General features: G+C 36.4%; 2 protein-coding genes across 3 annotated transcripts in view; one reads left to right on the top strand and one right to left on the bottom strand.

The window, feature by feature from the left end:
• Positions 1-10,695: 10,695 nt before the first annotated feature.
• On the bottom strand, positions 10,696-37,992 carry apoba (apolipoprotein Ba). The gene is made up of 30 exons (XM_015357022.2): positions 37,871-37,992; positions 37,250-37,294; positions 36,442-36,554; positions 35,870-36,015; positions 35,286-35,433; positions 34,406-34,546; positions 33,479-33,603; positions 33,269-33,360; positions 32,454-32,676; positions 31,593-31,820; positions 30,930-31,047; positions 30,351-30,497; positions 29,805-30,016; positions 29,000-29,228; positions 28,664-28,843; positions 28,364-28,564; positions 27,661-27,828; positions 27,058-27,263; positions 26,749-26,931; positions 26,338-26,459; positions 25,834-26,047; positions 25,452-25,624; positions 24,942-25,117; positions 24,194-24,315; positions 22,555-22,928; positions 14,409-22,046; positions 14,016-14,127; positions 13,391-13,420; positions 12,801-12,987; positions 10,696-12,491 (listed from the first exon to the last, which is right to left on the bottom strand). Exons 1-30 carry the CDS (start codon positions 37,923-37,925, stop codon positions 10,935-10,937), a joined length of 13,665 nt encoding a protein of 4,554 aa, XP_015212508.2. The 5' UTR covers positions 37,926-37,992; the 3' UTR covers positions 10,696-10,934.
• A 27,432-nt stretch (positions 37,993-65,424) lies between these two features.
• tdrd15 (tudor domain containing 15) overlaps positions 65,425-71,305 on the top strand; it is a 13,275-nt gene continuing 7,394 nt past the window's right edge. The window contains exons 1-3 of one of the 2 annotated variants that reach the window (XM_015356858.2): positions 65,425-65,776; positions 67,041-67,092; positions 70,302-71,305. The exon at positions 70,302-71,305 is cut by the window's right edge and continues 4,938 nt beyond it. In XM_015356858.2, the coding sequence (XP_015212344.2) occupies positions 67,061-67,092; positions 70,302-71,305 (1,036 nt within the window). In that variant the 5' untranslated portion in view covers positions 65,425-65,776; positions 67,041-67,060. Of the gene's footprint in view, positions 65,777-67,040; positions 67,093-70,136 lie in introns of those variants that run through there. The other variant, XM_069199114.1, reaches the window with a different exon arrangement.

Raw genomic sequence — 71,305 nt, 5'->3', positions numbered from 1 at the left:
CCCTCAATGATGCTATTATATGAGCTTTGGTTGGCCAAGAACATTTGATTGGAGCATCGCCATAGCTTCTAGCTATTGATTCTTAAGCAGAACAGCTCACCACAGTCCCAGGATTTAAACAGAACCATTTTTTAAAATATTTGGCTGTGAAATTTCCCTAACTACCTTTTGGCTCAAAATGGACAGAACTCATTGGGTTATTAGAGAACTGCTGAGTCCAGTCATTTCCAAACTTGATCTGAATTTACAGCAAGAAAAAAATGATTATGATACTGTATGTCTAAGGACTATCTTGCTTAATTGACAATAAAGGATAAAGAATTTTTCCTTACAAGTATATACTGTAGCATTATACTTTCTATGCTGGGACTTGAATGGCTGTTTTTCGTATTTCTTATTAAAAGAGAAAATGCTGTCTGAAACAGACACAGGTGGTTTCAATTAATTATTTGCAAGACCGAAAGCATTTGCAAGATTGCAAGACACCTGCATATTTCTAGTGTATCCTAACAAAATTCAGATGTTTGTGAATACATTGGCATAGCATGCCTAATGGAGCAACAATGGTGGTCATTATCAGGCGCCACAGGCACAGATTGGCCTACTTTTGAAAACGTTAATTTATAACCATAATGTAGTAGTCATCTGATATTACTCTAAGGTCATAACTTATGCAGACATGCCCGACATAAGTGTTGATTTTATTTCAAAGCTTCATAATTGTCAAGGATGGCTCCATCATCTGATGGACTGTCCCTGCTCATAAAAACAAAAGGATCCTTGTCTGTAACATTTTAATGGGGCTGTGGGCATTGTTTCAGATGAACAAAGGGCCTTTGCATTAGATAAAAAGAAATTACACCTTTGTCACAAAGGTATGCCTATGATTGGGTGTTATTACAGGAAACTGAAAAGGACAGTTTTACTTTACAGTAAATAGGTGTCCTATTATTTCTCTACCAAATGACAGGATCATGAAGGTAGAAATCAGCCTGCTTTGTTTTGGCAAGGCAGGCAGTTCATAACAAGCTGAAATATAAATGTTTCATAATTCCTATACAATAAAGAAAATCAATAATTTATTTTGATTTTTACAAGCAATTATAATGCTCCTTAATATTTATGATGAATATGTGACTGGGTTCTATTTTTGAAAAGCAAGAGGATATCAGAATCTTAACCATTTTATTTTCAAAGTATTTTAGATGGACAAGGAATTTGATCTGGTGTCTTGTATAGTGCAAAAACATAGAAACAAATCAATAATACACTTGTGTACAATTCACACAAAGAACATGCACAACGATACAATTTTATATTATATCCCATATGAATGTGTTCTGGTTAAGCAAGGTGAAGGCCATGGGTAAGAGGCTCCTCAGGTGCCGGGCATTTTTTGTTTTGATCGACCGGTAGCATCTCCCTGAGGCAAGTTTTTAAAACAGATGGATGAGAGGGGGCATAGACAATCATTTCTGCTTGCTTCTTTAGTCTGAGTTAATACAGGTCTTTCATACTGTAGATGGCAAATGGCAGCCAGTCTGCAGAGTGGACAATGCGTTGCAATTTGCCTCTAGAATGGACAGAAGCATTACCAAACCAAATAGCTCTAGAAGCTGTGAGAATGCTCTCAATAATGGTTCTATAAAACTGAATGAGAGTGGGTTGGGAAAGACTGAGATTTTTCAGCTGACGCAGGAAATACTATCTCTGGTGTGCTTTATTTCTGATCTTGCTAACATTTATATTTCATTTGAGGGTTTTAGAGATGGATATTCCCAGAATCTTCATACTCCTTCATACTCACTGTGACCTTGTCATTTTCAAAGGGGATGGATTTTGGAGGGTTTTTCTGAAAGTCAACAAACATTTCCACTGTTTTGAGACTGTTGAGCTGGAGGCTGTTGTTGACCCACCCTGCTGCTAGATGGTCCACTTCCCTTCTGTATCTGGTCTTCTCTCCCTTGCTGGTAAGACTCACCAGGGTGGTGTCGTCTGCAAACTACAGTAGTAGTTTGACAGATGAGTTGCTGGTGGTATAGCCGTTGCTAAATAGAGAGTACAGTAATGAGGAGAGAACATAGCCTTGAGGTCCACCAGTGTTCAGTCCAGAGCAGCTATCTGACAAATAAGAGCTCATCTGCACATATTGCCTTTTGTCTGTTGTGAAGCTGATGATCCACTGGCAGGTGGGGAGGGGAACACTCAAATTAGGCAGTTTATTGTGGATGAGTTCTGGTGTTGAATGCAGAACTAAAATCAACAAAAGGACACTATATTTGGTGATTCCACATGTTGCAGGATATAGTGGAGGTAAATAGCAACAACATCAACCACCTATTGTCTCTACATGCAAATTGTAAGGATTGTATCTGTGATAGGTTTGAGGTACTGGAGAATCAGGTGCTCAAAGGTTTTCATTTTGGCAGAAGTAAGTGTAACTGGTCTGTAGTCATTTATCCTTCTTGGAAACAGGGAAGATAACAGAGGATTTAAAGCACGCAGGGACTGCACTGGTCCAAAAACTGGTAAAATACTGTATGTCTCTGAACATCAGAGACAGCTGAGGTAAACAGTGCTTCAAGGGGACTGGAGAAACTAAATCAGGACCAGCAGCCTTCCTGCCGTTATGGTTTGCAAAACATTTAAGGACTTGTAAGGAGTAAAGGAAATGAAAGCTTACTGAGAATCTAGAATATTTTTTATAAACTCAATAGGTCAAAATTTTCCTTAAGTGGTTTTCTGTGTATCTGCAAGTGTGTAAACTTGCCACAAGGGCCCCAGATACACCAGTAACAGAGTGGACTTTTGTTAATCAGAACTTTTTTAGTTTTCCTTTATCCAATGTAATGTTATGTAAATAGTGCTTTAAAAATGCACAGTGGATAAGTTAATAATAAAGTTATCAAATTAGTTCATATACTGTAAGTTAATAATAAATGCATGTTAAACTGACCACTTGTTAATAACATCTAATTAATTTTTCACAGATATATATTTATTCTCTTTTACTTTAATCCAGACAAAACGGTTTTCTACAATGCAATTTATAACCAGTTCTATAAAATGAAATTATTCTTTCTACTGTTACAGCAATAAGAGTTTTAAGTACTGTATATTGTAAACATTACTGTAGACATTTCAAACCTCTGGTTAAAATTCATTTCATAATACGATTTTAGCAAGACTGTTATTACAGTTGTTTACCCATCATTTAATAAATTATATAATTGAGTAGTTGTTCATATAATTTTTATGGGAGTAATTGGAAAGGCAGATAGCTGTAATTCCTTACATAGATCGAAAACATCTGGCTTCTCCATTTTAACTTTACATTTTAATTCTAGAGAGACTATATGAATTAAAGTAATATACAGTATATTGGGTTCCACATATATAGATACTCCACAATACATTAAAAGTCTAGATAACATAGGTTTATCATATTTATAACTGAGCATTTTTTGATATTTTAAGTAAATTTAATTTTAAATCAGAAGTATTAAAGCAAAAAAAGTCACTTTAACAAGTCGTAAAGTACTCATTATAGGAGGAAATCTCAATACCTCCTATGGGATCTGCTGCTCAAGTTAGGAATGACATTGAAAGCTGTGAATATAATAAATCATACACATAGTTTATGGTTTTACCCCTGAAAACTGAATAAACAAAACAGCACCTGTGAAAAATCTTAGAAAGGCTTGTACAAAATAACTGTAAGAATAAAATTTGAATAAAAAAAGTTTGCAATGGTACATATATAATTCAGAACTTTAGAAAGCAGACTGTAAATCTAAATAGTGGTGGTATAACTTGCATCTGGGAAACAAATGGCAATGTAAAGTGGTTCAAGGATTGGAAGTTATTATGTTTTGTAGCATTTTTAAATTGAGACTAATTACACTATCCTTAAACTTCAAAATCCATTGTTTTCTATGTCTTAAGGAAATTGGCAAAACTGCTGCTTACAACAGAATATTTAACTTTATTTCATGAATAATCATAAATTGAGAAATAAATTTTGACCTTTTTTCTTGTTTTTTTGATAGACAAAATAAAAGAAATATAAACGTTTCTGTGAGTACTGTGAGTACTCATAAACAGTAACATTGAAAAGGATTCACCTCACTTCCATGCAAACAATTTGGTGAATGAGAACATGGAGAATTTGAACCTCAAAATATTAAAATGCTTACTATGAACTTGCCTTTAAACAGTCAGAAAGAAATGCAATGGCATTGATGCTAAAAACATATGAGATGATATGAGCACATAATGTAATAATGTTTTATAATGTACTTAGGAAAGGGTGGTATCCAGTTTGGACCTCTTTATGGATTTATAGTTTCATCTAACATTTTCAATCTATAGTATTTAATAAAAGCTTGTAACACTTTATCATTAAGAAAAAAAAATATTTTTTTCAAATGCTGAGGTTTTTTACTTTTACACAATGTCTCTCAGAATGTGGAAATAACCTACATCTTTCTTTCAGCTGATTATTTGGCGACATATTAAAAAAAAATACGGCTCTTGCTTTTATTTTGCCAGTGCAGGAGTAAAAACCTGCTCGACACAAGTGAGTCATCACTCTGTCCTGCATAATTATTCAATCATAAATCACAGATCATAACACCTTTACGCCTTCCTTGGCAGTTCCTGTTTTTTATCTCTAAACAGCCCTCCAAGTGTCCACACGTTTGGAGTCCAACTTCATGAACACATGCAAAAACATGAAATGGCATCAGATATCCTTCATTCATCCAAAGCAAAAAAAAAATCTTGAAACATCAGTTATTTTAAAGCAAGTATCCAGTGCACAAGGTAGTAAAACAGTAGTGAAGCAGGTCTTGCATTCTAGTCCTTTTAATTAAAGTCACTTGTGAACATGCGATCATTATCATCTTAAAGGTCATCATACATTTTCAATCATTTAAGACAAAAGGTAAAATTATGACATCTTTTCACTGGCATGAGTACACTCATCATCTCTCCATTTTCTAATGACTTTAACCATTTCAGGGTTGTGAGGGAGCCGCAGCCTATCCTAGCCATTAACTGGTGCAGGGCAGGTTACTCCCTGGATGGGATGCCAGTTCATCGCTGGGCACAGAACACACTCATCATTGTTTTCTAAATTTTTTATACAGTATGACCTTAAATAGTCATGGTGTATATACAGTAAGTGTGTTTCACATTGGTAATCCTGTTTAGACTAGCATTCAGGTCATGTCTACAGTAGGTAGAACAACAGAGAGCCAGTGTGCATTAGAGCAGCAAGCAGCTTGCCATTCTGTTATGGTTGTGGTTGATTACATGTGAGGCCTTTCTACGTTACAGGGATTTGCTTTCAAGCAGAAAGCTATTAGCGTTGGCAAAGCCTGGCCTACTGTGTCTCATACATCAACTTCTTTTTGTTCCAAAAATACTTTTTTGCCCTCTTCGTGGGTCTAGTGGATATATACTTGTGAGTTAAATAAGCAGCAGCATAGTAACATGGTGCTTATTATGCTGTTTTGTTGACATGAATGATTAGTGACCAACGATTCGTCTAATGAATAGAATAAGGTTAGATGTGTGATGCCACAAGCAAACAAAGAGCTGATAGCCAAAGCCTCTAACTCTTGTGGAATTATGTTCTGGATGTCACATGTACTTTTTGTATTTGTAACCCAAATCCCCACTGGAAAAATCAACTCTTTAATTAATAAGGCGAACTAAGGAGTAATTAATTGGTTTTACTATGCTATTGTAGCTGGCATTTTGAAAAATGGGTAATGACAGAGTGCATACCTAAAATATGAAAATGGTCACAAGAGGAAGGCAATCAGCCAGCCCTGCTCATTTAATTTTTTAAGAACTAGTTGATCCCAGGGGCTCATTGCGGAATGAATTAAGTCAGGTAGGGTATCAGCTTCAACAACATGGCTGGGTAGCTTGTTCCAGTCTCCTATAATACATTGTGTAGAGAAGATGTGTCTTGTTCTCATTTTAAATGCTCTTCCCAAATAAAAAATATAATCCTCACAGCAGTACACTGTACATGCTGGATCACTCCCGTATCAAATTACCTTTTATAGTGCTCCCAAAAAGTATGGAGAATTTGGAGAAGTGCTTTATGGAAAACAGCTTGTACTGTACATGGGAAATGATCGTTTTCCATATAGAAGACCACATTTCAAATGCTATGGGAACCTTGGTATTAAGCTATTTGGAAGGTCTTTCTGATCTTGTTAATTAAAAAAAAATGTTGGTCGAATGAAACAGACCAACAAAAAACAAAAAAACAAATTGAAAAGGAAGACATCTAGGTCCATTGAAATACTCCATCCAAGACAGATCTGGAGACAATCCCAGCAAGCAGCAGGCTCAAGGTGGGATACATCCTGGACTGGACACCAGTCCATCACGGGGCACACACAGACACAGACACACTCACTCACACTAATTTTTCCATTACGTCTTTGGAATGTGTGACGAAACCAAAGCACCCGGATGAAGCCCAAGCAAACACAGGGTGAAAATTCAAGCTCCATGTTGAGAGTATCCCATATCAAATTGAACCCAAGGCCTCGGCACTGCAAGTCTGTAAAGCTAATCACTGTGGCACCATGCTGCCCCCATTAAAATAATGAGCAACAAGAATAAAATATCATTGTCCAGGACAAAATTACATTTTTGACACAACCATTAACAAAGACTTTTCATACTTTTTAATAGTCTGGGAAGTTTTGGTCATTTTGTTTAAGAATCAATTAATGAAATCTGTATTTTGGATAAGGCCCAATCTGGGTATTACTCTCAACCAAACAAGTGAAAGAGTGTCTTCTTGCTTTTCTTATATTTTCATTTTTCTTGTGAAAGGAAGAAATGTCAGATGTTTTAAACTTGAAAACAGAACTTTAAGATGCGCTTTACCCAAAAGGCTTGTTTCTTCTTTATCTCAGTTATAAGGTACCTGCAGACTGAGCAGGAGCATAAAGACCCAGAGTCTGACTCAATCAGCAGTATTTTGGATGGTAACATGTCATGGCTGTAGGCCTGACAGTGATGGCCAGGTTTCCTCAGAGTGCAGACATTATTCTGACAAACTGAAACAGCCCTCAGTGCCTCCACTGGCTGCAAAAATACCTAATAAACCTAAACCTTCTGTAGTTCCCATCTTCATCTTACTAGTAATACTGGCAAATGCTAAGGTTCATAAAATCCAAAGCCTGGGTCACTAAATCTCAAGTAGAATGGAAGATTTATTTTTCCTAGTTTTTGACAGAGGAGCTATTCACATCTAGATTTATTTATTTTTACTGAAGGACTCAGGCCCTTAACGTTTTCTAAGGATTCATACTTAGGTTTGGATTTTTCTTCTAAATAGACCACTAAGTGCCAAAAAATGAGAGCACATGTAAGTAGTAGGTGTTTTATCATCTTTGTTTTTTGCTTTCTGCCCTTTTCTCTTTTCCCACCCTCTGCTGTGTTGTACTCATTTAAATGACTCACAGTCCCTGTTATTAATTTTGTAACTATGTTCTTACATGCCACAGTGGCAGTTTGTTTTGTCACCTGAAGTGCCTTGGAATTTTGCAAAGCACTCCCACAGCTCTTCAAAAGCTTCCTCCTGAAGACTTCCATGAACGTCTTGCTTTTACCAGCGGCATGTCTGAATCCCGGGCTGAACTGTGTTGCAGTGCTGGGGCCCTGGATTCAATTCTGAATCTAGGGCGCTATCTTGTATGGAGTCCTGTCCTTCACAAGTTGCATTTTGAGATAGTCTCTGACTCCTTCACTACCCTGCATAGGATGAAGCTTTGAGAAAATTGTTGGGCAAATGTTGAGGTCTTAGGAAATTAGCCATTAGACCTGTTTATTCAGGTCTGAAGAAAACCCTTAAAATCAGAACAATTTGGATTTACATATGAGCCCTCTTCCAGTAGGAATATTAACTCATTTTATTTAAAGAAAAGTAACCGTTCCTTTTATTTACACCATCATCAAGAACAAAAACCTGTTGTACAGACACACTTTTTTATCTATACCTCTATGGACAAATGTTAGAAAATGAGTAAGAAAGAGGTCTGCACTTACTAACAGGTTATTAATGTCTTTTCTTGTGCGCTTATTGTGTTGCATTTCTTAATTTGGTTCCTGGTGGTGTCTCAGTGGGAAGTCACTTAAACGTTATGTCAGCAATCTCAGGATTGAACTTCCAAAGCTTTCATTCCCAAGCCTACACTAGCAGATGTGTGGCACTTTTTATTAACTTAAGTGCTATGTATTTAAAAGAAATTTCATTAGGACAGAGAAGGAGAAAGGGATCAGTCTCATCAATAGACATGATATTGGTTAGCCTTTTTTAAATGCTGTCTTGACCCATATCAAAATGGATTATTGTTGTAAGTGAGACAAGTGACCTAATGTTCTGCCTATTATGCACACATGATCTATAACCTTTTTAAACACTACTGTGGGAAAGCACCACACTTCACTACATCTCCAGACCTTGAATTCTTAACAGGTGGCAGTTTCTTGCTTAGCAACATTTGTTATAGAGCTGGTTCTAGTGAGTATATGAAATATCAGGGGGGTACAGTTTCCTACCAGGTATCCAGGGGAAATAAGTAAGGGGAATGTATTGCACATAATAGGGAAGCAAAAGACCATTCACGTAGCTTAAGGAGCCTAGAGCAGCCCACAAATGCTTGGTCATGGCTTTGTCTGCAGCACCATCAAATGGCTGAACAAAGGAAATACTTCAGAAGGATGGAAAATTATCCTTCCTGAAATGTACATAGGTTATACTGGATATTAACAACTTGAAATCAAAATAACAGCATAAAAAATAATAGGTTACCCTGTGATGCTGACAGCAAGGAAAAAAAGGGTGGGTAATAACTTTTTTTTGTTTGACAACAACTAAGCTAAATAAACTAAATACATACTGTATTATACACATGATTTCAGCAGTCAAAAATGTGAAGCTCACTCATTTAAATAAAACAGCCATCAGGAAAGAAGTGAAACAGATCTCATATATAAATCTATACATTTGTATTAAACCTAAAGCAATTTGCTGAAAGATCAAACAACAGTCTAGAAAATTTTAGTTATTCATCATAATTTGTTTTGATTTTTTTATTCATATTGTTCTAGTAGTGATGGTTTCTTGAGATAGCTCCTTATTGACTATTGCTAATTTCCATTATACAATAATTAAAGTCTTCATTGTAAAACATTTATAACAGAGCTTATATCCTGTTATCCTACAGTAACTACTACTTTCACAAATACTATTAATATTAGTGTAAGGACAATAGGATAGTTTCAATACTTTTCTATTTTCATTTAAAAATATTTTCTCTTTAACAAATCAGGGTGAGTTGAATGGAAGAACATTTTAAGCAAGACATTTTGTGGGGAGTTCTTTGATTTTAATAAATTCATCAAGTGTTTGTGAAATGGTACTCATGATAAAAACTCGTGTATTGGTGCAACTAGATTTACTAAAATTATCAAACTTACAGTAAAATTAAAAAGAAGCAGTAGGAAAACAAATGTGAATGAAGCTGAGCAATTAATTTCAAATGTTAGATTGGTGGTATTGAAATGGAAGGAAGGAAATGGAAGGAAATGACAACACATGAGAAAGATCTAGGAGATTATGTAGACTCATTCTTCAATTAAACAGTGCAGGAAAGCAATAAAAGGTCTCATCAAATTTTTTCTATAAGATAGTTAAAAGTGTAGAATTCAAATCTAGGTGAGTCATGTTATTTTTTTTTAGTGCATTAGGTAAGACATTTGCAATATTGAGTTCAGTTTTGGTGATCATGCTGGATGAAAAATATAGTGTTACTTCTCCAGAAGTAGTACAAAGGAATCAGGTAATCAAATATATCTTTGACTTAAAGGTAATGTCATAGATGGACTGTCTAAAAAAAACTTTTATTATCCAAGAACAGAGAGGATTAAGTGGGAGCTTAAGTTAGTCATTTACAACTTATGTAATGTTATGTGTGAAAGGAAATGATCAGGTCAACAAAGGAGATTTCTTCCAAGAATTGCAGTAACACAAAAACACAAGTTAAAATTATGTTGAAGACAGAAAAAAGTTGCAAAGAGCATTGTGAGCATTTTTGTCTTGGGACACCATATGAAAATTAAAACTCTTTGGTTACTATTAATACAGTATATAGTCAATGAATTACCTTCCTTTAGGTTTACTCTTAGGTAAATCTTTTTGCTTTGAGGCTAACTATGCTTGGCAGTTTCATTGCCTTGGTGTATATTTGCTTATAAATATTTTGTTTGTTCTTTCTTGGAGATAAATGTCATGTGGAGTGTTTTATGAAATACAGATCGGTTTGTGGTGACTGAATAGATAAACACTCTTGCTCAGGATTTAAAATGTATGTCACAGGTATATCCAGCAGTGTTTTTAACAAAGTATATCTTAATAGTCTTAGGAAAGTGACATTATGCCCAAATTTTTGCTTTTTGCTATGAATTAAATTACATTACATTCACCTTGTGAAATACTAGTGTGTGGTGCTCTATATTTAACTTAATAGCATGTGTAGTTATTGGTATAGTGGTCAAAAACATATAATCTCATGGCTGTGAATATTTTCTTTATTATTGCCCATTATTGAGTTTAAGATCACTTCATAATAAGTAGGGAAGACATAAAGGGAACAAAGATTTAATAAAGAATTGCTATTTATTTTAACTTTTTAGCAAACCTGAAATAACCTAAAAAATTACAACATTTAATTTACAAAAAAAGAATGAAGATAAAACAGCTTTTACATGATGCAGTTTGTATAACACATTTAAATACAAGGATTTATGAGTTTTTAACAAATGTCCTTCTTGTTCTGAATCAGACCATCAATTTCATTGAGCAGCTTTCCCCATATAGATGGTTGTGTTTAATGTGCTCATTGATCCCTGCGCTCTGGTAATTCGTCAAAGGATTCCCAGAGGAATGGAAGAGGTACATTGACATTAAGCTCCGAATCACTGACTTGCATGTAAGGTCGCATGTTCCTGGAAAGCTCCTGAAGAAGGTTTAAAATGTCATTGTAAATTGAAGAATACTTTTGAATCATAAAATCTATGATTTTTTGAATTTCAGATGACAGGTTGTCAAGAGACATTTTGTCAAAAGCATTTTGGATTTGGACTTTGGCAAGATCTTTGTATTCATTGGCAGCTCTTTTGGCACTGGTAGACAATTCACGCATTTGATCTTGAGCTCTATTTACCAGGTATGACACCATCTCCTGGCCTTTACCTTCTACATTGAAAACCAGATCATCAACATAGTTAAAATACTCAGATCCATTTGTGTCAATTATTTCTTTCACCTCTTTCACATATACAAAAAACCTCTTGATTAAGTCAATTATCTTTTCTTCAATTTCATAGTACCGGACAGTCCATCCAACCATGTTAGCATCCAGATACTCTTCTCGGAGGGACTTCACATAAAGACTGGCTTTCTCCAGGTGTTTCACAATTATATTGAGCATATCCTCTGACAATCTATATATATGTACTGCACTCTTTAAAATGTATGTTAAGTCATCTTTGATTTTCTCTGCAGTGGGTGAATTCATGGCATCAGAGTAAATCTCCCCAATCTTGGTTCTGATTTCTTCAAAATTCTGGGACTTCAAAGTGCTGATAATTTCTTCAACTTTCTGGGAGCAAGTCTGGAGAAAATCTCGTAATTCCTGAAGTATCTTCTCAAGGCTTACCTTCTGAAGGCTCTTCATAGTTTCTATTGCTTTATTCTGGATTGCTCTTAAACCAATTTTAATTTTTTTCAATACTTCCTTTCCAGATACAGTTTGGTCAGTACCGGGCACCTTGAATTCAATACTTTTGATGTAGTTTACCAAAGCACTTGTATATCTTTCCATGAAGTCATCTACTTGTTGAATTATCTGGTCAATCATATAGATGACAGACTGAGTGGCTTGAAGGTAGAGCTCATGGCCTGTAAATCGCTCTTCAAATCCAGGCAACTGGAATTTAGTCTCCTTTAAGAATTTGATGGCAGCATCAAGCAGTTCTTTTACCTTCTTTTGATATTGTCTCAATACGTTTTTTGTACTGTCATAGAACTTGCTGCTCAAGTTCTGGAGATCTGCACTACCCAGGCTGTCAGCTGCCCTTTTATATAACTTCTTGGTCTCATCCCCAATTTGTTCAAATGTCTTGGGAAGCTCTCTATAGGATGTTTCAATGACATTTGAAACTGCTTTCCTCAGATTCTGTGCACACACACTGATTTCGACTCCAAAGAGATTACGGTGGTATTTGTCAATGCACTTGTACACAGCAGACATCATTTTGGGCACTTTTTCCCTCAGTCCAGTCAGCATTTCATAAAAAATATTCCCATTCCAGGTGGCTTGAAAGTGAAGCATTTCATGATTACGCAGGGACACTTCAGTATCCAGAATGTTTACATCTTTTTCAGGAGAGGACTGTGAAATTCAAATTAAAGGCAATTAGTACCAATATTCCAATACAACAAATCTATGTTTTTATCTTCTCTGTGTACAGTATATACAGTACATTGTATCTGAATGGAAATATACATTTTATCAAAATATATATCTTTTGGCAGGCTTATCTTTATTTACACCTATGAGCTATTAATAGTTGTGAGTAAAGTAGCTAGATAAATCCTAAGGTTCCTTTTTTAAATCATTGTGTACATTGCAATTAAAATTAAACAGACACATTGAAGTTATCCATCAAGTAACAATTTGAATTTCAAAAATGTTACTTACTGGGTATCGGCTATACAGCCTTCCATGCAATAGTTCTGGGCTTTTCTTTTCCAAAAGTAGCCCAAGGAAACCAGCAGATGTTGAAGAAATGGAAGCAGTGATTTCATCATTACGCCCTGTGTATCTTAAGCTAACATCTGCAAATGCTGGACTGGTGATGTCAACATTTAGCGTATGATGGGTTCCCCTGAAAATCAAGATAAGTGGTTTGAAAATAAAAGCAGTGAAGAGGCAAATACACAGATGTTATATCTCAACATTAAAAGTAAGATTAAAAAAATAATAATTAGGAGGTTGATTGTATTTCCTCTCAAAAGTATTTTTTCTGATGCTTTGAAACTTCACTGATGTTTCTCTTTTTCTCTGTTTATCTTGAAAGAAAAGCCAGTGAGCTCATTAATGAAGGACCCTATGACAATGGTCACATGTTACAGCATATACAGCATATGGAAAATTGAATTTGTGACTTAATTCATTCTTTTCTTCAAACATAAATCTGATAATAGCAAGAATTTATTTTTGCTGCATACCAAGGACTAAAGTCAAGAATTTATTATTGTTTTGTGTTCTAATTAAAATATGTACTGTACCTTCCATCTGGAGAAGCTTCTCTTTTCATTCTGAAAAACACAAAGAACAGAATACAATTCATATACATAATAGCGTTTTTCATTTGTTGCTTATTATAAGCAATTTCTTAGGCTATCCACCAGAGGGTATCTGTTTATTCAGCTACATTATAGAGGATCAACTGAGAGAGGGAGAGGGAAGGAGACTAAAAAATAAGTTGTGCATATGCACTGAAGGAAGAATCCTTATCGACAGCAAATAACAGAAATTGAAACCCTGCTACCAAAAATACACACCATCGGTGGTACTTGTTTTGTATCAATAAGCAACATGAACAGTTGATTATACAGTATGTACAGTATGTTGTATGGGAAACATTGATTAAAACTTCTGTTGGAAAGTTTTCAGTTGTTTAAAATATACTTTAGTTTCAGACTTTCATCAGGGACTTTATAATGAAGACCGTTTTTATTACATTGAACTGCCATGGTTGTGGCTTCTGACCCATATTTTAGACACTAAAAGTTCAACTGAAAGCCTTATCAACTGTATATTCATTTCTCCAGGAGACACAAAAAACTGAAAAGAACATGTAAAACAACAGTACAGTAAATATTAAAAAGAACTTCTGTTAAAACACACTACCTTTGATTCTGGGTGTACTCATGTTTCATATCAATGCTGAGGTCACTGTGTGAGAAGCTGGATTTTCCATTCAGGCTTAAAGCTCCATCTTGGTAAGTTGCTGTTGCACTCCCTGTAATGGATCAACACTTACTGAATCATAAATGCTAACATTCTTGAAATAAAGATTTTTACTTTTATTTACCACACTTTAAACATTAAAAAACATTTCAAACTTAATGCACATGATAAAATAAATATTTTTCTAAACATAAAGAATAAAAAATAATAAAATGGATTAGTTCTATATATTTTTCACAGTAACATTGCAAAATAAAGAAGCAAAAGCAAATCAAAAGATTATTGATCTATTTATTCTATTTATCTATGGATAATTTTTAAATAGTGCTTTACCTTCTAAGTCATACTCCAGGAACACCAGTGTTGAACTGCAAGAGGAACGGACTGATGACACCAAGGAAGGGGACTTGTTTTCCAGGCTTGTGGTCCATGATACATTGTAAATTGGTGATGCAACTTTAACGGTAGCAGAAAGGGCACCAAAATATGGAATGAAAACTCCAGCAGGAAGACTGAGTGACAGTTCTGGAATCTCAATTTTTTGCTCCGGAATTGTGATGGTTGGCAGATCAAAGTTGGAAATCTTATTCACAATACTATCCAGGTGGATGGTATTTGTGCCAACTGTGAAGGTTTTTGGAAGAGTGAAGGATGAGATAGTGATATCAAATTCAGGAACTTTAACTGAAAAGTGAGGAAGTTTGGATTTCACCTTATTAAGATAGTCTGTTCCAATGTTGAGTTTCGGAAACTTCACGTTTGGCAAATGGGGCAGTGTCAGGTCAAACGGTAGTGTGCGGATCCTTTTGGGAATTTCAATCTTTTTGAAGTCAATGGTATATGATGGTACCCGCAGAGTTGTCAAGGGAACGTTAAAAGCTGGTGTATTGATAACAGAAGGGATGGAAACTTTGTCAGGAATGTTGAAATTCTCAATTGGAATGTCAATTTCTTGAATCTTTTGTGGAAGATTCTTAACCCATTCGGGTACTGCTAATGTTATTTCTGGAATGTTGATTGTAACACCATCAGTTAGCGCTTGTACAGGCAAGGGGAAAAAATATCCATCTTTGTTCTTGGTGTATACAATGGAGGTGGAAGAGTTCAGAAACTGCAGATTTTCTTCATTTGTTGTTACATCAAACTTCAGAACATCCCATAAGCTCTTATCATAGACTGGTAGTATCACCTGCTTCAGGAAAGACACATGTCCTTGCAAAGATCCACTTACATCTAAGCGCACCTCAGGCTCATCGTTTGACAAAAGCAGATCATTAGCAAGGATATTTGAGGATATCTGCCTTTTTCCACTCCAGGTAAACTGCTGCTTCTCAGAGCTGATACTGAGTGCTAGGGATTCAAAGATGCTTGCTTGTTCAGAAAGACTGCTTGGCTGTGACACATCAATCTGAAGGTCTGCTGTCAACATTGATGGAACCAAGTCCAGTGTCGCTTTGGCTGTTTGTCTGCCCTTAGTGTTGAATAACTTGGTGACGGCCTCATTGTTGCTGGTGTAGTTAAACATTGCATAAACACGGCGTGGAGATGCTTCCAGAGCTGAGTTCTCATTTAGTTCAAAATTCCACACCCTGATTCGTTTGGCATCTACCTTTGAATTTGCATCAGTTTTCATCGTTGACCGAAGTCCATTGGCATTGAGATAGACATTTGCTTCATTACTGATGGTTCCAGAAAACTTGTGATTTTTCACTGTAGATCCATCAATCTTTCCTTTGGTTGATGTTTCCATAGAGAAGTATGATGTGAGTCCTTCAAGAGCAATGTTTTGTTCAACAGTTCCCTTTCCAGTTGTCTCAATAAGGGGAAGATTGAAATTATACTTCAGTTTGATATTTGAGGCTACATTGGGTTTAGACTTGCTGTTTCCAAGTAGCTCCTGACTAAATTCCATATTAAGAACTGGTAAACTGACTTTGGCATTTGTTGTCACAGAGGCATCCATGCTCTTCTTTGTGAGACTCACAGTGCTGTCATGAGATCCCTCAATGTTCACATGTTCTAAAGATAAGGCAGTGGCCAGTTTCAAACCTCTCTTTCTTGTCAGGCTTGTTGTCCCATCAAACTTGAATTTAAGAACTTCGAATACTGAAGTCGAAGAAGCACCAAACCGGGCTACTATGTCAGTTTGATTGTATAGCCCGGCATTTGCATTGAGAGTGATCACAGTAGATTTCAGTGAAAAATCATAGGTTATGTTGCCCATAGCAGGAATCAGGATGTTATTTTGCATGCTGGGCAATTTGAACTTAGGAAGAGTGAGCTTGCGGAGTGTAGATGGCACATGAAGAACTGGCAACTCCAATGAGGGAAGCACTAGAGTATATGTTGGAACTGAGAAACCAACCATTGGTACTCTAAAGCTAGGCGTACTGACTTCTTTGGGTATAACAAAACTAAATGCAGGCAATTCTGCTGTGAATGGAGAGACCTCTATATTCAATATTGGCACAGTATATCCAGGAATCCTGAATGTTCTTGGTAGTTTGTTGATTGAAGTATCGATTTTAAATTTTTCATACTGCTCTTTCGCTTTGTTATAGGAGTTTGTGAGAAGGATGACTGCATTATCTCTTCCATATTCAAAGTTCTGATTAAGTAATTTGATATTATCATTTATAGTTTTGTATATTGGCTCCAGGTCAATAGAAAAGGCATGCATGTCTGGATTTTTTTGATACTGAACCTTAAAATTCAAGTCAAATGACTGTCGAGTTGTCCGCAAGAGTTCCTTAAGGCCACTTTTTTCCCACAAAGACATTTCCTTTACTGAAGGAATTTTAATTGAGGTGTATGGCACAGGAATTTCAGGGGTTGTAATAGGGACATTTAAAAAGTCCAGATTGGCTTCACCGTTCATTGTTGCGTAAACCCCAATGTCATTCTCGTTGTTTCCCAGTGTGAAATTGTGGGAATACTTATACTGGTTGAACCGGGCTCCAGCCTGCCAACTCACCTGCTGAACTCCAGAATTTAGAGTCAGTGCATAGCCATTGAAGAGCTCAATCTTTCCAATAAGTTTCAGTGGGAAACTTATCTTCATATTCCCTTTGTTTTTGGAGTTCAGGACGATTTCAAATGGATGGGCCAAAAAATTTATGGAATTAGCTATTGTTCCACTGATTCTGCCAGTGAGATCACTGTCATGGGTAGCCACCAGTTCTATTTTCATGTCTGATACATGAGCTTTTCCATTCACAAGCAGAACACTGCTTTTGATGAAGGGCGTTTCTGTTTCAGCTCGAATGTCTAGAGTCGCATGGCTGAAGATGACAGATTCAGCTTCAATATTTTGTTTCATCTTCAAGGCTTTGCTATTTGTTTCAGCTGTAAAGGTTAGTTTAGCAGTGTTGACATTGATGCTGAACTGAAGGTCGCTTTTGTGAGTGCCATCATCAACGTAATCTTGAATGGACCACTTTGCACTTCCTGTATTTCTGACTGTTACTGAAACAGTTCCAGATTCCAGACGAGTGTTAACATTTTGTGCCACAGTTGCCTGACTTGAAATATCAGCTGCAGGGATATTCATGTTGTGATTGTATGTAGTGTCCATACTTGCTGAAACTCCACTCTCTAAGGAGACACGTATGTTATTAACGAGTTCAGCAGTGTAAATTTCTGTGCTGGCTTTTCCAGTAGTCTTACTTGTTCCCTGAACCGAGGAGCCAGAGAATATTAAATCACCTTGATGGTTAAGCGAGAAAGCATTGTGGTTTAACTTAACAGTCTCACTTAATTGTAGAGTCCTCATTCTTTGAGATGAGAGACGTGCAGTGATATCCAAAGTATAAGCAAGATATTCTACTGTAGATGTAGCCTGGGAGATAACAGATGCTGTGAATTGAGGATTTTTCTGGTTGCTTGTAGCATTCTGAAATTCAGCAGTTGTTACCAGGTTGTAGAAGGGAGATTTTATTTTAAACTCACCAGAGAGCTTGCCAAACGTGGGGACACTGACTTCATGAGGTATGCGTGGCAATTTATATTCTGGAATCTGAAGCATAGACATTTCAAAGTTTTCCAAATTAAGCTTTGGAATACTAAATTCAGGGAATCTAATTTCAGAAAGTGTTATCTCTGGGAATGTTAGATCAGGTAGATCAGAGAGATAGGCAATTTTCAAATCCCTGAAATAGATGTCAGGATCTGGGAGCTGGATTTCAAAATTTCGAATTCGGTCTACTACTGAAATAATTCCTCGCTTGATTTCGTTGAAGTCAATGGTTATGGATGGAATGGTGAATTCGTTGAGGATGGTAATCTCTGGAGTTGTAAATCGGGTTGGTATGCGAATTTCTTGCAATTTTTTCAGGTTGATTTTTACTGATGGGACTTCCAGATTTGTTAGAGGAACTGTAAATTCAGGCGTTTCAAACTCTGCCTTCCTCAGTGCTCGCAGACTTAGTTCAAATGATGGGATTCTGATTGTACCAATCCTGTATTCAGGAAAAACATATCCATTTTCCAGGGCTTCATTTAATGTGTCCACAATTTCTTTAGCATCATATTGTACTGCTAGGTTGTTGATCTCTTGGTAAACTTTGCTCCATTGATCTGTGATGTATTTGACCATGTTAGTGTAGAATTCACTTGCCCTCTGCAAATACAGTTGGATTTCCTTTTTAATGTCCATTGTGCTGATCCTTTGTCTCAGGTCCATCAGGTTGTCCTGAACCCGTTTTTTAAATTCAGACAAGGCTGTTGAATCAACCAAGTCTTGAATCCACTTTAGAACCTCTGCAACTTTTGTGTCTCTTAATTGTTCTAAATAAGATACAGCAGCACCTTGTATTCCCCTTATATATTGCTGCAAAGCCTCAATTTTCTGTGGTATCTCAAATGCTTGAATCTGATCATTTATGTACTTTGTCATTTCACTGATTTTTTTATTGGCATCATCAACAAATTCATTGTAGTTAAATGACTTCAGTTTTTGTAGAAGAAAGTCAATGTACTGATTCAGCTGGTTAATCACTTCCTTATAGTCAAGTTCTTTTAGTTGTCCAATTGTGTCATCCAGCTTTTGTAGAGCTTTATCTGTGTAGGCTGTAACATCAATGCTTTTAAGAGTATTTACAGCTGATTGTACAGTTTCTTTAATTTTATACCGCTTAGTCAGTAGCACTGCTTGATCCATCAGAACATACACCTTCTTGTCAACTTCATACTTTACAAGTAACTCTTTCAGTGTCGCATAGGCACTGTTTATCTTTTCTGTTATTTCATAGTCCTCTATCCAGTTTAGGATCAAGTCTCTGATGGCATCTAAAACTTTTGCAATTTCTTCAGTAGGGATATTAGCTTTTAGTTTGTTCAGGGATTCTTGAATATTTATAGACTTCATTTTATCTGTGAGGGTATCACCAAACTTCTGGAGATCAAAGCTCTGAATTTGGCTTTTAAGGTCATTTAACTGCTTTTGGATTTGTGCTTTTATTTCATATCTAGAATCTAGGTCCTGCAACCAGGCTGCACCACTTTCCTTTAGTTTCTTCAGATCATACTTCTGAATGATTTCTTCCATTCCTCTAACTGTCTTTAAAGCAGTTTTGGTGATTTCATACTTCTTGTCAATTGCTTCCAATTCATTTAAAATATACCTCAGCACATCTGCAATGAATTCTTCCACATTAGCCTTTTCATAAGCATTTTTCAGATTACTCAGGATACTGTTAAATTGCTTTTGCAGTTCAACTAGAGCTTTTTCATTGAGTTCTCTGAGTCTGTCAAGGGCTCCTTCCAGGTCTTCCAGACTAACAGTATACTCCTTTGTGAATGCAACCACCTTCCTTTTGGCTTCAGCCACCTTGTTTTCCAAATCCATTGTCTTCATGTAGTCATTCACTTGTTGTGGCAATTTATCTAAACGTGCCTTGTGTTTGCGAATGAAGTCATTTATATCAAGACTTCTAAGAAAATTTTGCAAGGACTCAAGCGTAACTACTAGGGTGTCTTTTATTTGTTCAATTAATGCAGGTAGGCTTTCTACAAAAGGTAGCTGAATGATATGCATATCCTTGTTTTTGTCATATTTGAGAAAGCCTGAAATACTGAACTCTTCTACCTGGTTAGAAACATCTCGAGACAGTCTAGAAGAGTCAGTTAGTTTCCTAAAATAGTCTGTGAGCACCTGACCTGAAAGTTCAACACCAATCATCTCAGCATTGTTGTAAGCTTGCATATCATGGTTGTATACATTCTCGTTGAGCTTTGTTTTGAGCTTCCAGTTTCCAGATTGTCCAGATGGGGTCAGTAGACCAACCAGCTTGTTTTCAAGAAGTGTTTCAACAGGTGTTTTGCTGTCCAGCTGATGAGTGGTTGATCCTCTGTAATCATGTGAATATGTAAAGGCTAGGGGCTCCGCTTTCATTAGGAATTTACTGAAGAGCTGGCCACTGTGTTTCCCATAGAAGTCAAGTTCTCCATTAGCATTAACAAGGGAATCAACAGAGAGAGTAAAAGGCATGGCTAGAGAGCGAATTGAGCTTTCAAATTGAAGGGATTTTGATTTTAAACTGGCTTCACTGCTAAACTTAGCAGAAAGCCCAGCAACTTCAATGTCAGCATGATGGGTTATCTTTGCTTCCTTAATATTGCCAATGGTGTGGTATTTAGCAATACCCGTCAAATCTGCATAACTGATTTCATAGTTGTGTCTGAGTTCCTCATTCCCCATCACACCTCTGATGCTTCCCGATAGCTTCATCTGGTAAGGTTTAACTTTGAGTTGACCTACATTGTTAATATCAGCAGCTAGCAACTTAAGATTATTGCTCAGGTCCAAGGAAACAATGAAAGGCTCAATTTCAAACTTAATGTCATGTTTGTAGGAATTTTCAGGACAAATAAAGTTGTCGGTTTTGGAACGGAAGGCAAGAGTCCATAGAGTGATTCTCAGTGAGTGCATTTGTTCTGTCTTCATTTTCTCATATGATCCTATCATATTATTTGAAAAGTCCAGGCCTTTATTGTTGATTTTGAGGTTCATTCTGTTCACTGCATTCACATTCAGAATATTGATTTTGTATATGGTGTTTAAGTATGCTTCAGACAATCCAAGTTTGCTATCCACATTGAGCTCCACTCTTTCTTGCAAAATGTCTCCCTTTGCACTAAGAGTAAGGGAAGCACCAGATCGGCCAATCCCACCATTGAAGTTGTTCTCAAATGTCAATGGGATGCACTGAAGTGTTGTTGTGCCACTTGTAGTCAAGCCATCCTGGGTGATGCTCAGGGTTGCCTTGTGAGATCCACGGCCTGTCTCGACATTGATGCTGCCATCGGTATTGATTTCAAGGCCCCGGCCATTCAGAGAACCAGAAACAAGAGCATAGACTCTGTTTCTATAATATTCAGCTTGGGATTCCGCTCTGATTGTTGCTGCCTGACTGGAAAGGGCAAGTTCCATTGTGTTGCGCAGTGTTTTGCTGAGATACCTTGCAGCTGCGTCTGACTTTAGCAAGAGGTTGCCATCCTTATAACTTAGTTCGCCGATGTGTTTAAGAGCATCATTGTGTGCATTTGTGTTGGATGTGATAGATAGCACTTCATTGGCATAGGATCCTTTTATTCTGTTCTGGGCCTGAAGGAAGGACGTATCCAGCTTCAGCCAGGATTCTCCATTTGCTTCATAGTTCCTTGGATTGATAACATATGTTACAGTGTACCATGCATTGCTGTATAGTGGTCCCAGTCTGATTGATCCATTCACAATTGCATCAGTCTTAAATTCGTAAAATGTACCAGTAAGTTCTGATGAGTAGATCAAAGATGATTTAATTCCCAAAATGCTGGAGGCGTCAAAGGTGTATATGGCTCTAGCATTAAGATTCTCATTTAAAGTACCAGCTTCAGACCAACTGAAACTTGCATCAAGGAGTTTGTGCTGCAAGGATCCTTTGACTGTATACCTAAACATTTCTTCAGAATTCACATGGATCAGTCCAGTGCCTGCACAAAAACAAAACAACAAACAAAACATTGTCTTAAAATCAGAAAAATGAGTATTATGCTTCAAATCATTGTCTTCAATAAAGTGTGAATCTAAAATCAAAATCATTAAGATGGAAAATATACAAATAAGGCGGATTTCAGTTTTTTTCTTAGTTTTTCAAAATGAAATTAGAATTATTTTCAGCAATAGTATACTGCTACTACTTGAACATCACTGGAAGTATGTTAAGATGTACAGTATTCAGTAGAGCTTCATCAAATGCATCACTGATTTAAGTCATGATGAAAACAACACTAAAGGAATATATCTATATGTATTAAATTATTAAGAAATCTTATTATTAAATTGTTGTAAAATAAACAGCTGCTGAAGCAAGGTGTATAAAATAAGAAATTACCATTTTATAACTGGTTTCACATTCACAACAGATACAAATATAAATAGAAACATATTTTACATAATATTACAGAATAAAATGCAGAGAACATAAAATAATACCTTTACCTTCTATTTTGTAAGAAAGGAGCTCAACTGGGCACTCAGCCATGACTTGATACTTTGCAATGAAGTTATGAGTGTCTGTTGTCTGATTTCCACCACTTACGGAAGCTGTCCAGTTATAGAGGTTGCTCTGGAGCCTAGTAGATAGTTCAGCAACTCCAAGAAGGGGCACACTGAGCTCATATGTTTGGGGAATGCTGAAAGAAGGAATGTTGAACTCCCTGGTAGGAATATTGATTCCCAATTTTGGCAGAACTAGTGGAGGAGAATACATAGTTTTGGGAAAATTCAAATCCTCAGAAGTTTTTCCTCCAAATGGCAGTGGAACATTGATGGTAAACTTATCTTTGTTGAACTGGTATCTGAACAAGCTGTCACTGTGGGGAGAAAAAACAGAACATGGAATAATTACTCAGATTACTCAATTCCATTTTTAAAAAGAATGATTTTTATAAATATGGTTACTAAAACCATGTATTGCTATTTTGTAAAAATTAACCCATATACAGTAAGTGTACTGTATCAAACATTTTCACTAAATCTTATATACTTAAGAAATGTATTAGTGATGTGCAACCACATTTCTTAAGACAAAGTTATAGTTAACCACATAATAGTCATGTCTTATAGTGGTGTTATATACATTACCACTGCACTTGTGGTGCAAGTGAAAATTAAATTTGTTTGGCTACTTAGGCTCAAATAAATTCAGACCATAGAAAATGGATCAGAAACTATATTGCTTTAACATCTTTAAAAAATGCTGCACTAATGTTAACACTAATGGTGGTCCTCTAGCACAGGCTCTTAAAGAAGTCTTTTTCTGGGATTTTTGTTATTCTGCTGTCAGTCTATTTGAAGCACTATAAAATGTGCAATATATACACTGCACATAAAAGCCAGTGCTGTAGTTCCTAATGGCAAACAGCAAGACCCCATGCCTAAGGTATTAATGCATGTTAGTTATCAACAGAATTACCTTTCTTAATACACAATTTTAATTCACATACAATCAACTTTGTAAAATTGTAAAGGTGATTTAAAAAAATAAATTTAGATTGCCAATTAGTATTATTACACCCAATCGTCTATTACATGTTTTGCATGTTGCAGCTCATGACACTGAACCCCAGACTTCACATTCAAGGGAAAGTGCGGAAGTATACAGTAGGCAGAGTCCGCCAACCTGCCCACCTTCGAGCTTCTTGTCTTATAGGCTGCAATTTCCCAAAAGGTCTCCAGGGGCACTGTGTCACAGACAGCTCTGAGAAAACTGGATGATTAATCCCAAATTACCCTAGGCAGCCCTCTCCCAATTGTCACTGCTGGTTAGGGAATCCTAAACTTAAATGAAGCTTAATGGAATGGGTTTATCCCAAGAAATTCTATATATTTAAGCAAGATATAAACATAAATAAAAATAGACTGTATTTGTACACCAAAATGGAGAAATTATATTATAATTTTTGTACGTCAACAAAATATGGTTCCGCCTGTCTTAAACTGTCTCTGTAGCAAGAATGGTAACTGAAAAAAAAAACACATTTTATCAACCCATAACAAAAAAAGTATTTTATTAATGTCCTTGTTTTTTTAATATAGAAAAATTCTAAATTACATTTGTAGACTCAGTCCAACTTACGATTTCATGTAGAGTTTCTCTGGGAAGGAGAAAAGGATGTTTTCTGGAATATTTCTCTTGATCCAATGATTTTCAATGTAGGGAAAATCCTTTGCCATTTTATCCAACCAGATGTTTCCTGCCTGTTGAAAAGAGATCATTTGCAAATTATATTTTCAAAAAGAAAACAAAATTTGTTGAAGCATAGTAATTCTTTCATGTCGTATTAACATTCTGTTAACCTTAAATGTAAGTGACCAACAGTCATAGAAATACTTGAATTTTGTAAAACTATAACCCCTCAGAAGCACATAGAATCATTTCAAAGCTTATTTCCTAGATGGCATTGACAAATGCTAAGAATATGTACATACTATTTCTTTTATGAAGTTAAATCAAATCCTTTTGTCCACCTTTTTCATGCTATAGAGAAACACTGTGTTGTGGTTTCTCAGGTTTCAGCAAATGCGATTTAAATGTCTGTTTGGAGGGCTTGAACTTCCAAAGGGAAATAGCATTGAATATCAAACTGAACCTGAATGAGGCATGAAGAACGATTTCTTACATTTCCAGACTGCATTATTGAGAACGAACTGTTTTTCATATTGGGATATGGTTAATAGAGAGAAATGAACTTTTAGTATGATTGTATCAAACTTCAAACCCAAATTTAAGGAACTGAGGGTTGAAGTAATGTATCCTGATTTTACCACCTTTTCCACCTCTACCCTACACATCTTTAACCAGAAAGGATGCATTGTTTTCTAACCTCAATTGACTTGGAAACGATGTGACGAAGCTTCATGTCAGTCTTAGCCACTTTTTGTTCCAGGATGTCATCAACATACTTATTCAGGTACTTCTGGTACTGTTCAGGGTCAGGGAGAAACTTTGTAACCTCTGAGTTCACATCTGACTTCAATTCAATCTCCACTTTGTTATCATCTAGGACAGGGAGAAAGGTACTTACAGTAAGTGACAACTATCAGCCACATCCAAACTTCATATTTTTCTATCAAAAAGATTAACACTCTGTAAAATACAATACATTTAAAAGAAGAATGGTGAACTCTTTGCGAGGAAGGTTAAGGAGATCAAGTTTTAAATTATTTATCAATTCATATTTTATATACAGTATATGCACACTATAATTATATGCTATAATTTAATGCAATGCATTAAAACACAATAAATTATAGGAACCAATAGCATTTATTGCATTTCAATACTTCTCAGTATATTTTTAGAGCAATGTCACAACAAGGTACGTGAGGAGTACCATATCTGAAGGTGGCTCTTTGCGCGGAGGAAGACTCTGGGATCTTGACAGATGAGTCAAGCTGCACGGTCAGTCCACCGCTGCTCTTAATGGTGGCAGTCGTAATAGCATCAATTTTGAGCGAAGGGATCGTCAGCTGGCCCTGAAGTAGGCCATCCTTCATTCCCTCAAGTCTGCAAAAAAACAAATATCAGTGCCAACAGTTCCCCCTAACACACACACACAAATGTGTGTTTTGGGCTGGAACACTCAGGCAACAACGGAGAAGAGGATGCAACTCCCTGTTTGAGCTATGCTTCTGAAGTGTTGTGGGAGATGCCATTGACAGTGTTAAGAATGGCTTAACAATATATATGACATACTGTACATAAGAAAATATTACCTTGCATGGCCAACTAGTGACAACTCTGGGACTTTCTTGTTTGTGACATCGACAGTGAGAACATACGTCTTCTTTCCCTTAACCATGGCTTCTGTGTTGACCCCAAGTTTAATCCCGGTTTCAATATCATAATCTGGTATTTGGAGGTCACTGCTCATGGTCATCTTGTTTCTGTTGTACTTCAGAGTAACTGAGGCTTCTGAACTTTGAGATCCTTGGTCCAAAGAAGACATAAAGTACATTTTAAAAGATTTTTTACCCTAATAGTTTTTAGTAGTTTACACTCTGAGCATTATACTGTATACAGTAATATGAGCTAAGGCAGCGTTCTTCAATCTTTTTAGCCTCATTTGAGTTCCAATAAAAGTACAGTATAATGGAAGAAAAAAACATTGAACTCATCCATTATAATTATGCCTCTGTGGCTCTGTATGTAAGGTACCAGGTCAGTACTGTTGAACAGAAAAACCAAATAGTTTTTTCCGCTTTCACAGAGACACGTACCTTCTGCTTGAAGAATTATTTTAACAGTGTCAATTTTTTGACGTCCTTCTCTTGCGACCTCATAGCCAACTGTTGCAGAGTATTCTGTGACTTCTCCTGTGGGCTGAACCTCCAGAGCAAACCTACAAAATGTTTCACGGTCATTTCGGGATTTCATTTCCTTGGAATTACGCAATTGCAAACCATGAGTCATTTATTTTTTGATAAGTGGCACAAAACATATTTTTTAATTCTCAGATTTTTTAGAAGGTTTTAATTCCCACGTTATTATCATAGATCCTTGTAAATACTGTAACTACACCAATCTATAACATGTAAATGACAGGTGTATAGTATTCAGCATGATAACTCTCCATGTTTGCACATAAAAAAGGAAATATTTCCTGCATGACATCTCAAGTTTCCACGAACCTTGTTTCTCCGGTTAGTGGATAGTATGGAGCTGAGTCTGTGGAGCTGGCATTGGAATAACGAACAGTGGTGCAATACTGCAGACCAGTGAGCAGGGGCCTGCATGTTACAGAGTCAGTTCTGCTTTCCACCAGAGGAGGCACTATCTCAGTCTGAGTGGAGGACACGGACAGAAGTTTGTTGCTGTAATTAAAAAACAGAGAATGATCAATAAGTAATCATAAACACGGGTTCAATTCCGTTACAATGCCCTGAAGTTTATTTTAACGAAAGCAGACTAAGCTAATGTTGGTGATATGTGAAGCCTACCTGATACTGAAGAGCTGGGTGGGCCCCTGAGGTGCTGGAATGGATAATTTGACTTGGTTTCCTTTCATGGTCAGTTTAGCATTAAATGCACTTTCATGGTAGATATTGGTGTGCATCTCCACACCGGCTGTGTTGAACTCTGGGATATGAACGCCCATGTGTGTCACAAACTCTACTCCCACCGATGGCATGAAGCTCAGTTCTTTCTGTGGGTGAAAAACCATTATTGTGAGAAATGACTTCGGAAATATCCCCATCAGCTCTACACACACTTAAAGTCTTTTGTCTCCTATTCCTTTAAATCAGAGGTGTCAGCTGTATTGTTATTAATTTATCCTTAGGTTTACTGAAATGTAACCAGGAATGTATTTGTGCAAAATAAGATCACTTTAATAGCCGATGTACGATGTAAAATGCTGATGCACATACTATAAAACAAAAGAGCAAAGGTTTTGTAAACCACTGAACATGAATTCATATTCACAAGACTGTATAATTTTAAAATAAAAAATAGCTTTTGATCACAATGGTTACTGCCTTTTGATATTAGAGATCAATATCTGTTGATAGAACAACAGACCCAGCCTGCATATTTGTATTTACCATTTCCGGTGTCATTTTCAGACCACCCTTAGCACCAGGAGCAAAAACTCCAGACAATGAGAATTTCAGTGGAAAGCCAGTAGATGTAGGGAGGGAGAATTCATTGTCCATGAAAATGTAATGAGCAAAAATCTCATTGTCTGTGCCAGATAGCAGAGATTTGGCAATCTAAAACAAAAAGACACAAATACTCTGTTAATGCATCAGGTTAATAGAAAGCTAATTAGATATTTGTTGTTTCATATTTCTAATAAGTTTAAAATGAAATATGAAAAGTACTGAGAACTTAGTATTCATTTATATACTGAGAAGAATTAAAAACATCAGATGCTTTTAGTTTCATTTCTCATTTTACATATTTGAAATTTGAAGTTTTGAAATTTGTTTAGACAATTATTCATTACATTTCTATCATTAGTCAAAAAATAATTTTGACTACAAGTTAACATATCACGCATTATTACAGTATGTATAACTAAACACGCAAAATCAAATCTGTTGGTATTTACTGCGGATTTTAAAAATACAAATATTTTTGATGTAATAAATCCCTGTAATGAAGAAACGTTCATGCATGTAACCTTAAATACGCTAGGTAGGTGTACTGATATGCAGATCCCATTTATCTCAGAAAACATTCTTCCTACAGTATGTGGTAGCTCCCAAGAATCTATTTTATGATTCGAATTAAACTACACAGTACCTTTGAAGGGACTGTTGAAATGGATGTTGCAAGCGTCTCAGCCATCTGTACAACGTATTTCAGGTCACTAGCTTTTATGTATCCAAGTTCAGTTTCCATGATCCTCAAGTACGCCATTGCCTCGGGGGACTTCTGAGATTTCAAATCCTTCATCAGCCTGTTAAAGTTGCGACTCACTTCCTTCACAATGTCCACTGGGATCTATGAGATATGAAAATAGAATTATGGTAAAATTTGGAAAATTAAACATTAAGTGCTGGGTATCTGGGTATTAGAGGACAAATTTGTCTTATACTGTACCTCTCTCTTTACTTTTTCGCTCTTCAGAGGTGCAACCCAGTTCTTAAGAACTTCATTGACTTTGTCAGGCATCTTGTTTTCTGCCCAGTACATTGCCTTCATTGCACTGTCTGGGAAAAACCCCTTCTCTCCAAATAGGGCATCAATGGTTGGTTCAAATCCATTTCCCTCAAGGCCAACCTTTGCGTGGAAAGAGAGAATTAAAATAAGGTGCTTGCAAATTGAATCCAAAGAGGATATTTAAACCTGAAGAGTAATATAAATTGGTTTGTGCTACAGTGCTTTTGCTGTGCTTCACTTTAGAAAAGCAGGCATATTCAAAAGTATCTCTCGTACCTCGAACATGTCAATGTTGTATCCAAAGGCTTTAAGTGTAGTCTCCAGCATGACTTCCCTGGGCATGTAGCCACTTGGATCAAAAATCATGTTTCCTTGCATACTGGCTTCAAGAGGTTCCTCTTGTAATGGCATAGATGAGGAAATCTTATAGTTGCGAGAGAATTTCCTTGAGCCCTCGACAACTGGTACTTCAAAGCTTTTGAGAGCTATTATTTTTTCCCTTAGTCTGTTGTAAAAAAAGAAATTGGGTTTATAAGCATACAATTTTAAGTGAACAGTCTGTAAATTGTTTGGTGTTATACTATGTAATACTAATACTATACTATGTAATAATTTCACCTCAAAGGATAAAGTGGGCTTTAGAGATGGATAAAGGTAGCTGCTTCTTTGTCAGGTCAGTATTTTAGTGTTATTCTGTACATGCAAAATCTAGTTTGCATTTTACATTGATGATGGCAACAATAAGTATGGATATGAAAACCTAGAGTGGTTGAATATCTATTAGTGAGTGCATATAAAATACTTAAACTGGTAGACTGTTTAGAGACATAAAAAGTATCTGGAATTGTGATTTCATGGGATTTATCATAAATATTAATCCTTTCCTGGGGCAGTCTACAATAGTCTCTTCCTTGCATGTGCTGTATACATTTTAGTGCCAATGGATACCAAGTCTTGGTAAAGCAAAGTCAGTGAAACTACAGTACATTAAACTTGAAATGTCTGTAAAAACATTTAGTGGGAGATGCAGGATTGCCTTGTATCGTCTTGTTTTTTGCCTTGTGAGTTGGAGTGCGCTTACCCCTGGACAGAGGGCTCCTTGGAATCCAGAATGTTGGTGATGTGGGAGGCAATGAAGTTTCTGACTTGCTCATTCTTCTCCTTTACCAGCATACGGGTCAGTTTGTTGAGGTCGGAGGGAGAAGGGTTTCTCATGAGCATCAGGTAGGCAGCCACTCGCTTCTGAACAGACCCACTCATATCCTGCAGGGTCTGAAGAAGAATGCTGCGCACCTGAAAGATAACCAAAAGTACTTAAGAATGGTTGCAAATGAGTCTATTCATCCCATTTCATCAAAATAAAATTCCTGAAATATTTTTTTTTTATTTGCTTTATTTGCTCATTTTTTTTAAAATTGCTAATCACCTTTAAGATGCATGGATGGGAAATACTAACACATTTCTGAAGTAAAAAATGTTCATGCACTGATTGCCTGTTCTTTTCTTCAGTTGTATGATTTCTTTAATAAGGAAGATCTCTTAAACACTTTTAGTTTTAGTGACGGGTACATTCACTGGAGTATATTCAATAACCAAGGAATCACAAAACAAAGGTATAGGCTTTTACCTCATCAGTAATGGTCATTTGCCTGAAAGCCTGGATAGCTGCCTGCTGAACAGCAGGTGTGGTTGACTTATGTTTAACACACTTGAGAATAGTGGATTTCAGTTTAGGGCTTGCTGCTTCCATTGCACCTCCCATGTTCCCAATTGCCTGGAACCAAACAAGAATTTAAGTTAAATTCAGCTTTGCATGTTTTTAAGGCAGACATAGACTCAGCAGTCAGTTCTGGGGTTTATTTTCTGACTTGTTGTGTCCTTGTTTTTGTAAAGTGAAACAACGTTTTATTTTCCAGTACACGGCTCACATCCAACATTAAAGTCCAGCACATTGCCGAAATCCTTTACTTAAGACATTTGAAATTCCTTTTGTTTTGAAGCATTTTAAATAAAACCTTTTAAAAGAAAAAGAACACAACATTATGACGATTCACGTATAATAACAACCATTCTCGATATTCCATCAACCAAAATGCAATTTAGTTTTGTAGTTAACTTTCAGTCTTCCTGCAAATGAAGCCAACATGATGAACAGGCAGTGGAGCCAGTGCAGTGACGTACTGTACAACAACAAGTGAATACACACCCGCAAAGTCAGGTAGGTTTGGTCCTCATCGCCTGAGCAATCACTGCCAAGCATGAAAGCCATGAATTCCGCCACTTCTGTCACTTCAGGTGTTACTTTGCCTTCATTCTGATAAAACCTAGAAAGAGTAAATACATTTCAAATCTTTAATAAATGTAAAATTCAGTGTGTACCTACAGATACTGTTTAAAATGCTTATCGTAACAATAATGCACTCATTCTTCCCATAAGTTTTTATTGTTGTCACAAGCTGCAAGCAGCGACATCTGGTGGCACATACTCATATAAATAACTACAAAGAATTCATAGAAAGATTGAAAACAATTTTAAAATTTGACTGAGAAAGAGAGCTTTAAAACACTGCTCTGTTAATCATAGCCTGATATTAGGCATTTTCTAAGCTGTATATTTATTACAATTTTGCTTTATTGTAGGCACTTCTTATGTATAGTGAAGAAATAAAAGGTTGTTCTGTTTACACTAACATAGTTTTGCTATAGCTTAGTACAGCTGCATCTAACCTTTACATAGTTTACATTGTCAATAAGCCAAGAGACATGACTTAAATTATAAGATTCTTGTTTGAATACAGCACCAGTTATTAAATGGCTGTTAACTTTTTTATTAACTTTGTGTAATGGATGTAGAAGAATCATGACTCACTTTTTGACACTGCTGCTGAGACCATAGAGCGTGGCCCTGCTCTGCCTGTGCTGAGCCATGCTGAGCATTTCTCGGACACGCTTGCTGCAGGGAGAAGAGAGCAGCCCCAGGGCATAAACGGCTGCGTCCACTGCGATACCTGAGGAATCGGATGTCCTCAAAACCTGGAGCATGGCACTGGTGCACTCTGGGGTTCCACATTGAGGCAGGGCTTGCATTGTGATCATGCTGGAAACATAAGCATATCAATAAATCATCCATCCATTTTCTTAACACTTTATCCAATGCAGGGTCCTGAGGGAAATGAGGCCTCTCCCGGAAAGCAATGGGAGCAAGTCAGGACACACGCTGGACGGGACACCAGTGCATCACAGGGCACACACAGACACACACACACACACACACACACACACACACACACACACACACACACACACACACACACACACACACACACCAGGGCCAGTTTTCCCAGAAGCCAATTAACCTTCCAGCATGTCTTTGGACTGTAGGAGGAAACCACTGATCACTGGGATCCAAAATAAGAGGACAACATGTTTAATTAAGCACATTTTACATTTGCCAATATGTATGTTGCCAATATGCCAATACTGCATGTGTTGGGAAATTTAAAATTCTGCAGAATAAATTGAATAAAATTAAATTGAACATACAGTACATACATGAATTTAATTTAATTAAAGCGCAAACCACGATTATCATGACATTGATATGATGCAAAACCTACAGTAAGTGACTCAATTCTTAATTTCATGAAATTCCTGCCTTGTCATTTCTCCACCAAAAACCTCAGCAGTCTTTTTGACACAATAGTTTTACGAGTAGGGTTACATAGTTTACCTTGATATCTCTCCCATTTCCTTCACCATTGCACCCAGGGTCTCATTTTTTAAAGCTCTCAGCTCAGTGACAAGCTTCTGGAAGAGACTAGCTCTCTGCTGGCGTTGCTGTGTCTTGGGAAGGTTGCTCAGGTCTCTGAGGATAGTGAGGACAGCGTCCTTGCTCTGAACAGGGGATTTGTCATCAGAGTGCTCCATGAAAAGACTTCGAGGAAAGGCATTACCTAGATACAGGGACATCCAGCTTAGTCAGTGTCCGACTCAACCCTGCTGCTCTTCCAAACCTACAGATATTTTATATTTAAAACCTTTATTTTCACCATCTTAGGGGATGTGGGGCAAAGCACAAAAATTAACAATATATTAAAAATTAAACTAATCTAATAAAAATGTATCTCTGTAATAATTTGTAGGGAAGGGCAAATTAGACAGGCTTCCTCACAGCTAAAATGTAAAATTATAGTTTTACCTTCTTCAAAAATACAAATTGTGTTGAGAATTTGAAGATAATTTAATTTTTTTCTTCAGCCTACACTTTATTTTTCAAGGCAGAACTATCATCTGCTAATTATGTTGACTCTTTAAATTACTTGATCATTTTACAATTAATTAAAAAAATGTCAGTCCTTTTTCTAATTCTCTTTCTCCATAGATAACTTGCCTGCTTTTATTTTATACTATATTTTATGAATAATAAACAATTTAGAAAACATTATTTTAATCTTTTTGATTATCCTAAGGAATAAGGTCCCTTTTCATAAAAAAACCCAAGAAATAACCATTGAATGTGGGTATAAATAATTATTCAATTCTTACTTTCAGAAGGCTCAAAGATTCTGTTGTTGATCTTGGTTGAATCTTTCAGAGTCAACGTTTGCTTCACATGTGATGAGATTCCATGTTCATTTCTGTTTTTGAAGACAGAAATATTGGAGAAACTTAGAACTAGAATAGAGCAACCAGCATTTCAAAGATGTAATCTCTGTTGAAAGCATCCTTTCTGTTTGTTTCTAGGACTTAACTTACTTGTGAGAGAATGGTAAAAAGATGTATTTCTCAATACAGGTAGCTCCAGTCACATGTTTTCTTTTAGGATCAAATTGGTAATTGCACGTCTGGCTACTGCTGATCAGATTTGAGAGGGGTATATGCTGCAAACAAAAAAGAAAAAATGTAATTAACAGATAATCTCAAATTTATGGTTCTAGTTTTATGTGTGATGACCAGCTATAAATGCCAGTTAGATACCATTTTCATGCCTTTTTTATTTAAGATTGGAAAAGTCAAATACGTCTGTAACAGACCCACCCAATTTGGAATGGCCTATGAAAAGCTAATCACGTGACCCTGGGGAGAATGAGATCAACTTTGAACCACTGGTCCTTCAACACATCATGGGCAGCACAGCGCATTACCAGAAGCTTAGAACCGGTTGGAGAAGACAGCTGGAGGGGTCACTGTTGCTAAGAGCCAAGAGAGACCTGGATGACAGATTTCACCATACGATCTGCTGTATGCAGGAAATTGTACGTACGATCAGTTGGACAATCCTGGTTACAGCTGGCTAATGAACCAGGCTCGAACCTGTGATCATACAGTTCAACCCACAGTCACAAAGCACCGTAACATCATTTAAATACAGGTTTTGTTACCTGATCTAAAAAAGAGTAGTTTATTGGATTCCTAAACAGAAACAGAATCCATATAAATGTACACTTCACAGTTATTTGTCTTGTTTTCAAATGATGTTACATGTGTACGTATATTGTACATTCATACATACAGCATCTTACAGTTGCTAGTTGGTGTTTTTCTTTGCATGGAAAGTACAGTCCATTAGTTTATCATAAAATAATTTTTATAATGAAATCAATAAGTAACATCCATTAAGTAGTTTATAAACATACAAAGAAATGTGGCACAAGAATTCTGACTCAAAGTCAAATGCCTTACCATTCCAGAGATAAGAGCTAGTGGGCTTGTATAGTCTTGTTTGGGGTGGAAGCGGTCACATTCACTAAGGTCTCTGGTGACAGTCACATCTGTGGCTGAGTTGGCAGTCACCACACTTCTGCATTGACCATGCAAGGTTTGCTGAAACAAAATACACATAAACATAGAAGAGCAAATGTAAGAAAGATCTAATATACATATATTGTTTTTCCAATATTTACTAATAATCATATCAATCAAGATGATCTGAGCCAACTATCTATCTTCAATTGTCTTCTTATTATTTACTTGCTAAACAGCACAGCACGCATACTTCATAAAATGTTTTTACAACACCCACCATTGAATCTATTATTATAGTGTGCTGCCTTTTCTTGTACTTTGCTGAAAAGGAGTCAAAGTAAAGTTTTATATTTAGTATTACTATTTATATGTTTTGCTTGTGGAATGCATAACAGAGTTTGGTATTAGTGCAATGCTATTTGACAAATGCAAATCTGTAGTTTGTATCTGTATCTGTCGGTACAATTTTTAACCAGCATTCTACACAATTCAATACCAGAAACCCAGATAGTGAAGTCAGAAACATCAAATGGACAACGTTTGGTAAGAGGAGATGACCCATTTGTTGTTTTCTGATGTGATCGATACTGAGCATATCCTCAATAACAAAATGCTCAAGTGGGATAGATGTGTTAAATGGCCCTCTCTTGTTTATTACTGCTCTTATGTTCTTATAAGTTGCCTGATAATAAAAACAGATTACCCTTCTGAAATTGGGAAGACATTAAAAATGAGATGTGACAGCTACATTAAGCAAAATGCTCAAATTAAAATTACATTAACTAAAAGTGATGCTGTTTGTCAAAGCTTTGCTTACCATGTCCTCATTCTGCTGCTCGTTGTCTGCTGGGGCCATGAGGGCTGAAATGATTCCTCTCTTGATATTCAAAATATTGGTGGGCTCTTCACTCTTTGGGAATAGAGTGACCTTTGTTCCATGCTCAATTTGGAACATCAGGATGTTTCTGGAAAGGTTGGAATGAGGAGTGTTAACACAATGAAAGTTTAAACCTGACTCATTCCAATGTACCTATTTTCATATTGCTGTAACTGTGAACAAACCTCCAGGTGGCTTGAATTGGATTAACTTTGTCATTATTATAATCATTATCATTGTACAACAACATGAATAGAATTCCAAAATCATTAATTTACCAAATAAATACTTTATAACTACATTCATTCACTGCTGTGATCCATCGTGGCACTTTTTTGAAAATATCCTTCTTCTTTTAATAGTATTAAAATTACATATCATAAGTATTTACACAGTCATGGAAAAAGTCAGCATATTCTTAGACATATTCCTCGGAAAGGCATCAACTAGTCATATGACCAGTTGGATTCCATGTGTTCATGGGACTTATGAAGGATGCAGTGGCACAGGATTTTGAGTCTTACTTCTCCATAGCAGACTTGAAGGCAGCGGCACTGGGACTCTGACTGTACACCAGCCTTCCCTGAGGATCAATGAGCTTCACCTCACTCAGGGTGCAGTCTGTGGTTCGCATGATGAAGTTACATGTCCTTGGGACTTCCAGCTCTACCTACATGGGGAGACAGAGACAAATCACATTGCAGACAGATGAGGCCTGATTGTGCTGATCATTGTTTAGCTTAGCACGGTTTTCAACGCACACCTTGTTGAACTTTGCTAAATTAAATTTTAAAGTTGAATCAGTTAATTGGTTAAAACAGGTTTAGATTGACAACAGTGGGAAAAGGAGGGAGCTGGAATGTTGCTGCTCCTTTGATTGGCAATTTTATTTTATTTTTCAAACTAAAAAAAAAAACATTTAAAATATTTAAAATCACTTAAATGATGTATCTAAAGAACCTGAAGTACAAAATTACAAGAGACAGAACACAAAAGTATTGCTTCTATTTGCTTCTAGTTCATTTTGCAGTTACATGTCATTAAATAATTGTGATATGATTAAATTAAAATATAAAAATCTCTATAATGGACCTACCATGCATGTGATTCTTGGTCCATTCCTGAGGTTTGCTGTGCCAGTCACTCCATTTTGACTTTCTGCTTCGTATCGGTATACATATTTCTTCAAGTTCTTAAATCTTGTTGAAACTTTTAAAAATACAGATAAATAAATCAGGTATAAGCAGCTTCAATATGGCAAATGAATCATATCTATAGTCGGAGCAATACAACAATTGCACATTCAAGCTTATCCAAGCATATTCAAGTTTATTTTGTGATTTTCTTTTATATGTAATTTGCATTGTTTCCAAATGTATGATATGGAAAACAAGTTTAATAACATTTACTTTGCCAAAATCTTTATGTCACGCTGTCTACATAAAAAAATACTCTAGATCAGGTCACAGTACAGTTAAAGATTCACATGGGGGCGTCATTGCCATATTGTTCTGTATGTCCAAAGTTTCATAAACCTGAGGCAAACAATTTTAGTTCCAAATCATCACTTGTACACTAGAACTTTGAACCCTTACTGATGGACAGATAGTTCTGCCAGTTTCTTGAGTCAACAACATCCTGTTATGATATACCTAGAAAAGAATCTGTAGTTCAAACACTCCATTTCAAAATGCTTAAAATCTCCTCCAGCATTTCAAAATCCGCTTCTAATGGTCCTCAATTCCAATACTTTCTTTCAGACTTCTTCAGACAAATTTGCATACAGGTTGAAATGTGATTGAATGCATTAGGTCTCCTAGGTCTTTCACGGCAGCATTCCTGTAGTGTTTTATCCAGTAATATTTAATTTAATGAAAATGAAGTATGTCACTGAAACTACTTACGTAAACAGGTTGGACTTTGTTCATCAGTACTCTCATTATCTTGTTCTATAAAATAAAATACCCGAATAAGGTTTTTCGTAACTTTTGAAGATGCAGCATTATGGTAATAATTTCATCAGTCTACAAGCTCCTAATCTTTAATTGTATGAATATGAATATAACTTAATATTAAATTAATCATGAAAATCATGTCAGTCTACTGTATTCTACGGTTATTCTGTTTCAACAGTACATAAATAACAAGTAGCACAATTACAATATTTATTGAACATCCATTCTGTGTATTTCTAAATATTAAATACCATTTATATATTAAATATTATATCATTTAGAAGTGATAATTGTGTCACTCTATTTTATTCATTTATTTTAATGTGATATTCTTAAACAATGCGTTTTAAATAACATCAGGTTTAGATTACAGCAAACATTTTAGAATGATATGTTTCTTAAATTCAGTTAAAATTGATTAAACACAAAGTACAGGGATGTGAGAAGCGTTTAGAAGTACGCAGAAATGTAGGCACTTGTAATTGATGTATTTCTGATAAGTGACATGAGAGCCATTAGGGAGAGCAGGTAATTAAATAAAATCCGAGTAAAAGATGTGCAGGTACTTACGTGCAAAGGCATAGGTGATCAAGAGCAGCAGGAGAGAGAGCTTTGGGTCACCCATGATGGGTAAGAAAAGCTCCTTCCTTTGTTACCCTTCAGCTACCCCAACAGCCAGACTGCTCCACTGCTCCAACCCCTGTCTTTTATAGTGCCGTGCAGCTGAGGCAGGCTCTTCGGCAGATCAATTCAGGTTGCAAAAGCTTCATGCTGCTCCAAAGGTCAGAACAAGCAGCAGGTACAAAGGCGACCAGCTTAATAATCACAGCTTCTAAAACTGCCAGGCAGCATTGGACTCACTGGGATTAAAACTTGCTTTTTTATTTTAATTTTGCATATGTATATTTTTCCTTTTAAAACAGCTTTGGTTTAGGTAAATGGGTACTTTTCAACATGTATTTTTTAGCAAAATGGCCAAATGAGCAGGAAGAAAAAAGAGACCAGAGAGAGCATCTTGATCAATAAAACAAACATCCAAAACCAATAATATAGACTGTTATTTGCTGACTGATTTTACTTTTTTTTCTTCTGTTAAAGGACAGTTTTAAAGGATATGTCTTCCTAAAATGAATTGCTTTCTCTGGGCAGAATCACAGAAATCAAAATATTGTTGTTTTTTTTTTCCTTTCAGTTCTGCTAAAAGGCTAATTCATTGATTCTTCACCATGGATTGTGATATGAAGCTGTTTAAAAAAACTTTAAAATGACTTGATTTACATAGTTATTTGAAAGACTAAAATGTTTCAATTAAGTGCAAAGATGTAAACTAGTGCTTTCATTTAAATGTATTTATCTACTATTAAATGTGACTTGAAATGCTGTATAAACTGTTTTGCTGACTGCTTGAATTCAATAACTAGCCTCTAACAAAAAGTATTTTTTCCACCAAAGATTAAACTTTTATTATATGAGCTGCTAACAGGCTTGCTGTTATTTTTAAAGCTTTGTAACTAGTATTGGGCAATTTCACCAACTGTCTCTAGAGTGTTTTCTCTCTCTTGAATACTTATTGGACCAACAATTTTAAATACCAATACTCAAAAATCTTTTAATTGAGATTGGATGCTGGTGGGCACACTTTTGGCCTGCAGTTTACATGTACAGAACTCCCGTTGGTTAACGTAAATAGGACAATTTAAACAATTTAGAAATTTCATGTCCACAGCTACGACATTTGGCCTTTTCAATAAACTTAAAATATCATGGAAAAGACTTGCAAGGAAAGATAGGATGCTAACTGCTTTAAAATTAAATGAAAATTATTAAATTACACAAAAATTCTAGTTGTTTTCCCAATCAAAAAAATTAGGAAGAATACTTCTGATTATTCTGACTTCTGACGTCTTTTTCAATACAAAAACTGTTGACAGACAGTGTCTGGAAAAGTTTCTTTTAAGAAGTAATTCATTCAAATTAATTGATTTATCAATTCATCGAAGTTAGGGAAATTATTTTTAAAAGTGAACATAAAACTTTGCATAGCAAGTTTACACACACTAGATAGATCATTGTAACTGATGACATTTAAATTTATTACTAATAATAACAACTAATAACAACTAGGAACTGTAATGGATTTAATTTTTAGAAGTAATTTTCCCCGACACTTGATAGTATTGTAAAATATAGGACATCACTGTATGTGGACCTTTCCTGTTATTATTCTATCTTTCATATATATTGGTGAGTTCAAAACTATGAACATCCGGACTCAGTAATTTGGAATCATAATATGGGTTGTGCCATGCTTTTACTGAAGCATGAACAAAATGAGAACCTCACCTTAGAGAAATTATAATTGATCAAAGAATACTGTACAATCATGACAAAGGTTTTCTCAATACAAATTCCCAAGAAAGCATGAGAGTAGAGTGTGATGCCTATAAAAACCATAATGAGATATAATATGGCCAGAAATATCAGTGTAAGTTCCCCCCTTTACAAGTAAAATATTTTCACGTAAACTCCTTAAATTACAGTACATGAAACTACAGGCAAGATATGACAAAAATAGGCCTGGAATACGATCATGCTTACCTTAGTGCATTCACTCATAAGCTCTGTCACTATTTAAACTATCTGTCACTATAAAGTATCAAGTAATAGAATAAAAAAAAAATCTTAGCAGGAATTCTTTTGTGGAGCATCTTACAAAATATACAATAATACAAGAAAGGAAATCATACAAATACAGCAAAAAGCAGCATAAGCTACACATGGTCACTCATGGAAATCTTTATAAAACATTATCAGGAAAAATATAGCTTACAACAGAATCTTTATGGGAGTACAAAGAGAAATGTCTTTCAAATGTGCTGATTGTGTGAAGGTAGGCTTTATGAAAAAGAAATCAGCAGTTCTTTTCTTGAAAATCTGAATTTATTTTTACCAGATTAGCTTAGCAATTGTCCATGATCTCCTTTTGCAAGGTTCTAGAAAACAATGTTTTCTTTACTTACTGTAGGAGTGCTGACATTAAATTTCTTTCACTCATAAAAGTGTAGAGCATTCAAGTTTTTATTAAAAATATTCTTTTTTAAAAAGTGCAGATATTATTTTTTAATTCAAATTAAAGTAGGGGAATTTGTTTGTTTCCATTGTCAGTATTTTTTACCTGTATAACCACAACCAGGCAATTTTCTTTACCTAATAACCATCTACAGTATCAGGAACAGTTAATCTTTTTTAAAATGAACAAAAATCCATCAGACAATCTTCTGCAGATAGATTCTGAGCCACTAATCAATCACATTGATACAGATTTATTCCTGTTCGTTTCCTTAAAATAATTTGGAGGCTAAATTGTCCTATTAGAAAACAAACATTTCACTGCCACACAAAGGTTGTATAATATACTGTATCTCTATTGCATTCCTTTGAACTGTTGTGGATGGACCGTGATCTGTAAATGCTACCTTTGTGTTCCTTACACAGTCTGATAAAGTTTCTTTGATAAAACTAGTACCAGATCTTGTTGCACTACTTGCTGTACACCATTGATACAGGAATTGATTATTTTGCTATTTTTTACCAATATGGGAGATTTTCAGGACAGTTGCACTATGTATATATAATAGTAGGTTGAACTTTACACAAATAATACAGAATATCATTGTTTAGATGATGATTAAAAGCTCAACATATATTTGTTCATTGGTAATCACCACTAAAGATAATTGTTTAATAAATTCACTATCAGGAAAGATAAGTGATTAAGATAAAAAAAGAAAGACAAAGATAAGATGGTGAGCTAGTTATTTTGCCTTGTTTTAGATGATGTTGAGCTGTATATTTTTTGACTCAAGAATATGTGTATTGAAACGTTTTCATATATCACAATTTCTTCAACTCACTGTTACCATGAATTAAAAAAAATAAATAAGATAAGATCACTTTATTAGCCATATATAATTTCTTGCATTAAAAATTCATCTTTTCACATACCCCAGCTTGCTCTTCATGAGACGTAGACAGGGAGGGAATCCTGGGGTCAAAGCACAGGGTCAGCCATTTATACAGCACCCCTGAAGTAGCTGGTGTTAAAGGGCCTTGCTCAGGGGCCCAACATAGTATGAGTCCTCTGCTCAGCTGTAGGATTTGAACCAGCAGCCTTCCAGCTACAGGCACAGATCCTTAGCCACAGTGCCACCACTCTGTAAATACAGACATAGAAGAAGCTGACTGTAAGTGTTTGGGAAGATTTGGTGAAGGCAATTTGCAATTATTCTGTAATTAACCATTCTGTGTTTTACTGAAGCTACTGTATATAGAGCATACTATATATAGTAACCCTCTATATTACTTTTCCTACTGTAAAACAGATTGATGTAGCTCCATCAAAAAATGTAGGTGATGACTTTGAGGAAAATCTAAATTTGAGTTGATGCTTACAAATTTTGAAAAAAAAAATAAACTGATTATTAGAATCCTTCTCACTAGAAGTGTGGTCAATATATGAAAAATCCAATGTGAGACACCAGAAAATTAACAAGGTCTTCATAAAGAGATACAATAAAAGATGTGTAACCCCCAATCACCTGTTGCTGTAAATGCTTTTACTTCTCAGAACTTCACCTTGAGGGGTTTTCAGAGTTGAAGTGATTTGCACAAAACCCTGATAGTTCAGTGTTACATTAATCTCCAAACAGTGATCTTGAATATGCTCTTAATTTTTAATTTACACAAAGGATCATTGGTGTGTGGGACCCAGTGATGTTGTTGAATACCGTAACCTGGTTTCCTTTGAGAAACAACTATCTTAGATCCATAAAGCAAGCCAAATTATCATTTTAAGATATCTCATCATAAGTCATTTCTATTTGCATATTTAAATATTTGAAAAGATCTGTAACTTATTCATAGATGTCTTTAAAAATGTAAAGGTATCTTTGATTGATTTAAAGGCATCTAAAAGCATTAAAGATATCTACAAATGAGTTACAGATATCTTCAAATAATGTGGTATTAATAATATCTTCAAATAATTTAAAGATATCTCTCAAGAGTTTTCAGTTAGCTAATAACTACCAGTGGGCATAATGGACCAAAAGGCCTTGTCTCATTTGCTATGTTCTTCCCATTCCTATGTTCTCTCATTTGTAAGCTTTCTAATGTTCTTCCACCGTAGTGCCATTACCAATGAAGATTCAACATGTTAGAGCTGCCATAGTCCAGCATGAATATATATACAAAAAAAATCTCCATAACCCTAACATTGTTCTTTTTTTCTTCATTGTGTTTATTTTTCAGCATGGCATTAGATTCTAGTTGTTCTTTTGCAGCTGACAGGTTGACACAGTTCTCCACTCATCTACATACTGTACAGTATCTGTTGTATTATTTGGAAACTGCTAAAGAAACATGTAAATAAATCAAACAAAATTAAGCAAATGCATTGTTTGAAGAATGTATCACATTTACCCCAGAGTTAAAACTATTTGTAATGTTTATCACAAGGCTATGAGCTTGTTTTCATGCTCCAGAACCAGTCTGAATCATCTTGAAATTTACACTTACTGTTACAAATCAAGGTACAGGTGAAAAGATAAGGCTGTTATTTTCTACAGATGCCTTGCCTTGCACTGGGAGAGATAATGTAAGCTGATAGACACATAGCAGGCTCAGGTTGATTAACTGTATTGCTGAAGAGCTGTTTTCATAAGTAGAATCCAATGCAATATGCTGCTGAGTCACTGCTGCTGTAGAATTATGTTGTGTGAGTGGTATAAATCAATAGTGTCATTTTCAACACAGTAAATAAGTGGACTGACATTTACCTGGATACGCCTAGCAAATGTGCATTTTAAACTGTGCTCAGTAGACACCTTAAAATGAGAAGATTAATGTATTATTTCTGAAGCTTTCAACCACACTCAATGCTGCACAGATGGTGGTAAATAAAAGCACATTTAGTATATATAATTGTCAAAAAGTGCTGGCAAAGAAAAATGTACAATATATTAAGAAGATCTCATTGAGAATTCTATATACTGTATACTTTTGGTTGCAACGTTACCAAAAAGAAATTGCTGCTCTAGAATCTGTCTAGAGAAAAGAAGCTAGATACATTCCTGCAAGAAATGTCCTACTCTGACCAGATACATTGACTAAACTAACTTTTCAGTCCCTAACAGAGAAGTCTGAGAGGGACCTGATTCAAGTTGTCACACTTTCAAAGTCAACCCAATGGATTTCTTCAGTATTGATGGTGAAACACAAACAAAGAGCACACAAGTATTAAGTAAGAGGAGTTCTGCTACTCTTTTGTTAGGTTAGCAAATTAATTGTGTAATTAGTAGTGTGGGGTTAGTTAATATAAAGTAACAACATTAAACAAAGCACAGAGGATCACCCTTTGTCTCTGTGTTAGTGCTTGGAAGGCTGAGGTGTTTGGCTCTGAGATGGGACCTGGCAGGTCCTCTGTTGTTAGTGTGTTTTTCAGGAACGTGCTGCACAGCAGTCTGTGTATCTGGACAGCAAATGAGGGCTGAGACTGTGAACTGCACTATTTACCCAGGGAAAGGAACATGAACAGCAAGCTGTGCTGCAGCCCTTCGTTGGACGAGACACAGTGAAAAACAAAGTTGGACTATGTACAGTACAGTAGTTGTTCTCTTCGGGTGTCCCTTTAGTGGTCTGTTGGAAAGTGATGCAGATTATTTGTGCTTTTTTTGTTACTGTTTTTCAATAATGATTTTTATTCATTATTTCGATTATATGGATTCATTATTTATTCAGCCAGTCTTTAATCCGTGCTTTTGAGAATGGTGGTCTTTTCGGAAAAACAGTTTAAGTTTGTATAACAGAGACATGTGGGATATGATAGAAATCTGTTTTGATTTCAGGTGAAAGTCACTTTTTGTCTGCTATAGGTCACAATATATAAATGGTTGCAATGTCTGTACCTGATTACAAGCTTTGGGCTGATAGACACCAAAGTCAGATGAGATGCTCCTGTCATCATGGTTGGGTTCATTTCATGTACAAAGTACCCACCTATCCTGTATTTCTGTGGGAGGAAACTAGAGTGTAGGTGAAAACTCCTGTAGGAGTGTAGGAGAGAACATGGCCTCCACTCACACAGGTACCTCTGGGTTCTGATGCTTAAAGTAAGTTGCATTAGTCTCCAAATCACTCACTTTGAAGACGTCTTAGCTTATCCAGTCAGATAGCTTTGTCTTGGCTTTCTGCTTTAGATTAAATTACAAAATAACCTTAAACAATGTGATAAGCATTTAATTTGTTGTGGTGATATATTTTTAAGGTTCTTCAATATAAATATGTTTAAATTATTTAGAACATAAGAACACAAGAAAGATTACAAGCCAGAAGAGAACATCCAGCCCATTTGATAGTCCATTCTTAAGGATCTCACCCATGAGGTTTTAAAGGAAGCCAGGATATCAGCTCATTGAGGACTTGGTCAAGATTATTGAGTCAATACAACAAAATGGTTCCTGAATGCACAGAATCTTCTCTACAAAGTAAAAAACCTACAACCTCTTCTTATACAAACATGGTAAAAAAGTAACACTTAAGCAAATTAACAAAAGCTTTTGGCGTTTATACAAAAAATGAGATCTATGAAAGTATGGAAATAGGAACCATGTCCACTACCCTAATTAAAAAACGATCATAGCTTTAAACAAAAACAAACAAGAAGGTGTGATGCTAGTAAATTTCACATTAATACCATTAGTAGTTCAGTTAGTAATAAAATACAGACACTCACCTACTTTTCATCAAAATAGGTTTCATTTCCCTTTAGTAGTTGAAAAGTTCAGAACTTACTTGGCAATATTGCCCATCATTAAATGATATCAAGTTCCCAGGCACTGTCTAAAAGTCCACCAGGTTATTGCTCAGCAGATATAAAAAAACTTGGCAAACCTAGTTCTGGTCTACAGTTGTCTCAACCCCAACCTCAGCCTCTCAAAGTTCTTGCTTTTCATCTTTCTCCTATCTCTCCATGCTCCATGCTTGCCCTCTGTACTCCTCCCACCAGTCTTTCTGTGCCCCCAGTCATTCTCCAGTTTTGTCCCCTCAGTGATGGACAAGAACTACCCACAAAATCAAAGTCTGTTCAGCCCCTAAATAATATTTAGTGCCAGCTGAAGATTTATATTTGTTCAGACCACATCTTTGATCTCTCCGCTCTTTGCTACCTATTAAGTAACTCTTGGTAAATGGTAAATGGTAAAGCAACTTGCTAAAGGCACTAAAATATGGAACATATACTGTGGCTCTTTCTTTCAACTTATAGGCAGTAAGCTTTCAGATGTCTTCTCAGAAGCTGCAATATGTTTGAATAGTTACTTAATATGAAAAACACCCATCTAAACAAAAACTGAAAGAGAATCATACAGTGAACATACAATGTAACACATGCCAAAGAGGAAAATTTAACAGAATGCAATGTGGCCACTGCTGTTGTAGTGAAGTGCCCATTTATTAGCTTGGCCCTCTTCTGTTACTATTTATTTTTTCTAAAGTTACAAAGGTCTTTGTTCTGAGGGTCAGTGACAAATGCAAGCTTTTTGAAAGAAAGAAAAAAGTTTAATAATAAAGAGATCATTTTAATTAATATTAAAATGTAGTATGTCCATATAAAGTAGTGTGATACAATATATAATATATGTCCCCATTACAATTATGTAATACTTTTAAAAGCATATAAAATAATAAACATTTAGAATACTTTGTTTTGTTTTGGAAAACAAATATATTATATAACACCAGGTGGCAAGGTGGCACAGTGATTAGCATTGCTGTCTTGTAGTGCTTGGACCCTGCGTTCAGTTCCAGACCTGGGGTGTTATCAGCATGGAGTCTGTATGTTCTCCCTGTGGGTTTCCCACAGGTGCCCAGGCATCCTCCCACAGTCCAAAAACATACTGGCAGATTACTTGGCTTCTGGGAAAATTGGCTCTGGGTGTGCGTGTTTCTGTGTGTGTACGCTCTGCGATGGACTGGCATCCTGTCCAGGTTTCACCCTGCCTTCCACCCGTTGCTTGCCAAGACAGGTTCCAGTTCCCCCATGACCCTCAATTGAAAAACACCGTTTGAAGATGGATGGATACAGTATATGACATCATTTGACACACAGTTTTTTGACTGGTATTGATAAGGGTGCTATTATGAAAAGAGGTAATTCATCTTATACACATGGAGGTAAATAATAACAATAATAATAATAGCTAAAAGCTAATAGCTTAATATGTCCACTATTATACTGAGAGGCATTATCCGTACACTTTATGGAAAATTAAAAGCAATTATCAGTCTGCTCCTTTTATTGAGCCTTTATAGCACGATTAAAAGATTAGGCTTCAATGTGCAAGGGTAATTTGGTATCTTGTTTTTCTATGTTGTCTTTAGTGTTATGATATGCCTTATAACTTCATTTATGACTGTATGCAACCATTATTCTCTTAAACACTGGAATCAAATGCCTGAAACTGCAAAAGGTAAAATATACTTGCAAACTGCCGATCAGTAGATTCTAGACCCTGACCGTGCCTTGAACTTCAGTACTGGACAGCATGAGCAGTGTGTGCCTTTAAAACATATATTGACTATTGCCTAATCTATATGGTTACAGATTTAGATTTCAGTTACAGTCATTTATGTTTATAATCATTACTGTATGTTTCTTCCATGGAACAAGTAAAGGTTTATTCCATGCTAAAAAGAGAAGAAAAGGAACACAACGTTTCGGCCGTGGAGCCTTCTTAAGGTGTGTGAAGAAGGTTCCACAGCCTTCTTCCATGTTATATATGTTTTTTTGTGGGATTTGAAGAAACTGAAACACATCTGAGTAATAATAAATATAGTTCTTAACAATGGCAATGGTTTATTATAACCACCAAATGGGCAAGATGGGCATTTAGTAGAGTAACAATCCATAATAATTTAGTAGACCTCCTTTCATTTGTAATCGTATTGTTCTTAAGAAATGTACCTTAACCAATGAAAACTGAGATCTTTTATTGTGTTCCCGAAAGATACTATAAACTTCAGTTTGTCTTAATAACAAATTTGACATATACCAGGTAAATGCTTTCTATCTGAGACGGCGTACATTTACTTTCTGACTAACTTCATTTCATACTGCACATACTGTATAGATTTGTTTCTGAAACCATAGAAAAACATTAATTAACTTTCTTCATCAACTTTAAAAAAGCTTTCATTTAGTGCCAACAAACATATCAAACATATTTTATCTATTTTGTTATGAATGAGTTTTCATAAACGTTCTAAACTATGTCAAACTGCAAAGATTTTCTGTATCTTATACAATTAATGCAGGGAACATACCTGATGAAAGAAATCAGCTGAACATTCTGATAAAAGAAAATATTATCTTGCATGCATGAAGCAGATTTGGTTAAATAATCCATATAGAGAGAGAGAATTTCGGATCCCTGTTTGATAAGGGATATGTATGAAGCATTTTTGGAATATTTCATCATTGGCAATTGGATCTTCATCCTGGACCAATAACAAACTCTTCTTACAGTCACTCAAAGAGGGATAATATCTTATGGTGTTATGGATTGAAAAATCACCAAACTGCTCTGTGAGTAGTGAATGTGGCTTTGTAAGAAAGCCACTATCTTGGCTCAAAATACAGGCCCACTACTGTGGCCTTGAGCCAAGATGGCCACCTGAAAATTGGAAAAACAAAGCGAGGAGGCACAGCTGGTCCGAATGTAATGAGTACTTAGGAGAGAGAGAAATTCAACATGAAGGAAAAGCTGTTGGAAATGGTTCTGTATGGCATTAGCCACTCCTCTGGGCTAATAAGGAGGCTCATAAAAAAAGCTCTGGCAGTGTTGGTAGAGTGATATGTGTGTTGGCGGTTATTACACTTCCATCCACAAAAGTCATGACAGAACTGACCCAATACTGAGTAATTATACTGTTGACCAATATATCTTACTTTTATAATGTAGCGCACTAACATGACCTACTGTAGACTAGAGGATTATGTAATTAGTGGGCTACTGAGAGTGTTTATGACAGAACCACTGGTCTTACTAATTTATTCATAATCACCATAAATTACATCCTGTGGCAGGTATATACTGTACATAGCTCCTCTGACTTCAAGACTCTGATTCTGATACCAGGATCACACAGATAGTGTCATGTGTATCCAGCAATCTAATTTATTTCATCTGGTGTTGAAAATGCCCTAACATATACATTGTTGACAAAAATAAAAAACATTTAACGACTATTTAAGGAAACACATCAGAGCAGTAAGGATAAATAAAATTTCAGAGTTAATAGTTCCTTATTTTACCTCTCCCAGCCCTAATTACAGTGACCTTTCTGTCTGCATCCTTATACAGGGTTTCCAGGACTCTTATTCCAGAAAGACATTGAAATCCAAGATTATTCTTAGATTAGGATCACTTTTGAAAAATGCTTAAAGGGGAACTTCAACATAATTTTTATATTTTGAGGTTAGAAAGAATCATCGCTGATGAGTACATTTCAAATCACAATGAAAGTAAAATGTACAGTGACGTGTAAAACCCATTTACATCACAAAATACATTAGGTGCGATTCAGAACGAGGCAACAAAACATTCAGTGAAGTGAAAAGGCCCTATTATATCGAAAACAAAAGAGCTTGTGAACACATCTCTTCTAATCCAAGATAAATATTGTTCTCGACTTCCGGCTTTTGTCGGGTTTTCCCGACATACACTACATACATTACTTGTTAACTCTGAATGCATGTTGGAAATGGCTTAAGCACAAGCTGTACTTATTTGCTTGTTAATCGCATTACATTAGTCATTACAGTGACAAGTCAGCACTCTTGCTCCCACCCATAGAGAAACCAATTAATTTACTTTTTTAACTAAGATTTAATAACTGTTCTGAGAAATTGGGACTGCAGTTTCCCTTTAACAGCTTATTTTCAATGTGTCATTAACTCCCACCTAAATAATTTGGACTTCCATAGTATATTATGCCAGTTTGCAGATGATGATACTCTGGCTTGTTTTGATAAACAGCTGGATGAGATTCTTAAATTCTTAGCTTGTACTTTTTAAATCAATACCAATAATTATGGATAACAAAATTATGGTATGGAAAACTGTAATAAGAGGTGATCTATTGAGGACATTCAAGTAGTTTCTCTTTTTTTCTCCTTTTCAAAGTCACTGTACAATTGATTGTCATCAGCAGAAAGATAGTTCTACTTTAGGAATGTGAGATCAAATTGATCACATGATTCTATGAAATAACAAGTATAATAATGTTGATAGTAAGGAACAGAGTTATTTTTATACAATTGTGTGCAGCATTAGTACAAATACAGCAATACAGATTTTTTTCACATTAACATTCAGGTAAAACAGAACTGAAGGCATTTTTAACACATTTTTTTACATACTGCTTATAACAATCATATTGGGCAGAGGTATAGGTTTATCTGCATAACATGTTTTTGAGAACCTGCCTATTAAGTAGCAGAAAAAAATAATAACATAACAAATCCAATCAAGTACAGAAGATGTTCTGTAATTGTGACAGGAACAGAGAGATATTGAAGCTGACTGTCCACAAGCACAGCCTGAAAGGTCATTCCTTGAAAAGCTGACTGTCCGCAAGCACAATCTGAAAGGTCATTACATATTGCTGATAAACAGGAAAGAGGGGCAGAAAACAAATGCTAACAATGCTCGTAAACTCGGGCAAAGGGAACGGTTTCATTTAGGAGCCTTGTTCCTGAATCAAATCAATAGCCTCTTATAGATTGCCTCCACTCAGCTGAGTGTCTCATGCTCCAGGGTGGACTTCAAACTAAACCTTTGACGCCTTAGGATAGCATAATACTATTAATATAAGAATTGAACGAACATGTTCAATTGTGGATACATTGATTTGATAGATATTTCAGAATACATACAGTACAATACTGGAATTTCAGTTAAATGACAGTGTACAACTGTTTTTTATATCTTTCTAACTGGTATTATGTCCAGTTAGAAACAACGTTTTGGCTGTGGAGCCTTCCTTGGGTATCACCCCGAAGAAGGCTCCACAGCCCAAATGTTGTGTTTCTTTTCTTTTCAGCATGGAAAAAACCTTTACTTGTTCCTTTGCAGCCTACGCATGCTGACACAGCTACCTACTGTACTTGAACTACAGTACCTTAACAGAATTAGTGTAAATCTTTGCTGTTGTTCATTTTATTACGATACACCTTCCTCTTAAAATAAAAAAATGAAAAACATAAATCAAAAATGAAGAAAATGAGCACGTAATGTTTAAATACATTACATTTACAATACAGATAGGAATTAACCTTTGTATTTTAGCTTGAAATTGTATCTTGCGAATTGTTTACAAGGCATACACAGTCTATACTGTACTACAGTATACAAGTTATAAAAGCAAATAAGCGATTAAACTATTATTATTAAAAGAATTGGGACTAAATATGTAGACATTTGGGTTATTCACAAAAACTGCCATTATTCAAACATTATTTTATTTAAGATGACCATTATATCATTTTTTATTCATGTAAAGTACATAATTATACATTTTATTATTCAGCAATCAGCAACTTGCAATTTAACATTTATGGAAATTGCATTTCTTCACTAAATGTGACTCATTCATGTCAGGATGACATCATTACAGTATAGGGCCTAGACAGATAGTGAAAAAATCCCTGGGTTCTTCTAAGGAGTGTCAGTGCTGAGGGGCCTGCAGTCTGAGGACTATGACATAAAGCACGAAATAGCTATTAATCAGGGAGGAGAGCACTCTCATTTTCAAGATGAGACCAGTATGCGCGTGTACAGTAAGAGCTAATAAAATGTTTAAATCAGTGCAAACCAGCACTTTTCCATCTGTCTTATCAGGATGGTTGTAAAGGAGCTATTTATCTGGGTTCTTCTTGATAACCAAGCTCAGGGAACAGGAAGGCAGCAGTGACTTGCCTCACATATTGTTGTACTTTGCACAGCTCCCATATGTGTTGGATTTAACCTTTGTACGGTCGTAAATGAGTATTGCATGGCGGTGATATCACCTTAGAAATAATAAGAAGAAATCTTTCATTTGTGCTTGCTATTTTATATCCCACATTGAAGTTACTAAATTATTTTCTTCAAAGTAGTTCTTATTTGCCAGAAGAATAAACTATTTACTTTAGACTCCTTTTTAACTGTATTTGTCTGTTTTACAAAAGGATGTTAATGAATCATGAGGTGCTAGAGCAAAATCATCCTCCTCAAAAGGTTTTCTGCCCTGCCCAGTGAGGTCCCCTCCCCGCTTAGAAGAAACACAGTGTCCAGTGGTATCACTTATACAGGGGCACTACTACTGTGGTACTTGTTTACCAAGTTAGTTAGTGTCATCATTCACACAGAAATAGCTATAGAGTGCCAATATATACAAGGTCTCAGCTTCCATAATTTACAAGTTAGTTCTAAAGTGAGTCAAGTCCTTACTTTGGATATTGTTTAAATGCCTGTACTTATTTTAGTAATTATGTATCTAGTTGCTTAGTATGAAAGATGAAAAATTATAAATATGTTATGTCAATGTCACGCTGTGATTTATCCACACCTACAATAGACCACAGTCATATTGGCTGTATGCATGACAAAGCAAGACATTTACTCTATGATTTAAAATTGAGTATTTTCACTTTTTTTATAAATATTAATGATAAAAAGGTATTTATTGCAGATGTATGTACCAGCTATGGATTGTTCTCCTGCTTGTCTATCAGGTGTTGACTATAGATAACGGATAAAGTATTTAGTTAAGGCGACCCAGGCACAGATAATAGGTCTGTAAATGCTTCTCTCAGCAAATGGTTCTAGAAGTGAAGGAAAGATTATGCAAACAGAGTTACCCTGCAGGTAGAAAGCAAACATTAAATGCAAAACCATAATGAGGTTATGTGCAGTACTGTAGCTAAATGAGCTAGTCATAAAATAATTTGTTTAGTAAAAATACAGATGCTGGTTCAGAGTCTTAATCTGTAGTAATTTATCCCCACCTGTTCTAATTTACACATTAGAGCTGTACAGGTCACTTTTAGTTGAGAACAAGTCGAGTTGCAATTTTGTATCACGATGTTTGGTTCACATCTTATTTTTCTATGATTCCATTTCAAACAATTGTACACATAGAGTAAGCTTCAAATAACAGTGCCATACAGAACAAAGGTGCAGTAGCAGCATGTATAACGTTATTCCAGAAAAGGACCCAATTTGTTTAGGGATCAATTTTAGATTCACTGATAGTTTGGTATACAGTAGAAGTTATTTATCAACAATTCCAATACCAATGGCACAGTCCATATCCTCTCCTATTGATGAGCTGAAAGAAAAGCCAGTTACATTATTTGATTAATTAGACAGCTTCTCTGATAAAACTATATCCTACTTGTTAGTGATGAGATAGTGTCACTGAATGGATATTGTGAATATCAGTGACCCAACGTTTACAGAACAATCAGTGAACAGTAGCATCTCAACTCAGGAACCCGTGAGCTGCATTAATTACTTCTGAACATTTGATAGAGAGCATAAAAAGGTGAAACAGATGACTGAAGGATGCTTCATGAAATAAAATTAACTTGACGTTCAATAAAGGAAAGAAATCAGATTTAAGATGCAAAAGTGACTAAGTGGATCTTAGCATATCAGCCCCTCCTTTTATAGTTATAGTTATATACTATTCAAAACTCAAATATGAGATTTTTTGAGAATTTGACAATTAAGATGATACAAGGAAAATTTATGATGGTGTTAAAATCCTACAAAAGACAAAAACTGGCAATGTTGATACTGAAAGCAAATAACAGGAAAAAAGACAACCTTCAACAAACCTTAAATAAATACAAGCCCTGGAAGTAGGACAATGTTTTAATATTTAAACAGACATATGTGGGGTGATCACCATAGAACCATCCCTCCAGGCTGATCAAGGTAATGGGCTCAGTGTTTGGCCATGGTTTACTTGCAGTATTTCCCTAACTGCAACACCAGCAAACACAACATGATTATTCATCACTACATGATTCTGCCTTCATCAAACACACCAGTATACAATTCCACAATATTTTTCCCAGGTATACCCCCAGATCTCCAAAATACTTCTTGACCTCAACTTCATGTCTTTTTAAAAAATAAGATCTTCCATAAACAGATCCCATTATAATAGAAAATTCATACCAAATTTGGGTAAGAAGGTGGGTGAAGGAAGTTAGACCCGTTATTTCAGATATGTGATTAATATGATGGAAACACCTACTGCCATGTAGAACAGTCACAAATCAGATGATCTAATGAGTGTCTTTTGTTGCATCTTTACGTGGTTAGCAGGATGCATAAGAAGTAGTCGAATTACATTGTTGAGGTGTACAGTGAGGTAATGGCTGCTTTAAAGGGAATTTACACATACTCTACCCTCACCCCCCCACCACCTCTGATGTACCACTTACATCAGGGAAGAGCCTACAGAAAACATATTATTTACAGCTTGAATTATTCAAATTATTTCAAATGTATTTTTAATAAGAAAAATATTTTTTACATAAACATACAGTATTTATGTATTGTAAATATTAGAAATATTAAGCATTTATATAAAAATTATAAATATAAAGTATGCTGCTTTAAGTGCCAGTTTTCAGAAATAATTGAGATGCATCTTGTGACAGTCATAATCTAGCTGTTACTTCTGGTAAATGTTTATTTGTATTTGTTAATCTTGTTTCAATGAAATCTCTGTATATAACCTATATAATCTATAATCTGCAATATAGCATATATTCAATAAAATGTTACAGGTACAGTAAACAATTTGAAAGAAATTAGCATTCAAAAAGCATTATGTTTCAATTTTATAAGAAGATGCTTACTTCCTGTAATAAGTGATATGAACCACAAGAAAACATACTAAATTCTTGCCAAATTGTCTTTTTCAGTTTCATTAACAGTTTCTTGTAGTTTTTACGGGTATCTGAGATGTGAAAATGTGGTCAGAGGGGAAAACAACTGGAAATTCTCTTAACAAAGTCAGTGCCTCACCTTTCAAGCTATCTCTAGCTCATAATCAGCAATTATTTAGATAAGCCTTTGTAGTTTTTTTATTATGCACACACGACACAGCTGGCTAACTCAGAGCAGATTCCTTTTCTGGGGGTTTTATCCAAATAACCATACATGTATAAGGCATAGCTAAAATTACGTCCCACACAACTCACCTGCTTCATTAAAAACTATAAGGCAAAAGCAGGTTCTTTATACAAAACTTAAAATGTTTTAAATGCAGTGCAAAATATTAACATAGCACAAACACAAAACAGAATAAGGGAGTGAGTCATCCAGTGCTAAGTGATCTCTGCAAAAATCCTTTTATTTATAAGACTTTACATCTAGTATAGCTTTAGAAAATTGAAGGGAGACAAAAAAAACAACACTGGCACAGTCTTACACAGGCTAAGACGAGTGGAAAAACTGAGCTAGAAGAGACAAGAGCACACCACAGCTCAAGCTCTGAATATACAGTACTGTATGTGGCCCTTGAGCTAAGAAATGAAAAGAGATGTGTACTCATCACTGTGGAAACAAACTGAGCTACGGCTTCATACTGGACTTTTATTGCTAGAACTGGATTGATCAAAATTAAAAATTATTTTTCTTACAGAAAAAAAAAGAAAAAATATTCTTCAAAGATTGGGCACCAAGACCAAGACCTTTGAATGAGACATAAAACCGAGGTCCTGACTCTCTGTAGTCTTTAAAAATCCCAGAACATTATTCTAAAAGATTAGGTTTGTTTCCCCGGCATCCTGGTCAAATTCCATGGCATCCTAATAATCCCCATCTAAAAATCACTTCATCACTCTTTCCCACTGATAGCTGATGTGTGGTGAATGTACCGGTGCACTATGGCTGCCATCACATCATCAAGGTGGGTGCTGCACTCTGGTGGTGGTGGAGGCAAGTTCCCATTATCTGTAAAGTGCTTTGAGGGAGTGTCCAGAAAAGTACTATATAAGTATAAGCTAAGTATAATGAATTAATTAATTAAGACAGAAACAACACAATACAACCTGTTTTCTAACTGCTTTATCAAATACAGGATCATGGGGGACCTAGAGCCCATCCTAGTAAGCAGTGGGTGTAAGGCATGATACACTTTCAAAGACATGCCAGTAGAAATCAAACCCATGACCTCAGCTCTGCAAGACAACAATGCTAACCACTGTGCCACCATGACACAGTCATGGAATTTGATCATGGAATGAATACTTTCAGAATAATAAAAATAAGCTTCCCCATGTGTTTCTGCACAAACTTTCAGCAGGTCGCAGGGCACTTTTCAACATCCAATAGAATCACACTGGATTTGAGCCAGAATTGCCTGGGGCCCCTTATTTTGTTAGTAAACATGGGGCACTATGTAAACTGTGTGTAAAACTTTGACTAAATGTTGGTGAATATTAACAAACTTGGAATTTCAACAAGCTGAAGCAGTTCTAGTTTTAGGAAGACATAAAAACAAACAGAATGATAGATTATTGCTGTAAAATTATCATAGATACCACTTGAAACACTATTTTTTCACCATAAGGGAAACCCTTTACTGTATGTAAGCACAAATAACATTATTATTATTATTATTATTATTATTATTATTATTATTATTATTATTATTAAATAACATATAAAATGGCATTTCAGTAAATTCAGCATTTCTCAAGAGAAAGGGCATTTGGCTTTTCATGAGATGAATAAAAAGAATGAAAAATAAACATTAAATAAATTGCTCCCATAAGATGCAATGTTAAGAGCTCTATAAGATGAAAATGAGAATACCCAATACCAACCTATAATTAATCATTCATATAAATCTTGTCAATCTTGTGTTCATAAGCATGGTTTTGTTTTCATACCCAAGATGACCACCAGTCATTGAGCAAAAAATTGAAATTTTTGGCAAATACAATTTTGTAAGCAGTATTGTAGCTTACAAGCTACCTTTTCGAAGAAAATATGGATGCTGTTTTGTAAGAAGGGCCAACAGTGATTGTTCTTCCTAAAATAACTGCTTTTTTAATGTGTGCCGTACTATGACATCTTCGTTCTACAGAACTTCAGAACTAACCACATCTGTTCTAACATTCACTGTGGTAGCTTTCACAGCGGAAGAAGGCACCCACAGCCGAAACGTAGTGTTTCTTTTCTTCTCTTTTCAGCATGTAATAAACCTTTACTTGCTCCTTTGCAGCATGCTGACGCAGCTGTCTACTGAACTACTGTAGACTTCTAAGGTTTAACTAGGAAATGAAGGCAAAGTGTGCCATCTAGTGGAAGATTGAACTCACTGTGTAATGTGTAATTTCAAACGTCTAGGCCTAAACAAAGGGATCAATGTTTCTTAATTCTATTAGAGTAAACTGAGTACAAAAAGAAAAATATGTAATTGACAGTCAGGATTGTCTACTTTCTACAGCAAAAACAAGACTTTTAGCTTTGTTTCAGCGTTGATGTGTTGTGGTGCAGATGAAGAAATACATGTATTCTTGAAAGATGCAGAATTTGATCTCACTAATTTGGTTTGGCAGTTTTAATGAATTCACTATTTATGACATGTTTGAGATTTTAAGAACTGCTGTTTTTTTTTGCTTTAAGATGTTTACTTCAACAATGACAAAACTGAATTCTTCTCATTCTGATTTTTTTAATGTTTCAGACATAGAGGGTAGAGCAGACAACCATGTTTCCAACACATTTGCATGTACAGTATATTGTTATGCCAGAGTGAGTCAGAGCTCCCAGCCCTGAGTCTCCACAGAAACTCATAGCACTCACACGAGAAGCTCGACACTGCCTGGCACCACCCAGACCCGTCACCAATTAATGAACAATCACACACTATGTATTTATTACCTGCTTATCACTGCCTCGGTGCTCTGTTATTGAGCTACTCTTTTTTCGGGTACAGATCTCCACACCAAGAGTTCTTCACATTAAAAACAAAGTTTATCCCACATCTTCATTAGCCAGTTCCTGTTCTTGTCCAGCCCGTTGGCAGTCCCATGGACCCGGACTGATCTCCATCCGCCCTCGCCTGCACAGCCTCAGTTTTCTCTGTCAGTCTTTTGTTAATCTCCATCACCAGCCAGCTTTCCCATCCTTTACACTGTGCCTTGCAAATGGATTCCTTTAGTCGTGAGTTTTTCTACACCAGCCTATGGCATAACATGTATCGTTCGTCATTTTATATTGATGTGCAATTATTTTATTCCGATTACCTGATTCATGTGTTTTATATAGAAAGAAATTACATAATTTATTGCCTTAAAATCATTCCTTATTTGATTGAAACCCATGGAAATGTATTCAAAAGTAAGTTTTTCCATGGTGGGAAGATGTACACTCCGTTAACCTTAAAGCTTGTAATGACAGGCTGTGATCAGACATTTCCTCCTGCTGTATTCACAAAACGTTGTCAATGTTTTCAAAATGCTTAAAATGGGAATTGATGAAGTAAGATTTCTACAGTAAAGAGCTTAGAATGAAAGTGTAAAAAATTGAGTAGTAATTGGTATTATCTTCACTGTTTCAAGGATCTGGGTTTGCATCTTAATATAGTGAAGAATTATAGTATTTTATCTTTATTTCCTCTTGTTAATAATAATAATAAACTTTATTTTATATAGCGCCTTTAAAGGTAGCTTCTCAAAGCGCTTTACAGGATGACAATAACAATAAATAAGAAGACTACAACAATAAATAAGAAAATTTCACAAGACAGGACACAATTATAATTACAACAATACAACAATAACAATAGAGGAGACCGTGGAAGATGGTATTAAGAAGAGCAGAGGGGTGAAGAATGGAACCAGTTAAGTAAAGGCTTTTCTGAAAAGGAGGGTTTTGAGTCTGGATTTGAAGGAGTTTAGAGAAGGTGACTCTCTAATATCCTTGGGCAAGGAGTTCCAGAGCTTGGGGGCATAGCAGGAGAAGGCCCTGTCGCCCATACAATGTAGACGGGCTTGGGGGACAGTAAGGAGGGCAGAATTTGAAGAGCGGAGGTTGCGAGGTGGGGAGTAGGGCGATAAAAGTTCAGACAGGTATTGAGGTGCCAAGCCATGTAAAGCCTTGTAGGTGAGCATGAGGATTTTAAAGTCTACGCGGAATTTGACCGGAAGCCAGTGCAAGGACTCCAGGATAGGAGTAATGTGAACACTTGCGCTAGATCTGGTCAGGATTCTGGCTGCTGAATGTTGGACATACTGCAGCTTGTTCAGAGTAGATTTAGATACCCCAGGGAGCAGAGCATTGCAGTAGTCAATTCGAGAGAATACAAATATGTTGATCAGCTTTTCAGCCACAATTAATGATAGCATAGTCTTGCGATATTTCTAAGGTGAAAAAAAGATGTTTTGACAGTATGCTGTACATGTGGGTCGAATGTTATAAGGATTCAGTCTTTTTCAGAAGGTTATATGTATGGCTTACTTTCAGATAGAAGTGTTGTAATAAATTCTACAAGTTACTGGTGTGCTAAAAAAATGTACTTGCCAAATATATTTTGATTTTGTGCCAAGGATCCTAATTGTCTAAAGAATTTGAATTTCAACATCAGCTTATGAGTGGAATCTTATGAGTGAAAATGAAAAAATGGATAAAAAAGTGTAGAATTTTGTGTAGAAATCAAATTCTGGCCTGGGGTCATTACTCCTGACCTGACTTGAGGGAATATTAGACAGATTCCTGCTGTTGCATGTGACTTCTCAGGAATAGCTGAAAGGTGGGATAACATCATGAGGATTGGCCACTGGACTCTATGCAGACGACACGATCCGGGGTAGAGTGATGAAAACACAGGTAAAAAGCATGCGGGTGTCACGACCACCAGGCAGTCAAGACCAACTCTTAAGCGAGCTAATCAGCACCAGCAGCGGGTGATTATTAACAAACGCCGCCGCACGAGTTAAACCACCTGCACACACTCCACCGTGCCGTTTGCTACCGGAGTTCTTCCTGGATTACGATTTGCCTTACGCCTTTTGACCACGACCTTGCCTCTCGTTTTGGATTGTTCGCCTGCCTCATCTATTACCTGTGCCTGCGTCTGCACAGGATCCTTGTATCTTCCCACCAGGGATTCCTAACAGAATACCGAGCCAAAGATGGATCCCGCGGACGCACAAGCCTTTCGCTCACTTTTCAATCGCCATTCCCAAGCTCTCACCCAGCTTTGTTCCTTTGTGCTGCCCCCCGGATAAGCTTTTTGTACCGGACAATTTGCATCCTGCTGTCCTGAAATGGGGGCATGACTCCCGGTTTGCAGGCCATCCCGGGTGCAGACGCACTCTGGACCTACTCACCAGGGATTTCTGGTGGCCTTCCATGCGATCAGATGCTGCAGAGTACGTCAGAGCTTGCCCAGTCTGTGCCAGGATCAAGACTCCGCGTGCCAAGAAGACCGGTCTCCTTCACCCTCTTCCGATCCCACACTGCCCTTGGTCCCACATAGCTGTGGACTTCATTACGGAAATTAGTCCAAGGGGGAATCCAAAAGAAAGCGAAAATCAAAAACCGGGCAGTCCATCCAAGACGAACAGAATAAAAACGGGAACCGGGTCAGAACTGGCAGGAACAGGAACTTAAAAGCTTGACGGGACCAGGCGCTTCCAGGTCCTGGACTCGTCTGGTACGGAAACCAATGCAGAGCCCGGAACAGAGTAAGCGTCTGGTTTTTAAGGGGAACTGAAAAGGGGGCTGGAACATGGAGCAGGTGCGGGAGATGAGTAAAGAACAAGGAAGGGCTGGAGCTCCCTTCTACGAATGTGACAACCATAAGTGGAATGAGTTTGAAGAGTTTTTTTTTTGTTTTTCCCTGCACTCTTTCTGTAACATATGGCTCTGTTTTTGTTCACATAGGCCCATCTACAGTATTTTTAAATGCCCCAGTGACAGTGCCTGTATTTCATGAAATTAAATGTTTTGGTGATGGCCACAGAACAGATAATCACCCTTCAGGATTCCAATTCTGAATCTGGATGGTCAGCTAAATACAGCATGTTTTACAGAGTGTATCTTCATGGTCTTGGAAAAGGGTTAAAATGCCCAAATACCCGCTTTTGGCCATGGACTGCCGTACATACACTCTGCTCTTGGTAGTTTATTTTAATGCCACGTGCAGTTATTGGTGTAGTGGTCAAAAACATATAATCTCTGTAATGTGTATGTTTTCTTTTTTGATGCTCATTATTTTGAAGATCATAAGTAGGAAAGATGTAAAGGCACACATATTTAAAATGTATTTGTATTTTACAAAAAAAAACAAGAAACAACCACATTTACATGATGCAGCTGGTTTAACACATTTAAAGACGTGGATTTATAAGTAAATAAGCTCTAAGAATTTGAAGACAACATGGTGTGGCATGAAAACTTGGAAGGGGTTGCAGAACAAGGGGAATTCCAAAACATGGTGAATACTTATGGTTTTTACACTGACAAAGAGCTGGCTGATGAACTCACAAGTTTTCGCCACAGGTTTGACAAGAATGACTTCAGTGATGAAAAGGAATGCTCACTGCTACCACCAAGGTCAAATATGATACACAGTGCATATCCAATATTTAGAAGAAAACAAAAGGCAGGAAAAGTCGAGTACCTGATAACATCTGTGCACCCTCGTGAGATTGCAACGGTTACCCAGGGCAACCATGGGGCTGAGAAATGCCGCAGGACAGGGGTTATAAAATATACATCATATACATAAACATAATACACATTTCCCAGATTATTCATCTGGATGAAACAGACTACCGAACCACAGTAATGGGGGTAAACTGAGAGATGTGGAAGAAGAGAAGAAGTTTGTCACTTACAGTATAACAAAGACTGAATTGGATGAAATAAAGAGACTTTGGTTTGATTATTGCAAAAAGCACTTTATTAAGCAGACCTTCACATAACCTATAGACAGGTGTTCATGTGTGCTCAAATGTTGTCTTTCCATTTTCTTTTATCTTAATAAATCATACTTCTTATCAAGGAAGGATGCTTAACCATTTTAGGTGACAGAATCACTGCTCCAATAAAAGCACACCTTATAGTGGTACTCCTTTTGTTCAGAGTATCATAAGCAACATGAACATGGTATGGGAAACCCTGATTATAAGACTTGGGTTTCTGTTGCTTAAAACATTTACGACATGTTTTAGACTCTATACAAGGTCTTTACAATGAAGACTGTTTTTGTTGTCTTGAACTATCATCTTTTTGGTGTCTGACCCATATTTCAAGGTTCTAAAAGACCTTATCAGCTAAATGGCTGTGTATCCATTTCTTCAGGTCCTCAATCATTTCCTTAGTTTACGGTATGACAAGTTTCCACACACCTGTATGGTGAGGAACTAACTCACAACATTTCTGACCTTTATATATGGTGGGGCCTTTCAAACTCAACCCCTAGGTTCTACATGATTATTTAGCCATCTGATTATACTTATTCCCTTAATTGAGCTAATGAAACTACTTCACTTAAATTTTAACATCACCTAATACTTCAATTACTCATTGTTCGTGTAATTTGTCATTTTGTTGCAAGAGACATGGAATTGGTTACTATAAACCCAGCAGGATACTTACAAAAAGACTGTGTTACAGCACAGCTGTGCACAGGAGGCAGCAGCAGTGGGTTTGCGGGTTGATATCGAAGTGCTACAGACTGGACATTTCATAGGTTTCCAAAGAAACCTAATGGGGAAACTTTCCTGAGGAGGAAGGGCCGGAACTCACCAGAGGCAGTTGAGGGCGCGGTGAAGAGAAGGGCTGCCAACTGGTAACAGGCTGATGTGGCTGTTGGAGTCACAGAGGTCAGGGAAGGATAGGGGCTGCTGACTGGCAACTACTTTAGCTGATGTGGCTGTTGGATTCGCAGTGACCTGTGAAGAACACAACCGCTGGGGCTCATTGTCCAGAACGCAGGCAGGTTCTGGGATTCACAATCCTAGCCAAGTCTGCTAGCACATCCAGCGGGGTTTCTGTTGAGAGCGGTACTGCCACTGGTAGCTCAATCACAGAGCACTAAAAACTAACTAAATTAATGGGAAAATTGGTTGCCTGAGTGACAAGGGGAAGGGCAGACCAAACGGCGACCTGACCAAGTCTTGAGAGCCACGGGACGACTGTGATCACTCGTGGGAAAGTCACGATCTACTGGGGCAACTGAAGGCTGCAAGCTACTGGTTGATTCAAGAAGGCTTGATTCAAGAAGGCTACTGTGGTAAAGCTTTGACATTTCCATATTTATCTTTGAGGTCCACAAACTTTTTCTTGGCCCTGGATTGTTCTCAATGCTTGTCTTTCATCAGTTGTTGACTATAAATAATAGATCATAAGTTATTTGGTTAAGGTGACCCAGGCACAGAGAATAAGTTTGTATATGACCTCTCAGCAGATGGTTATTGAAGTGAAGGCAAGATTATGCAAATGGAGTTACCCTCCATTGCGAAAGCAAACATTTCATACAGAATGCAAACATGTAATAAGGTTACTTAGCTGTATGAGATAGTCATAATATAATTTATGTGATGCAGATTTAAAGATACAGATGCTGCTTCAGAGTCCTAATCTGTAGTTATATATCCACAATAATTTAATTAACACAATAGAACAGACAGGTCACTTTTGTTTGCTAATGAGCACAAGAGAATAAGCTACAAATAGATAGATACTTTATTGATCCTGTGAGGAAAATTGCAGTGCAACAGCAGCTTAACACAGACAACACAGCCACAGTATAACGAATGATACAATAATAATAATAGTACAATACATACAATACAATCAGTACAGTGAGGGGTGCACTAAAAGAGTTACTGACAGTCCAGACACACAAAGAACAAACTAGAACAGAACAGTACGCAGAAAAATAGTATCACACATATGAATATAAATATAGATGTAAATATAGCTATAGATATAAATATAAATATAAATGTATTGCACAGGTCCCTGGCATATATTGCATAAAAACAGTTGTAAATGGGAAATGAAAGAAAGAGAACAGATGTAGCTGTAGATGTGTAGATGCGTTCAGTCTAGAAACAGGTCACTGTCAATGTTGCCTCTGCCCAGACGCAAGGCAATAACACTGCCATACATTACAAAATTTAATAAGCAACATGTACAGAGGTATTCAAGCTAAGGACACCATTTGTTCAGTGTTCAATTTCCGATTTTGGCATTCTGTAGGGGTTATCTGTCAACAATATTAATGTTAGTGTCATGAACCATATCCTCTCTGTTTGCAGAGCTAAAGGCTGCTACACCTTTTATTTAATTGATTTAAATGACTAGACAACTTCCCTGATAAACGTTTCCTATGTGTTAGTAAAGAGACAGTTTTTTGGAGTTACTGATATAGTGAATTTCAGAATGCTTATTTACACATCACTACTTACACTATGTAAATACCTATGTATTATTTTATTTATTTATCCTCTACTCTTTACATTGTTTTTATTTTTTCACTTATATACCAATACTACCTCAATAGCTCTAATGATTCTTGATCCCCCCCTCAGGTGTGTTCTTCTGTGTTGTACTGTGACATTATGCTGACTGGTTCTAGTGTATTGTGCACCTCAGGTCAGGAGAAACTAAATTTCGTTCTGTCTTGTACATCTGCATAAGTGCAGAATGACAGTGAAGTGAACTGAACTGAATAGAAGTAATATATTTTTGCAAGTTGTACATAGTATTCTAAAAGAGATTTTACAGTATCTGTCTGCTGTACAATGTTAATAATTTGTACATTTTACAATGTTGGCATTGTATTTTATGTGAACTTCCCCTTATGACTGCAGAGCTACCAGATTTGAGTATAACCCTAAAACAAATATACTGTATAAACATGTCTGGAGACTATGCAAAGGAGTCACTAGAAAAACCTGAAAAGTCACCTGAAGACAGTCAGAGGTGTGCCGTGCAAAATCCACACTGGTATAGCAGTCAGTCTTAAATTTCATGAAATTTAGTAAATCACTTTACCTTTAGTTCTTATTTACTGTTTATTATTGTAAACACATATTCAACAATAAGTCGTGATTATTGGTACCCCCCATCAACTTCGTAAAGTCAGTCCTGTAACCCTTTCTGTAGATGGCTCTGTACTTGAGCTTCAATCAAAATTGAAAAACCTTGGGGTTATATTCGATTCTGGCTTAACATTCAACCCACATGTGCAGCATACTGTCAAAACATCTTTTTTTCACCTTAGAAATATCGCAAGACTACGCCCTATGCTATCATTAACTGTGGCTGAAAAGCTGATCAACACATTTGTACTCTCTCGAATTGACTACTGTAATGCTCTACTCGCTCGGGTATCTAAATCTACTCTGAACAAACTGCAGTATGTCCAAAATTCAGCAGCCAGAATCCTGACCAGGAAAGTGTTCACATTACTCCTGTCCTGGAGTCCTTGCACTGGCTTCCGGTCAAATTCCGGGTAGTCTTTAAAATCCTCATGCTCACCTATAAGGCTCTGCATGGCTTGGCACCTCAGTAAATGTCTGAACTATTATCGCCCTACTCCCCACCTCGCAACCTCCGCTCTTCAAATTCTGCCCTCCTTACTGTCCCCCAATCCATTCTTCACCCCTCTGCTCTTCTTAGTACCACCATCCACGGTCTCCTCTATATATTGTAATTGTGTCTTATCTTGTGTATTCTCCTTATTTATTGTTGTATTCTTCTTATTTATTGTTATTGTCATCCTGTAAAGCGCTTTGAGAAGCTGCCTTTAAAGGTGCTATATAAAATAAAGTTTATTATTATTATTATTATTATTATTATTATTATTATTATTATTATAACAAAACAACAATAATGAGCTATATACTTGGGGGGTCCTCATCCCATAATAAAACACTTAAAGATTTAAATATAACCCCCTGTCCAGCAGGTGGTAGCACTAGGACTCGCTGCGGTTTACGAAACCAGGAAGAAGGAGAGAAAACGCGGCAGGAGCCAAACGCAGAATCCAAATCGCGAGTCACTGTACCGTTTTATAATGAGTGAACTAAACGTTCTCGTACAGTCGTCTAATCATGTTATTTCATTTTAGTTTTGATTTGGCAAGTTAAAAACAAACTTCGCTTTACTTTAGTTGTAACGGATTGGCTTGCTTGTTTAAAACGTAAAAAGACAGCTGGGCCATTTCACCTGCGGCTTGAGAAATTTGAAATTGGGCGAGTAGTCGACAGCATGGGCTTTGTATTCCCAGATAGCACTTATCCTGTAGCGAGTGGCGTTATTTCAGCGCCGCATGAAAAGCTTTAACAATGGCTGATGCAAGTCTACATAAGTCACATTATACAAGGTAAAGCAATGCGAATCCCATCTCGATATAGAACCGCAAATATCCCTCATGGTCTGATAATTCGTTAACCCGACCGCCATGTTTTTGTGTTTTTTTTTTAGGTTTATGTTACATACTGAACACTTCAAATGTAAGGGAAGACTTGCGTGATAAAAAGTCCTAGAAAAAGTTAGTTAATGATGTAGCTCTCGTCCTGTTTCGAGTTTTGTTACGCACAATTTCTTTGTGGTGTTGGAAGAAAACTGCATTTTACAATTTGTCAGAGCGGTACGATTTTTCGGAGTGTGAAGACCGGGCCGTGGATTATTTGCCTCTTCGTGGTTTTACTAATTTAGGAACTCTGTGCAGAACGATAGAAACGTAATAGTCAAACCGGGATTTTCTTCATTTTTAAATATTGTACATAATATATAAGAAATATATAATGTTCCTGAATCTCAAGCATAAAAAGCTTTTCACAGAATCACAGTTGTTTTCTGACACGGGGATCATAGCTGTTCCCTTTTATGGTTAAAGTGTTTATCGAAGATTATAGACATTTTCTAAATTAAAAGTTGTCGTTGAGGTTGTCTGTTGATTGAATAATTGTTTTTACCACAAAAATCAAAATACTATTTTTTTATTCCCCCTTCATTAAACGAAGATTACAGAAATATCTTTGACAGTTAATCATCAGAAGAATATCTACTTTTTAGCATTCAAGACTTAACTCTTAATGCCTCTAATATGTAAATGTCCAAAAAATGTATCGCGACATATCTAAAGCACTTTGTTTAAGCTGATTGGGTTATGATGGTTTTGGTAGCCCAGTGCACGTGGATTTCCTGAGACTAGTTTTAAAGTAATGTTTTCTCAATACAACTTATATCTTAAACTAATTTTAAATGCATTTTTATCATAGAAATGGTTGGAATTTGGAAAATAGATCAAATTAATACATACTGTACGTATTCTTTTACAGTGATTACATTAGTAACAGAGGTTAGGGTTAATGTTAAAAAATATATCGTGCTCCAAGTAGTGTCCCGATCCCATCGTAGTCTCCTTCCTCATTTTCCCTGCTTTCTAATTCTGTAGGAAGCATTTTTATTTTGTTCTAAAATTTTCATGCTCTTTAAAAAGAAGACATCGGGTGGTTTCATCTCAGTATTTTGTAATCTTGGCATGTTATGTTAAGCCTGTCACTATATAAATTATACATTATTGTTGCTGTTTTGTATTTTCCAGTTTTATTGCATGGAGACATGCTTCTTATTTTTTGCAGGCTTTTCAAAATACTAAAAAATGCTTTCAGGCACTGCATCAGGAAATCCAAGGTATGTAAACACTCTCGTTCCAAACTGAAAGTGAGTTCATTTGAGTGTTTTCTGGAAATTGAGGTAGTTTGTTTTTGAATGTCCAGTTTTCAGAGATTTATTTATTGTAAATAAAAAAAGCTTAATTGTGGTATTAAAGCACAATTCCCTAATGGCTCAAGCAGCAGCATTACACTGATTTAACCTGGTGTAACATTTGCAAAATGTCTTATTTTGGCAGAATTCCTAAAGCAGTGCAATGCAAATTCCTGTGCTTTATGTATGACCTTTTAAAAAGCATATCTGTTATGTCTGGATCTGGCTGCAATATGTTGTAGTCACACTGAAGAACCTTTAGTAAGTGAATGTTGGGATTATATGGGGGGGGGAATCTACAGAACTATCTCCCAGGCTGAGTGTGTTCATAACAGCACTAAAGGACAGAATATGTGCACAGCTTTCACTGCGGTACAGTATGTCAGTAGTTGAATGGAGATTAAGTATCCTTGGTATTAAATCCTGTATAAATTTGGATGCAGAACGATGGGATTCCCTTTCATGAATTGTGCAGAGGATGCCATGGTGGCACAGTGGTTAGCATTGCTGCCTGGCAGTGCTGGGGCCCTGGATTCAATTCTTATTGCGCTGTCTATGTGGAGTTTGCATGTTCTCCTTGTGTTTGCATGGGTTTTTGCTGACTTCCTTCACAGTCCAAGGACATACCGGTAGGTTAATCGGTCTTAGGGAAAACTGGCCCTGCTGTGAGTATGTTTGTGTGTGCTCTGTGATGGACTGGAGTCCTGTCTAGGATGTATCCTGTCTTGCGCCTGTTGCTTGCCTGTTTAGGCTCTGGCTCCATCTGCAACAGTGTACTGAATAAGCGGATTAGAAAATTGATAGATTAAGAAGTCTGTGAAAGGTGAGGTGAGGGTTGCTTGTGTGATAGCAGAGTTAGAGGGACCCTATGGCACAAGGAATTTCACTGCACACTATATTAATAAAGGAACACGCATTCTGCACATTGTTCTTAATGAAGAGTGTTGGAAAGCAATATGCCACCATCTTTGTGTTCCTGTTAATGTTTCTTTCCCTGCTGTGACCCCTTATGTGCAGGTTTATAGCCTTCAGAATAAAGCAGGCTAAAGATATAAATTTCAAGAGTCAAGTCTAACAATTACCTGTTAAAAAGCTTTTAGGAGTAATAACTTATGAAATACTGTTTTATTAAAGTACTGTACATTAAAGTACTCTCGGCTTAATTGTGAATGATTTTACTCAATGTTGTTGCAAATATAATTTGATAGTTCTTCTTTACATCAGCTGCAATATCCTTAAGGTCAGAAATGTACACTTTGGACACTTACTGATGAATTGAACCATTTCCCTTTTTGTGAACATCTCACATTTACTTAACCTCAGCCTGCTCTGTGATCTTGTTTTAGGATGTTGGCACAAGTGCTTACTGTTCTTTCTTATGGATGGTTAAACTTTTCAAAACATCTTTCTGTAAAGACGATAGAGTTGTATTATTTTCTTGGTTTTTCTAAATAAAAACCGACATTCTTAGGAGATAAATGATGTGACAAGGTTTAGGGTTGCTTGTTTCTGTAAGGGGTTATTTATGGTTAGACCATAAATAGTGGGATAAATCTAATGGTTGGAGCCGATCAATAGTATAAACAGATGGCACAATGTGTTTAACTTTGTCGCTCTAGTCTTAATAAAGGATAATTAAAATGCAGATAGAAAAGGTAGGTCTTCCTTAGTTACTTGTTAGAATTCTCCAAGCAGCAGCAGTAATGACTAGAAACAGAGTATGTGATATGGCATACTCTATTTTATGTAATATGGGTGATTTTATGAAGGCTTTTGCTAAGGTTTGTCATAAAAGATTGATTGCAGGTGATCGACCTTGGAGGGTTTGTTTGGTTTGACTACTGGTTAATGGATCAAAACAATAATACAGATCATGTATGAATATTCCTTTTTTGGTAATGTAATTAGTGGGTTAACGGGGATCTATATTAGAGTACAGCACTCCCTAGTTAAATTGATGGTGTGGATCAGGAATTTCCGGATGAGGTCTTAAGAGACCACCAGTCCATCAGTTTTGTAGTTAACAATTAAATCATCAGATTCTAAGGATTTCAAGCAATTGAACAGTCAGCTTGCTAAAGTAATTTGAGATCATTTGGAACAAAGATCAGAATATCCAGTTCTCAATGACCAGAGTTCACTTAACTGAACAAATTACTTTTTTGAATTGTTCAGTAAATTCCAGGTGTTCCAGATATGGGTGATTTTACTGCAGGTGACTTGTAGGAGTAGCTATATTGGGGCTCTGTCAGACCGGGCATGGAGACCGTTGATCTAGGGTCTCGTATAGTTATTAAACCAGTCAGGTTTGCGGATGATACCAAAATAGCAGGTTTAGCAAACACTGCAGAATTAGAAAAAAAGGTTTAAAAGGCTTAGTCACATTTCAGGACTTGTTGAATAGCAGGGAGATGATGGCATACGTAGACAAGAGGTCTGCAGCCACTCACAATCTAATTATAACTATTTGTTTTGTGTAGTACATTTGTCTAATTTCTCAACTATCGCATTTGTCACAAGTTAAGAAGCCACAAGACATTGCTTGGTATTTCCCAATTTATGGGGTGTTCTATTTTTAATTACAGTAAATTACATTAATTCATTGACCTGATACAAGTACGTTGAGCAGTAGTCGGGTATGGTGGATTTTGTTTCATGCCATTTTTAATTAACAGAGACATAATCATAAACACTATTTGTCAAATAATCTGATTAATGCCTGACAGTATTGCTTTCTAATGTTCTTGGTGTTCTTTTAGAAACAATGCAGCTTTGATTTTAAATGCTTTGAGTGTTCCTTAGGTTAGGTTAGGTGTGGCAGGTTATGCAAACCTGCCACACATTTCAGGCAAGGAAAACACCCTTTTGGGTTTATACTCCGCTTCTTAACAGGATTTGTAAATTACCATTTTGAGGAATGGTGTAGTGGCTGTTGTGTTGTAAGACGCAGAGTGTATTCCGGGAGGGCTCCATGTTGTCTCCGCAGTCAGTTGAAATTTTTGATTCGATTTTTCTGCTGAGTTGGTAGTTAAAACAAAATCTAAAAGGTAAGATATAAATCATTAATGTCTGTCTGTTGTCATGAATATTCATTTTGACTTGTATCACTGTTCCTGCTGTGTCTTGTGTTTTAGGCCACACCTGGACACAGATCTTCCTGAGCCTTATGCTTTGCGGCCTGTGGATTTAAAGCTAACGCATGTGGACTGCAATCTTGAAGATACTCTAGTCCACTTCCAAGGTCAATATCTAACCATCTGTGAATTGGATTACAATATATTACAAGCAGAAATACAGAACACACACAAAACCAAAGAGACTATAGAAGTGGGGAGTTACTGTTTAGTAGAAGATGTTTTCTCTGGCTGGTGGTGTAGAGGAAGGGTGCAAAACAAGTGCAACAATTTATTTGACGTTTTTCTGATAGACCATGGCAGCGTTTTGAATGTTGACGCAAGCCATCTGGCATCTGCCCCTCAAGAACTGTTCATGCTTCCCCCTAAAATTGTTTGTGGATTTTTTGCAAATATTCTGCCTGTTGGAGAAACCTGGAATTCTTTGACAATGGACTATTTTACTTCCTTAATAGGACTGGAGATCACGGGCTATATCCAAGCAGTGCTGTCACACAAAGTGTTAGTATTAGAAGCTCCTGATATTAACAAAGAAATCACAAGACTGGGATTTGGGCGGCATGCAGATAAGGACACATTCCTTCTCCTTGTTGAGATGTTGACAGAAGTACATCTGAAACAAAACAGCAAACCTGTTCAGGGCCTATTAGTTGAAAAGCACATTGAACAGGAAGTATCTTTTACACCTTCAAGTGTCCAATGCTTCCAAAGTATCCTGTCATCCTGTGGCCCCAAAGTGTGTATTGGGAAAACGGAAAGAGGTAAAATAACAGCAGGAATAAACCCCAGAACATTTTTCTGTCAGTTAATGAGCATGGAAAAGGATCTTAGAGAAATGACTGAAAGCTTGTCATCATCTTGTGATATGTCCAGCGAGCTTTCCCAGAAGCATATTGGAAATATGGGGGTGCTGTGTTCTGTTAAATGGAAAGATGAAAAGTGGCACAGAGGCTTTGTGCAACAGTTCCTTTCTAATGGCCAAGTAAGAGTTCTGTTTGTTGATT

This window comes from Lepisosteus oculatus, chromosome 2, assembly GCF_040954835.1.
Source record: "Lepisosteus oculatus isolate fLepOcu1 chromosome 2, fLepOcu1.hap2, whole genome shotgun sequence".
Lineage (NCBI taxonomy): Eukaryota > Metazoa > Chordata > Actinopteri > Semionotiformes > Lepisosteidae > Lepisosteus > Lepisosteus oculatus.
The sequence above is the reverse complement of the archived record's forward strand: the minus strand, read 5'-3'. Positions and strand labels throughout refer to the sequence as shown.

Excerpts from the sequence above, each read along its gene's own strand:
- apoba (XM_015357022.2), bottom strand. The coding sequence starts at position 37,925 with ATGGGTGACCCAAAGCTCTCTCTCCTGCTGCTCTTGATCACCTATGCC. Across the intron at positions 28,844-28,999 it reads ACAACATTGACATGTTCGAG|GTTGGCCTTGAGGGAAATGG; the intron begins GTACGAGAGATA and ends TTCCACGCAAAG. Across the intron at positions 12,492-12,800 it reads GGCTGTATAGCCGATACCCA|TCCTCTCCTGAAAAAGATGT; the intron begins GTAAGTAACATT and ends TGAATTTCACAG.